The sequence below is a fragment of the Myripristis murdjan genome, chromosome 9 (genome assembly GCF_902150065.1).
Source record: "Myripristis murdjan chromosome 9, fMyrMur1.1, whole genome shotgun sequence".
In the NCBI taxonomy this organism is placed as follows: domain Eukaryota; kingdom Metazoa; phylum Chordata; class Actinopteri; order Holocentriformes; family Holocentridae; genus Myripristis; species Myripristis murdjan.
This window is the reverse complement of record NC_043988.1, coordinates 36054491-36126579: the sequence shown is the minus strand read 5'-3', so window position 1 is coordinate 36126579 and position 72089 is coordinate 36054491. Positions and strand designations below refer to the sequence as shown.

At 41.6% G+C, this 72089-nt stretch overlaps 1 protein-coding gene, 1 long non-coding RNA gene and 1 pseudogene across 3 annotated transcripts; 2 read left to right on the top strand and 1 right to left on the bottom strand.

The window, feature by feature from the left end:
• The first annotated feature begins 34802 nt into the window (after positions 1-34802).
• Positions 34803-36528, top strand: LOC115365018 (uncharacterized; annotated as a pseudogene).
• A 3286-nt stretch (positions 36529-39814) lies between these two features.
• Positions 39815-62988, top strand: LOC115364838 (GTPase IMAP family member 8-like). Its single transcript, XM_030059472.1, is given in 6 exon segments — positions 39815-39833; positions 43749-43814; positions 52990-53577; positions 53796-53852; positions 60241-62630; positions 62633-62988. Coding segments are annotated over 5 exon segments (3408 nt in total). The 5' UTR covers positions 39815-39833; positions 43749-43786; the 3' UTR covers positions 62978-62988.
• Positions 49532-50657, bottom strand: LOC115364905 (uncharacterized). Of its 2 annotated transcripts, none has more exons than XR_003928738.1 (4): positions 50594-50657; positions 50377-50464; positions 49936-50099; positions 49532-49819 (listed from the first exon to the last, which is right to left on the bottom strand). It is a non-coding gene; the product is annotated as an uncharacterized LOC115364905 (long non-coding RNA). The 2 variants fall into 2 exon arrangements; XR_003928739.1 differs by lacking the exon at positions 50594-50657 and having other exon boundaries at positions 49936-50000; positions 50090-50099; positions 50377-50480.
• Positions 62989-72089: the final 9101 nt, after the last annotated feature.

Genomic DNA, 72089 nt, shown 5'->3' with positions numbered 1-72089 from the left:
GTTAATTCCTCTGGCCACCAGCTGGACAGAGGAAATGACAGTGGAGGAAACTTCAAACAAGACTCCATCTCCTGACATCATGTTCATGTGACGATACACCTCCCCTACAAACCAGTTTTGTATTGTTACAGTGTGGCTTTCCTTATTGCTGAATACAACATCGTTTCCTGATTTAGACACAGAAATCTGACTGTATTCAACACCAAAATGAAGTGTATCCAGTAATTTGGAAGGATCATAGTTGTTGATGATGGTTTTCCCTCCATTGTCAGGAATAATGAATGTGTCTTTGCCAGCAGAGCCCTCTACATAGCTTTTTTGTGGTCCAAGAAAGAATATGTCATCGCCTGGTTCACCATAAAGCCGGTAATAGTAAGTTAACAGGATTTCAATCGTGTGATTATCTTTTGCATTCTGCACAGCGAAAAAGCGATTTGCTTCTCTGTTGCCCTTGTATGTTCCATATCTTGAATAGGACAGGGCTTTATAACCTGAAACCACTTTCACAGAGCCTGCTGGTATGAACATAAACACTTTTTTCTGAAGTTCCTTGTATTTTAATCGGTGTGACTCTGCCAGGCCAAGAATAATATCTTTACTTCCCTGTGTGTCAATATACTCACATTTAAACCCCAAACTTTCATCGTTAGATACAGAATAATTCATGCAGAATTTAGACTGACCCTGATCTGCAAGGTAAAAGCTTATGCCGCCTCCATTCCAAGAGGAGTCACCATGAGTGAAATCAATGGCTTTTGGTCCACCATGGTCTAATAATACTATGCTATAATACCTGTGGTAGTCTGATATGTTTTGAATAAGCCTGTGCCCCTCCTCTATTTCATCATAACGCCAATTGTAAAAAAAGCTTGCCAGTTCAATTCCCACGTGACGTATTCCTTTACCAAGGCCAACAAAAACAGCTGCGATTTTGTCCAAAACTCCTGCATCCTGTGGGAGGCTTGTAAGTTCATGCTGTATGCCCATATAAACATCATCAACGACCATTCGGATTAAAAGAGTAGCCACTTGTAGAGGCACAATAACTGGTGCCAGTTCAGGCTGAACAATTTCAACAGTATCCAATGCTAACAGTCCAGTATCTAAGCCTGCATCAAAATATCCCAATGCATTATCGCTTTCTAAGTCTTTTTTAATGATGTATAATCCAAATCCAATCCCCACAACTGGTATAATTTTCATTGTGGCCTTTGTTACAGGGTTTCTCATGACTGATAAAGCGGCTTTTCCGATTCTGGTTTCTGAAGACACAGCTTGTTTAGCGACAGCAGCCAAGGTCATACCTGCTACTCCATGCAGTGTCTGCAAAGATGCTGTTACACCATCCTTTATGTCTCCCTGTTCAAAAGCACGAACAGCTCCTCTCATCCCTAGCATGAGACCCAGAGCCCCAACAGCAGTCCCAGCACGTTCTGCATGCTCATTGACCTGATGGGGGGAGGGCGAACCCTGCGTCTCCAGTTTATGAGCTGCTGCTTCAATCCTCTTCAACATCTTTTCATTGTACTGTTGGCTCTCTGAAGCTAAATCAACCCTAAACTCAGTGGGATGAGCATCGTCTGATACAAACTGACATATGAATTGTCCGTTCTCGATCCTGGCACTGCCCTCCTGGACATGTAGTCCTGCTAAATTCTCACCATACGTTTCCTTAAGCTGCCTGTGGATTTGTTCAGAAATTGATTCTGATGTTCTGGAGAATAAAGATGTCAGTTTGACTGTGTTTTCCACTTCTAATGCTGACATTAAGTCTCTGGATGTTACATAGCCATCATCTGAGCCTACTAAAGTGCCAGATGTGGATGGGCTTTCATTATCTATTTGTACTTTAGATGGTTCAGTTTGTGTTTTGAATATGTTGTATTCAGTTTTGAAAGGCTCCCTTTCCAATACCCTGTTTTTCTCAGCAATCTTAAGTATGTCAGATGGTACATCCCTTTTACTCTCAGCTTGTAACCATATAGTAAAAAAATGTATTTCTCTCTCTATCACTTTTTTAAGGTCAGTCATTAATTGTTCTTTGGTTTTACGAAACTTTGGATTACGATTTTCCAATTTGCTGGAGTCCTCGGGTGTGGATGAGCCTTCAAATCCCCGTCTGCTTGGGTCAATCCATGTACCTCCTCTTGTCATTGGATGGTTTTCAAAAAAAAAATCCCATCCTTGCTGTCTGATATTGTTGTCTGGGTTCTGGATCAAATCTAGGGCCATCAGGATCAGAGGAAATGTTCGAAAATTTCTGGCAGATTCAGATATGATTGATGCTGCGATATATGTGTTAGACCAGGCCTCTATAGACAAATCTAAGTGAACTGTGTGTTCTCCTCGAAAAGTATCTTTCACATAATCAGCAAAGGTCTCTTTTGCTTGCATGTCATTATTGCTGAAAACATTTGGTTTTATATCCCCGTATTTATGTTTGCCCTTTTGGTCATCGATATATTTCCTAATATTTTGAAGATCATTCTGATTCTGATTGTTGTTAAGCTTTTTTCCAACTGGATGCACATACAAACTTTTTGGATCAACCTTAAAAATCCAGTCATTTATCATCAAGTATGTGGGTTTATTTTCTCCAGTGTTTGCATAGTGATGAATAACATTCAAAATATCCTGCCCTGATTTAATCTCAAAACAATCAGAAAGAACGTTTCTCAGTGTGTCTTCTTCCTCTATCCATTCTATCTCCACTATCTTCTTCTTTCTTTCCTTCCTCTCTTTTTTTTCTCCAATTACAAAATGCTCTTTAATTTGCTCTATGTTGTCGGTATCAACTTTCCGGGGAGATGGGCGGTCTGGTTTAAATATCGCCCAGGTCAGTGCCTCAAGTTCATTGGTTTTTTCAATATACTCCATTTGATTCGGTTCAAATTCATTAAAAACCTCAGGTGTGATAAAACTCTTGGGACCTGTTGGCCTTTTGTTTTTGATGTAATTTTGTTCTGGTGATTGGTGTGGCAATAAGTTTGTTTCATCAGGAAAAACAGCCTCTTCTTTATGAACCTTCCTATTTCTAATCACCATCTCCATATCTCCATGTCTGTCAAGGGTTGCCACTATTTCCTCACTGTTATCGTTATTTCTCCTTTCCATTCCAGTTGGGGTCATTTCTAGGATGTTTCTGTCCCCTGTGTGTGTGACCTGGATCACTGTGTTACTCAGGCGCAGCTCTGTGTTGATGCGAGTCACATCAAGTTCTTTCAGCAAGGCCTCAATGAAAGCTTTAAATGCTTTATCTGATCCCACTTTAGAGCCCACCACACTTGTTGTTTTGATTTGGTTTCCAACCCTCGAGGTTCGCCCAATTATTCTAGCCACATATTTGGCTTTGTAACCTCCCAGTCTTATTTCTCCTGTGTCATTTTCTCTCCCATGACCTACAAGTACCAGCCTGCTGTTCTCTGACAGAGGCACCGAGTTACCATGAATCAGTTTGGGATGTTGATGCTCATCAAGTACATAGACAGAACTGACAGCAGGGTGCTTCTCATAAAGATAAGCAGCAGCTTTTCTAACAACATCATCATCTTCCATTATGAGGATCTGCTGGTGGTCATACTGTGTGGTGTGATCAACCGGTGTCTTTGGACTTGTCGTTGAAACCACGTCAGTTTTACCCATAACTTGATAAATCTGTTGATACTCCTGGCTTGTTTCCAAGACCACTTTAAAGCCCCGGTGCATGAAACCCTTAAGGAAGTTAAGTTGAAAGTCTGCAGTCGTGTTGCCGTCCAGGGAGAATACCAGTGCTGCTCTCAGTGATGGCCTCAGCATGAGCTCTGCAAGCTCTGAGCCAGAGTGACCCGACACAGTTTGTCCATCTTCTGAAACACTTCCAAATACCTTCACCACTGTGTGGCTATCTGCTTCTGGCAGGCAGGAATCATTGTGTAGACAGGCTTTACTGACTTTCACTGAATAATGAGGATCTCTGATGTATTCCTGTTGGACTCTTTCTTTGGTCGACCTTTCTTCATCAGTCATGACCAGAAATTTCATGTTGTAGCTGTGTGCAATCTCTGAAGCAGTTAGCAGCCTGTCATCTATCTTCTGTTCATCAATATGTGCCAAGAAGGTCTCAAATTCCTGAAATGAACAAAAAATAAGCCAGCAAAGTGATCACAAGAGTGGAGTGTGTGTGCATAAGTGTGTGCGTGTTTGTGAGTTCTGTACAGTTTTGTTGCTGATCAATAGATTTTAGGTTCAGGCAAGTATAAAGGCTGTTGCAATAATCCAGGCATGACTAGATAAAGGCATGTAAAATGGTCTCTTTGTCTTCATGAGTGCAAACTGGATTCTCACTCTAAGAGCCCACTCACATTGGCAAGTTTGAAAAAAATCCCCCCCTCCCCAGTCCCCTGGCTGGCCTGCACTCACATTACCTAAAGCCCAAACGCGTCCAAGCACGATTGCCCCCGGTGTGCATGTCATCACATTGAAATATGACAACAGGCATGGCCCGACGTCATTATAAATCAGTGTAGTTCAAATACATTCATCATGTCTTCCTTTTAACTAAAAAACGTTTTTGGTCCTTTTAATCAGACATGGGATGTTTATTTACCTTGACAGTTTCGGAGGTAACTTCCTGCTTCTTCAGAAAGGTCCAACTGACAGCCGGAGCGGCACCTGGCAGATCCGGCAGACCGGGTGGCCGCACACCGTGCGGTGCCGCGGCCAGTGCCGGCCGGTACCGATGTGGTGCCGGCCAGCACCAGGTCTGCCGGATCTCCGCATACAGACTGCTGTACTTTCATTATAAACCCACTTTTGTTTATACGCGGTTGCAGCAGCACAACGGACAGCGACACAGACAACATGGTTGATTATTGATTGCGCAACACGGCCATTCGCCGGTAATCAAGCTGCGCACATTAAGCAATTTTGCAGAGGCAGGAGGAAAGTTGCATGATTTATGTCCGTGCACTGCGTGCGTGACCGTGCATGTGCTCGTGTATGCGCCCGTACCGCGCTGAAGCACACCCCCTCCAACCGTGCCAGAGCGGGGGAAGTGTACTGTATTCAAGCACAATACGGAGCGATCACACTGGTCAAAGAATCCGGATTTTAGGGGCAATCGTGCTTGGGCGCAGATCAAACTTGCCAGTGTGAGTGGCCTCTAAAACTTTGAGGATGGTAAAAACATGATTGTACAACCTCCGTGGTGTGCTGCTGAAAACTTAAGTTATTATTAGTGCTGAGAAATGATTAAGAATTTTTATCGTGATTAATCGCATGATCTGTCTACGATTAATCGTGATTAATCTGTTTTTTAGTCACATTTTTATATATAAAAAAACATTTTTATGCTCAAACTTTAATAATGAATTCAAAGGTATTGTGTTTAACATTTTTATTCTAAAAGAAATTAAATATCCAAAGTGCAAAAACATTTTCAACAAATAGGATGCTCTGTAGCAGCAATGAACTTCTTTTTAGAAATCTTAACTCAATATATATATATATATATATATATAGAGAGAGAGAGAGAGAGAGAGATAGAGAGCTAGATAGCTAGATATATAGATAGATAGATAGATAGATAGATAGATAGATAGATAGATAGATAGATAGATAGATAAAAAACCCGAATCCTCCTCCATTTTCTGTCCCCTCAGTTCTTTTCTTTTCTGGTTAATGTGCACCAAAACAAATGTTCTGATTGGTTGAGAACCAAACCAGACAAAAAAATGCAATAGGCTTGATATAATCTGATAGGAAACCAGTATATGACAGAATTTGTTTTACCATGTGCTGGGGCCAAATCACATGGCTCTTTGTTGTTCCTTTTTTTTTTTAAGTTCAACTGAAGATCATTTTTTAACATCCTGTTTTTGAAACATAAAGAAGGTTTGTAAATGAGCTCAGTATCCCACAATCTGTGGCTCTAACAGGCAGGCCCAGCTGTGTATCATCAGCATAACAGTAACACCATGTCTATGAATCATGTGCCCAAGGGGAAGTACGTATAAAGAAAATAAAACTGGTCCTAAAACTGGCCCGTGAGGAACACCGCACTTTCCAGAAGAGAATGAAGAGACATAGGTCTTCACCGAGACACAGAACCTCCTGTTCAACAGGCTGATGAAAACTATTCAACCATTTCATATTCAGTATAACAGCACTGTGTCTTTTTACTGTTTTGTGTCACAAAACATGTCTAAAAATAAATTGGGTTAAATTGGGAACGATGATCAGCCAATGACATGTGGGGGACAAAAGAGCCGCTTTCCTCCTTCTTGGTGTGTGATGTTGCTTAACCGCAGTATTATGAAAAGTACTCGTGTCAGTACTTAGTGTTGGTGAATACCCTAATGGTAGTACTTGGAACACATAGTCACTCTGAAAACACAGTATGTGGTGCCTCCCTACATATAAGCTAATCAGTATGTTATTTTAACCCTCGTGCTGCCTTCGTCTCCGGGTCCCACTGACCTGCTCCAGAGCGGTATCCAACACATACCAACTTAACTTAAAAATACTGATAAATGAGCAAATTAATTTGAGTGCTTTCACTTCTTCCAAAATCTTTGCTTCTGTACATTTTAGTGTAAAAATCACCTACCTGATGCTTTTTAATGACACAAGTTGTTAAATCTTCACATTCTTCCATCACGCCATCCAGCAAACTCATTATTTGTTGATCGTTGTGCACCCTAAAAGTGACAGTGGGCAACATGTTTATGTCATGGTGGGGAGCACTGCAATATGGATAAATACAATAGATTCCAAAAAAGGCAATTTCGCCACATCACAGCTGACCAAATTCAACTTTTATCAATTTAGGTTCACTCTGATGGTTGTATTTTGCTAAGTATTCCACAGCTCACATGCCTTGTGGAATCATGGGAAATGATCCGTACAAATCACAGATCATCTGTGATCAACTACCACACCACTAATTGCTCTTCATGGCAGTTTGTTTCATCTAATGTCACTGAAATTCATTTTGGGAGCTTGTATAGAAAAAAATGTTCAGAAGTATATGTCCAGGGGGAAAAAACAGTTAAATGCAGTACATAAAACGGTTTCTCTTCAGTAACTTAAAAGAGAAAGAGGCAGATGGGCCCAAAAAGCAGAATATAATACAGATAGAGAGAAGAATGAATTGATTTCTTACTTACCATATTTTCTTTATATTTAACAACTGTTACTTTATGCAAGGATATGAAATAAATGGAAGCAGATTAGGACGAGGTGAAAGGGGTGTAACATGACAAAGGTCCCAGTGATACTTTAAAACTTTCTGAATTTTCAGCCGACTTTCAAGCAGTTTTGTTTGTCATTAGTGTCAGGATAATTGTTCTGGACTTGTACACTCTGACAGCTGAATATTGTTCTGCTTCTTTGGGGAAAACTAAATGTTGGATAATTATGCATATTGGCTTTATTTTAGTTAAGTAATGGGTGTGTGTTTTCTTACTAATGACAATATCTCCTGTGTGTGTGTGTGTGTGTGTGTGTGTGTGTGTGTGTGTGTGTGTGCGTGCGTGCGTGCGTGCGTGCGTGCGTGCGTGCGTGTGTGTGTGTGTGTGTGTTTGTGTGTGTGTGTCCAATTGTCAGCCAGCCAGGTCAGACATGACATCTGACATCTGGTCATTTTTTTGTTCACCAAAACGCCAAGTAAGTAGAAAAAATCGAGTAATATCAAGGCAATTTGATAAAAAATATCCATGAGAATGAAAAGTTTATGAAAATGTGTCATAGGCAAAACCAACTCAGGAACCACAGATGGGCACAGAGAGCCAGAGCCAGTCAGACAAAGGCACAGAGTCTCAGGTCAGTTTGTTGAGCTTTTGTTTATCAGTGTTATGAAATAGGGAGACCTCTATTAATTAGATTTATAGTATTGTAAAGACAATGCTCTTGTTGTGTTTAATTGTGGTTTTTAATCTAAAAGGGACAGTGTACAGCTCAAACATATACTGTATGTCACTATTTGATGCCATGTCTTGCTTTGTTTTTTGCTGACACTACAATAAATATGTTGTTTGAAGAATAGTTTGATGTAGTTGGATTATTCAAAGCATTTCCTCCTGTTTTAGAGCTTATTTTGAGTTTCTAGTTCTTGTAAAGCTACTCTGATGGACTGTAGTGGAAATTAGAACAGTGAGCAAAGAAATTTGGTTGGAGGATTATTGTTTTTAATAGTATTATTTAAAACATATGAACATGCTGAGGACTCAACACTGTACAGCAAGTTTCAAAGGAGGGTAAGAGAGAAAGACGGAGGTACAGTCATGCCAGACAGCAATTTTTTTCAGAGCATTTTGTCAAACTGGACCATGTGCCAGGGCTTATTCCTGATTGCAGAGTCTGGGGTTTGAATCTGACCTCAGGCCATTTTGCTGCATGTCATCCCCTCTCTCTCCCCTGCCATTCCTACTTTAAAGGTATTTTAAATCTCCTCCCTGTATCCTATTGGGCAATGGTACCATCTTACATTTTATATAACATCCTGTTTTTAATGTACAGAATCTGTAACCCTGCTGAAGACTTTGTGTCACCAAAAAGCTTTGTTTTTTAGAATCATCTCCTCTATTCACCACTTTTGTTTCCCAAGTGTAGCTGGGAAACAAAAGCTACACTCGCATACAGCAGCGTAATAAATCCACCAAGTTTGGTCCATTAATTCCTTCCCTGTTGCAAGAATGGAAGCTTCACCAGTAGTGTGCTGCTAAAAAATGAATGAAGTTGAAACAGAATGGAAAACAACTCGATTTTGAGCAAACTGAAAAACTGTTTTGAGCGATGCACAACAACAGTGTTTGGTGCCCCGGTCTGTTTGTATTTCATTTATTTTGTGGCGGTGCACTCCCACTGAAACTCTCCTTCTCATGACAGGGAGGGAGTTAACAGACCAAACTCGGTGGATGTATTACACTCACATGCAGTACCAAATACCACTATATAGGTCAAAATCCAAACTATTCAATTGAATTGAATTGAAATTAAAATTGAATTGAATTGAATTGAAAAATATAGGTCAAAATCCAAACTATAACATTAAGTCTACCATCCAACAACATTTAATTATCATGTAAATCATTAAAATCTACTATCTGTAATACAATTCTGTCCTCATACATTTTTTCTTCTTTCTTTCTTCTCCCTATAAAACACATTTGGTGAAACCTGAATGTGAGTAAATATGTCCTTACCTTCTGGTGGATCTTCCAACTCTGGTCCCATGTCTGGACGTTCTCCTAGATGAAATACAGTCCTCATTAGCTTTTTGATGCACATTTCTTTTAGAAAACTCCCTAAATGGTCCTAATGTAATGATAAGGGAAGGGGCAAGGACCCCTCCTCTCTCCAGGTGGAGGGGTGGGGACCCCTCCTCTCTCCAGCACGGACTCTAAACACCTGTTCTCTTTTTCGTTTTGCACTGGCAAGGTCTTCTAACAGTGCCAAAGTCACCACAGTGCCATTACGCATGGCTCAGCCCATTGCTCTCACTCCTGATGACTATTGATCACACTGATCACACATATGCCTCTAAATCAGTCCACAATCACATCTGTACTATGCATGACACAGTGCAACACATTTCAGTCACAATATAAATAGATCAATAAGCTTGTGCAAAATCATACACGCTTAATGAAATTGGATGTTAAGGACATTTGGTATATTGTCGTGTAAATTCCCCCTTTGGATTTAATCTCTGCCACTTTTCCATCAGCCTGCAGCCAGAAATCTCTCGTGTACTCATGTTGTGACGTATGCCTGGAAGTACACACATTGTCACCACATGTTCTTTTTTTTTTTTTTTTTACAAATACCAGTTTCTTTGTAGAAAAAGATGTATGCATGTTTTCATGCATACCCATCATTTATGCATCAGACCCCAGCAGGTTGTGTGGCTACCTGCAGGGAACTGACAGTGAGCGTCACATGGTTTTATAATGTCTTTAGAACCTGTGGGTTAAACGCGCATATTTGAGGCTTTTGAGTCCATCTTGGACATAAGCAAGTTACACAGTGGCCCTGTACCTAACTACGTAACCTTAAAAGACTCAAACAAAGTCTGGGGAAGAGATTTCTGAAGGCCAGAAATCTCAGCAGCTGGTTTAATAACCGCTGAGTCATTGGTATTGGTGTTTCAAAACCAGTTATTGACCCTTTGAGAGTTGGGAAGGGGCCAGCTCCCAACATACCTGAGGTCTGGAGGATCCTGGAGGCTTTGATAAGTGATGTGTTCAGACAGTCCTTTCAGGCGGTGCAGCGCAGCAATATCAGGGCTCAGCTCCTCCCACTCGTCATCTTTCACCTCTGCAAAGTCACATTCACACATTTTACATTCACGTGCCTCTGCATTAAGACCATCTCTGGTCAAGTGTATGGTCTTTATGAGCCACAGCAGCAGAGAATTTAAGACTGGTTTATGAGGGAAGCATTTTAATGGAAAAAAAAAAAAAATAAATAAAAAGTGACATCAGAATGGTTGGTGATAATGTAAAGTGTGCCTGAGGTGTGCTAAATAGGAAGGATAATGTATACAAAAACACTGGAATTGTCCTGTGGTGTTCCACAAGGTTCGGTATTGGGACCTAATTTAACTTTATTTAAATGATATTTGTACAGTATCTAATAAGTTGAATTGTTTTATATTTGCAGACGACACTAATTTTTTTTGTCCAGGGGAGGATATGGAAGAATTATTGAAAACAGTAGAAAGGGAACTGACAATGCTAAAAAAGTGAAGCAATATCAATAAGTTATCATTAAGGGCTCTAGTTTCCTGGCGCAGCGCGGGGTGGCGCAGTGAGGTGAACCCCGCGCAGAGCTAGTTTTGACCAGCGCAACGCGAGAGGCAGACGGTTTCCAAGTTTCGCAGACCGAGGTGCGCTGAGATGGGAGTGGCGGCGCAGCAGGGGGAGGTGTCGACAGATTCAGCTTGGCGCAGTGACAGTTTCGTGCAAAAAAGCTTCGCTGAGGTGCGCCAAAAGCTCGCCATCTGAAACCAGGTCTACTTTCAGCACAAGGTGCAGCGGGGCCGGCGCAGTGGAAGTTTGGCTGGCAGGCGGGCAGTGCGCACACGTCACCACAACCTCACAGATTGTCAGACACATTAACAATGCAATAAATAACCACAAAACCACTATTCAATGCTACTATCTCAATCAGCACATAAATGTATCTCCATATCGACTGTCCCGTCACAAGTGATGTCAGATCAAAGGAGATTGGCACTGTTTGGCAGCGTCATGAAAACCCAACCTGATCACCTGTCAGTCAAACAATGTGTCCAGTACAGTGATGTCTTTTTTCCGGTCATGGTGTCTGGCGCTGCTCCTGTTAACTACACAGTTCTTCTTCCATATATATAAATATTCCACACTGGGTTTCCGTTATCCGGTAATCACCGGACTGTGACTGGTAAATCTGCCAAAGTCCGGAAATTTTTAAATGTCCGGTGAAAATATTCACAATTTGAATTTTATTATAACAGTCAATTTCCAGGTAATTTTATTTATAAATTTAAAAAAAAAAAAAAAAATTAAAGCTGCAAGCAGCGTTGGACGGGCCCTCGCACCCGTGCCCCGCGTCCCACTCGTGCCCGTCGGGAACGGTCCATTCACGGTGCCATTCACTCAATCACACACACACAGACACACACACACACACACACTCACACACACACACACACACACACTCACATACACACACACGCACACACACACACACACACACACACACACACACACACACACACACACACACGCACGTACAGGTACACACACACACACACACACACACACACACACACACACACACACACACACAAAGTTCTGGCCCTGTTGCTAGCGGTGCTCCTCCAGCAGATGGCGCCCTTAGCATGTCCTAGTGTGTGCTTGACATGACCTGTCACTCCTTTTAAGGGGCATGTGCATTGGGGGATGTGCCAGCAGCTAGTGTGTGTCAGTAGGGCAGGCAGAGTGCAGAGCAGACCAGGGTCCCAGCTGTTAAACAACTCTTCACCGCGGCCACACACTTTTTCCAATCCACACCATGTTACATAGTTTTGTAGGAATTGTGGTTCTCTTTCCATCGGCATAGGTTTGAAAGCTGTCAGACTTTTACTTTAGTCAGCAGGGGCCTAATTAGCCCCTAGCATGCTGCGTTATTCCCAACAGGGTCCATGGGAAAAAGTGGAGGCGCTGGTTGTGGACACTCTGACTTTGAGGGCCCTAAATAGACTGCGTGATCCCTGTCTCCGGTGTACCAGAGAGAGAGAGAGAGAGAGGGTTTTTTAGGGCCCGAGCACTGTCCCAGTGCGAAGCCCTATTGTATTTGCTTCGTTTTTTTTTTCGCTATTATTATTACGTCTCTTTGAGGCTTAATTTGACCCCCTAAACATGCTCAAATCTCACCAAATTCGGCACGCACATCAGGTCTGGCGAAAAATTCGATACAATCAAAAATCGGAACCCCCCCGGTGCAAAAATGGCCTCGGTAGGGACGCAAAGGCAGCCACTGCGGCCCACAGGAATGTGATAGAAAGACCAAACCAGCGCCGAAATGTAGATCTCATCAAGCCCGACATTTTTCGTGCCGTGCCCCCCACCTAAAACCAACAGGAAGTCCGCAATTTGCGTTTGAAAGTCACGTTTTCGCCCAAATTTGCACTTTGCATGAAATCTATAAACTCCCAGGGCGTTAACTTTATCTGCTTGAACAGCTAATATATGACAGAGGACACAGTGCTGAACAAAAGTTCTTCAAGGTTCATTAAAATTTCGAACGGTTTGGATTTCAGAAGCCCTCAAAGTCAGAGTGTTCACAACCAGCGCCTCCACTTTTTCCCATGGACCCTGGTGGGAATAGCGCTGAATGCTAGGGGCTAATTAGGCCCCTGCTGACTAAAGTAAAAGTCTGACAGCTTTCACACCTATGCCGATGGAAAGAGAACCACAATTCCTACAAAATTATATATCATGGTGTGGATTGGAAAAAGTGTGTGGCCACGGTGAAGAGTTGTTTAACAGCTGGGACCCTGGTCTGCTCTGCTCTGCACTCTGCCTGCCCTGCTGACACACTCTAGCTGCTGGCACATCCCCCAATGCACATCCCCCTTAAAAGGAGTGACAGGTCATGTCAAGCACACACTAGGACATGCTAAGGGCGCCATCTGCTGGAGGGGTGTTGCTAGTGGCCAGAGGGGACCAGCAGCGAATGTACTACCAGTGTGTGTGTGTGTGTGTTTGAGTGACTGAGTGAGTGAGTGATAAAAACACTGGAAAAAACGGACCGTTCCCGACGGGCATGAGGGGGACGCGGCGCACGGGTGCGAGGGCCCGTCCAACGCTGCTTGCAGCTTTAATTTTTTTTTTTTCTGCAGAACCGGATCAAAACAGCGCAGCGAAGTCGCCTGGGGGAGAACAAGGTCACAAGACTGATGCGCATTGCAAGTTGTGGAGAGACACTTGAGACTTTTGATTTTAATTCAGCTGCTGAATTAAGTTTTTATTGCATCTATTTGATTTAAAGTTGGCAACATGCCTTGTTATTAAAATGGTATGAGCCCGTTTTTTTGTTTGCAAATTGTAGTTGCAATTGTTTGCAATTTTATGCAATGTTCACGTTAAAAGAGCACAGGCTTGTGTAATATTTATTTATTTATTTTAGACGTTACGCACGTGAGTCAATTGACGGCACTCATTTAATTTGATACAGCCTGCATTTCAATAAAAAGATTATGCTATAAATTGACATGCCTTGATATCATTCTTATATAGCCTGCATATAATTTTAAGTTCAATAAATTCAGATAATATTTGACCGGAATTTCAAACATTTGTCCGGTAAATTGAAAACCTGCCGGTCACGTTGTCCGGTGCCAATTTTTTCTAACGGAAGCCCTGATTCCACACATATCGAAAATGTAAAATGCATCAGTTCCTTGCCAGACACTGGGCGTTTAGAACAGCAAATGTAAAAGCTTTCACTTTCACTGTAAAAGCTTTAAAAATCAATAACTTTAACAGACGGTGACAGAGCTGGAAAAAGAGAGATGCGAGGCAGGCAGGTAATGGAAAGACGAATTCCTTTTCCAATCTTTCATTGGATGTGTCATGAGTGTGTATGTACGTGTATGCCTCTAGCTGCCATTTGTATTTTATTTGTATTCTATGTTTATTTATTGTCTGTAAAGCAGCTACTACCATGCACTTGAGTCCATGACAAATTTCTCCCAGGGGACAATAAAGTATATTCTATTCTATTCTATTCTATTCTATTCTAATATATTCAGGCTTTCGTTCCATATATGTCAGACTTTTATTCAATATATTAAGACTTTCATTCAATATGTGTAATACTGAATGAAAGGCATGCCATAATATCTCTCTCTCTCTCTCTCTCTCTCTCTCTCTCTCTCTCTCTCTCTCTCTATATATATATATATATATATTATAGTTATTCCTTTATTTCAGACCCAGAGGATCCATATCACAATAAAAAACAGCACAGTAAAAAAATGATAAATACAAAGCTATCCACCACATTCAATGTCCAACATACAGACATGCTCGCCAGTGACTCCACAGCTTAGAGAAAAACCTGACAGAACTGCGTACAGGGTTAGCCAGGACAGCAATTAAGTCATTTTTTGGCTCAGATGCCCTACACAAAAATCTATACATCAGGTTACGTAAAACAGCAGGGCAGGTAGGTACCCTGACACTGACAAACATATGACTGGCACTGGAGCTTCTTGGAGCTCTCAGCAGCAGCCTCATGCTGTCATTATAGGCCACTGTGAGTTTTCTAATGCTGCCTTGTTTATACCAACACCAGAGCTGGGCAGCATACATGGCTGTACAATATGCTCTAAAGAGTGAGATTTTCACAGATACAAAACACATAATAAATTTCCGACACAGCATATTCGCCTGAGCATACAACTTCCGCTGCTGCCTGTAGATATCTTTGTCATCAGACAAGTCATCTGAAATAATATGGCCTAGATACGTAATCTCACTGCAGACACTGAGTGCAGTGCCACACAGGTAGAAGTCAGGGAAGGTTGCCTGTCTGTCCTCTCTGGTTCTGACCATCATGATCTTATTCTTTTTAGTGTTGTACTTTATATCAAAGTCAGCACCATACTGTGAACATACTTTCAACAGCTGCTGGAGGCCAGCACTATATGGACTAAAGATGACCAAGTCATCGGCATACATAAGGTGATTGATTAATCTGTCACCAACCCAACAGCCTGTGCCACATGCAGGGCTGCCCCTGGCCAAATTGGGGCCCTAAGAGGCATTTTATTTGGAGGCCCCCCCACCCCCCACACACACACACTCAAAAATTACCGGATACTTCAACCTGGCAAATATCTGAAAACAGGTCAGTGAACTAAACAAGCATGTGTGTTACAAAATAAATAAATTCAATTCAAATAGCCTTAACCTGATCTTCTTTATTGATGAATGATTATTGGCTATAAACTTAAGCTAATATACGACCACCAACTGGTCAATTTCCCACTCCTTTTTCACAGAGGTGAATGCATATGCAGACAAATGACAGAGACTTACAGTCGTCTCTCTTCTATCTCATTATGAGGAGCAGCTGAGGTGTTTATGTGGCGCCACAAAGTTTTACATTTATTTCACCAACATACCCACCTTCAACTGAAGCAGGAGCTTCCTCTTGTTTTGATTTTTTTTTTTTTTTTTTTTTTTCCCTTTTAGTAGCTCCAGATTCAAAATTCCTCTTAGAAGCCATCTCTCTCCTCACCTGCAGCAGTGTCAGTGCATCTGACCGCTGATTGGTCAGATGCAGTTTTCTGTCAATCATTGTAGCGATGAGTGCAATGGGGTGTCAGATTACAGGTCTCTTTTTGCTCTCCTCCTGGCTTGGGCTGACTTGGTTCTCTAGTCTCACGGGCATCGCGCGCGTGCAACGCGCATCGCCCGCATCGCGCGAGTACCGCGGGTGACGCGCGTGTACCGCAGGCGACGCGCGTGTACCGCAGGCGACGCGCGCGCCATGCCCGCGGGCAAAATGAGGCCCCTCACGGATCGTGAGGCCCTACGCAGCTGCGTGCTCTGCGTGTAGGGAGGGGCGGCCCTGGCCACATGCATTTAAGAACAGAGACAAATCATTCATATACATGTTAAAAAGAAAAGGAGACAAAATTCCACCCTTGCAGACACCATTGGACACATGAAAGGGAGCAGATGTTACATTCCCCCATCTCACTCTCATGGTCTGACGTGAGTACCAGTAAACCAAGATTCTAATTAAAAAAACAGGCACGCCACTTTTAGATAGTTTTAAAAACAATTTCTCATGGTTGACACAGTCAAACGCTTTAGAAGCATCAATGAAACACATGAACATTGTGGAATTTTGCCTGTTATATTTATCTAAAATTTCCTTTAGTACAAAAATACATAAGTCAGTGCCATGCTTTCACTTAAAGCCAAACTGGTTGTCAGCAGTCAGGACATACATCTCAAGCCTACTCAGTAGAACTGTCTCCAGCACTTTGGACATTACATGACACTGGCCAACGCTATTGGCCTATAGTTATCTGAACTATTCACCTTCCCCACTTTATCTTTTATTACTGGTACCAGCACAACAGAGAGCATAGAATCAGGCAACACTCCATGGACAAAAAAACCTGTATAACATAAAGCCACCAGTGGGCACAGTTTTTTACTGGCAAGTTTAATATGTTCAGCTGTAATATTATCCAGACCACAGGCCTTATTATCTCTCAACTTCAATATTGCTTCGTAGACTTCAGCAGAAGTAACAATACAATCATCATTATACTCAACTTTATCAACTACTACCAGATTACTTTTTACACAGTTTAACAGTTCATAATAATGTTTCCGCCATAACTGTGAAATTTCATCAGGACCACTCACACCATCTATATTAGATGGAAGAGATGTTTTGCAATTATTAATAGTTTTTATTTCTTTCCAGAAGTCATTAACATTATTATTTTGCATAATAGTCCATAGAAGAAGATAAAGATCCTGCGCACTGTAGCTCCCATTCAGAAAAATTTATTAAGACAAGTGCAAAAACGTGATGTTTCCAGCCAAAATGCTCTTCCTCAGACTCTAATGATACACAAAACCAACAGACATAAGGTGTTCCCAGTCACATGACAATTAGACACATTAAGATCAGCTGTGTTCAAGTGAACAGGGAGGTGGTCACCTGACCATCACACTACCTGTATTAAAGTGCACCATCACTATTTATACTATATTTACAGTGCAAAACCAGGAAAGATACACATAATCAGATCATATCCATATCATTATTCAATATTAAATATAACTCATTTAAGAGTGGGGCAAAAACGCCTCCAGCCATTAAGACACATTGATATGATATGAATCAAAAAAGTACCACCTTAACAGTACACAATAACAGTATGATAAAAACTGTTGAAGACTTTAGTATTAGACCGTTTTTATAGGATGTTTGAAGCATTGTTCCCCCACTACTGTGTTTTCTCATATTCTATTCTTTTTTTTTTTTTTTTTTTTTGTGTGTACATGTTGAGGCTAATTTTGCAGGGTCTATGTATTTATTTATTTATAGACATTTACATACTGTTATTGCTGCTGTTACATACTGTTATCACACCTTATATATGTCTGTTGGTTTCGTGTATCATTAGAGTCTGAGGAAGAGCATTTTGGCTCGAAACGTCACGTTTTTGCACTTTTCTTAATAAATTTTTCTGAATGGGAGCTACAGTGTGCAGGATCTTTATCTTCTTCTATGGACTATTATGTTTATTCCAGCACCTGGCCAAAGTGGTTTTTGGATGTGCGCACCTTATCTTTTTTCTGAGTTCCCATATATATATATATATAATATAAATATATTATTCTATATATTTATTCTTGTTGTCGCTGTTTTACCTACATTTATTCTCCAAACCAAATTTGCAGTCTATTGCAGTTTTTCTCAGTTGCTTTAGTGCATTTCTCAGATCAGAATTGAAATTCTCCAAACTTCTCATTCAGCCTCCACAACATGAAGTCACTTGTGCTCATCACAGTAGTGATTTCTCATCGCTTTGAACAAAGAGCAAATGCTTTTGTACATCATGCAGTTTTGTCAGTGCAACAGTCCTTATTTCATTGCTTGAGTCATTACATGCAAAATTGTTGAACTAGTTGTCAAAACCTTTCAGGCATCTATATATACATATCTTTATATACATGTCTATCATGTTTTTTTTCTGGAGATGTCTGCAGTAATTTGCTCAGGTGAATCTCAACTTTCACTAATGAGGAGGAATGGTTAAAGAATTAGTTGTAACCAAAGATGAGCCAGTTCTTCAGTCACTCACAGCTGAATGTAACAATGTCTGTAAACAAGTTGCAATTGAAAAAATCACAATAAAAGTGTGAATCATACTGTGTTCAGTGCCTTGTATACTGTAATCAGTCACTTCACAAAATACAGAAATATGTAGCTTTTAGTTAGAATGTGTAACTTTAGGCCTATAGTTTTCAAAAAGCCGGGCTACACAAATACTGCATCCTGCTGTTATGAGTTCTGTCATCTCAGGCACCAAGATCTGGTATCGGAAAACAGTTACAGAGTAATGATAACATGACAAAGGCATTTGACTATCTGGTTCATACACAGAGGTGTAAGGACTTGTCATTTTGATGACACTGACAGTTTCATTGGGATAAATACTTGCTCTTGAGACATAAACTAATCATTTTGAAGTGGCACGCTTTTGCAGGTTATCCAATGGGTTTTGCAGTTTGCACTAATTGTGTCGTGAAATGCACTAAATCTTGTGCAAATGTTAATAATGATCTGAGAAATGCACTAAAGCAACCGAGAAAAACTGTAATCAGTAATCCCATGCATCTGGATAATTATGGGTCCAATACTTGGCTGAGGTGTGTCATTTCCCTCAGTGGTTCAGTTAAAGCTGGATGAAATATCATTTCAGCTCCAAAACAATTCACACACGCCTCAGCATCATTACTGTTTCTGTCAGCCCTGTGACTGGTCACTGAGAGCTGTGTTAAAACTTTTTCATCACCATGTTCCTGATGGAGAGGAATAGGCATAATTATATAATAAATTTCAGGCCAATTGTTTATTCAGTCAGCTGACTTTTCGGGTCGTCGGCCGAGCACCGAGCCCCCACACTGGCCTCTAGGTGGCACTCTGTTCAGAAACACCAAAACAGCACAAAGAGCTGGCAGATAACTTGAATGTCACTAAATCTCACTGGCAGCCACATTTTCACTCAGAAACACAACCTCAGTTTTACAGTAGTGGCCTATTGCCATAGCAGCTGGTTGAAAAAGAGATGATAATCAGGTCACTATGAACCTACTGAGAGGATTTAACTTTGCACTGATGATGACTGTGATGTGTTTTCACTCAGATATGAATTAGAACTGACCTGCCTGTCCTGTTACACTGTCCTTACATCTGAACTCACACTGTGACAGAAATGCAGTCAAATAATCATTTTGGTTTCATATCTCTCATTTTACTCACTTCAGACCATCTTGCTTTGGCTATGTATTAATAGAAAAAATAATTAACTTGTTTCTCCAATAGTGACGAGAAGCTGTTAGGCTACTCTCCCTCAAGGACCTGCAGTCGTTTAACCAAGACAGGTCTGCTAAGAGAATTCTAGTTGTGCTATCAAAACTATAAAATAAAAGTTTAAGAATATAGTAATGACAGACCAAGAGTCCTGGGTTGGAGAGAAAGGAAAGGAAGAAGCAAGAAAGAGAGAAAGATGGAGAAATATCCTCACCTGCTCAGCCTCTGCCAGGTCACGCCGCCGCAGTGATGTTGCTGTGTGTGTGTGTGTGTGTGTGTGTGTGAAGTGTGGACGGTGTGCAGTCTCTGACAGAAGTTGTTGGACTGTCCCTCCTTTTATATACCTTCCCCGTCTCTCTGGCATAATGTCACTAGAAACATGCTGAAGAGCTTATGAGCCAATTACATGACAGCACAGCCGCCTTCACCTTGTATGACCATCAAATGTGTTCATGCTGATGTGGATGTTGATGAATGAATGAATATCGGTAATGTTTGCTGATATTTGCTGATGTCAGCTGATTTCTTGTCTGATTGTTTCATCGGTTTTAACTGTGCTGATATTGACTTCCCTGGACTTTACACACTGTAGCCAAATAGTGCCAATAACACCAATAATAACTTTATTTACATTCATCACTTCTCACAGGAGTTCTTATGAGCCTGTGATGACACGCATTCAGGATTAGTCTGGATTATTCTGGGTGTCACCTAGAACACAGATGTCAGTGTAAATATGTGAAACTACACTAGAACATTTCTTATAACTTCATGAATTAACCCTATAAAGCCTGAACTATGAAAGAATTGGCAGAAAATTCCATTTTTTTTTTTAAATTGAACCCTTTATTTAGTCCTATAACAAAATATATATAAAAAAATAAAAATATGTTATTACACGACCTTTCTGGTGTATGATATATGATATGTACTTGAAGTGCCAATGGTATGGTCCAGGGTGAACAGGGGAAGTGATAAAAGGTATACAACAGTATTTTGGTCAAGTATTGATTAAACTGAAAACGAAAAACGGAATTGAAAATGTGTATCATATATGATACGGATGGCTTTATAGGGTTAAAGTGTTAAGATATGGATTACATGAGCAGGCACAGACTAACAGTGCAAAATGAGGATATGATATCTTAAGAAGCCTGCATATATTTTCATAGCCATGTATTAAAATTACAACTGTAGCTACCGTGAGCAGAACCTGCAGACGTGGGTCTGTGCACGTGTCTGGTAAAAGCATTTACATTTTGGCTTGGTGTAAATTCAAATTGCACTGCCAGATAAAGGAGCAGAGCCTCCACACCTCAGTGAGGGCCCTGTCATCACCTGAACTATTCTCCTCTCTGTGGAGCACTATTTGAATTTCATTTTTCTTCATTTTTCATCAGCAAGCTCCTCTTGAAGACATCCCCTCTTTCAGTGTGCCACTTTTTTTTTTTTTACCACATACCTAATAATAATAATAATAATAATAATAATAGCTGAGTTTTATATAGCGCCTTTCTAAAACCCAAGGTCGCTTTCAAAGTCGGGGGCAGGGGGAGGGGAGAGAAAAGAAAAGAAATTTATAAAAAGGGGGGTGAACTGAGCTGGTTTCTGGGGGAATGCTAGGGTGAAAAGGTGTGTCTTGAGGGCTGATTTGAAGATGTCCAGTGTCGGAACGTTTCGGATCTCAAGGGGGAGAGAGTTCCAGAGGGTGGGGGCAGCCACGCTAAAGGCCCTGTCACCAAAGGTCTGTAACTTGGTACGGGGGGTGGAGAGGAGGCCTGGGTCAGACGACCGCGGGTTCCTGGACAGAGTGTGTTGGTGAAGGAGGTCAGAAAGGTATCGGGGGGCAAGGGAGTGGAGGGATTGGAGAAGTTTGTAGCAAATGCAGGACTTGACCGGGAGCCAGTGGAGACGGATGAGGGTGGGGATGATGTGCTGCCAGGGCTTGGTATGAGTCAAAACTCTGGCAGCTGAATACCTCCAAAATAAATGACTTCTCCATCTCCATTGACGATTCATCAGTCTCTCCCTCTCCCCAGGTTAAGAGCCTGGGTGTCATCCTCGACTCCACCCTGTCATTTCAGCCTCATATCAATAATGTCACGGTCAGCATACTTTCGTCTACGTAACATCTCCCGCCTTCGCCCGTCTCTCACCACTCAGAGTGCTGAGACCCTGGTTCATACCCTAGTTCTATCCCGGCTGGATTACTACAACTCTCTTCTTTACGGCCTACCCGACAAATCTATCCATAAACTGCAACTGGTTCAAAACTCTGCTGCTCGTATCATCACCAAAACCCCCTCCGCCTGTCATATTACACCGGTTCTACAGCAACTCCATTGGCTCCCCATGAAATACTGTTCCATGTACAAGATCCTCCTGCTGACGTTTAAGGCCATCAACAACCTTTCCCCACAGTACCTTACCGACCTCCTCCACATCAAGACACCCACTCGTTCTCTCAGGTCCTCCTCCTCCATCCAGCTTGTCCTCCCACCAGCTCGCCTAGCCACAGTGGGATCAAGAGCTTTCAGCCGTGCAGCCCCCCACCTCTGGAACTCTCTCCCTCAGGACATTCAGCATGCCACCTCTCTAGCCTCTTTTAAATCACTACTTAAAACCCATCTTTTCAGACAGGCCTACTCATTATAGTTGGAATGACCTCATGCTGCTCACTGTGTCTATGCTGTGTAGATGGTCTTGATGTGTTGTGAGGATTGAGTGTTTGACTGCCGCTGTTACTGTGGATTGATTGATTGATTGTTTTACTGTTGCTGTTACTGTACAGTGACCTTGAGTGTTCAGAAAGGCGCCTATAAATAAAATGTATTATTATTATTATTATACCTAACGACTCAGAGTAAATTCAAATTACAGCCCAGAGAGCAGATAACATGTGCAGAGCCTGCAGACTTGAGTGTGTTCACAACTAGCTGGTCAGCTCATCCGAAACATCCCAGTGAGTGAACCAAACGTACCAAAAATGACGTGTTTTAATATGTTCAACTTTTTGGTTACAGGATATGAATAAATCCATCGTACAATTATTAAAGACAAAGAGGCCATGACTTTTCCACATCTTTCAGCACATCTACATTTAATTTATTCACAATAATTTCAACAGCAGATTTGAATACAATATATTCACAATACATATATCAATATAATATTCATGGAGGAACTGACAGATTTTAATCCTGGTTGTAGTGGAGCAGTAACTAAGGTAGAGCAACAAATATCATTGAGAACAATTTAAAAGACTGTTTGTCCGGGACAGTTGAGCCGTGGGAGTATTGGACACTGAAAACAGAGTCTCAGGCACTTTGCCCACTGAAGATACAAGAGCAAGAGCTGCAGCTGTAATTCATCCACAATAACTTCAAAAAAGGCTAAAATCCTTTAAAACCAAAGAGCAAACATTCAGCCAGGCAGTGAAAAACTCAGCCTAAGCCATGGCCATGATCATGGGTTTGGTCAGAGACATGCACTTTCAAATTAAAAGACTTGGTAACTGGTAAATGGTGTAGAAAAGGTGTAAAATCACCAATAATCATGACCATATTTACACCAAAACATTTACATCAACAGCAGAGGCACTAGAATGTATTGAAATAATAAATATATTTACAATGTGAGCGTATCGCAGTATAGCCTGTTGTTGTAGTAGTTAAACAAACATATTCATTCATAAACATATTCATATGACAGCACAGAGCCTGCAGACGTGGGTATGTGCACAACCAGCTGGTGAAACTGGTCAGTTAGGACTTTGAGTAAATTCAAATTAGAGCGGCAGATAACACGAGCACAGCCTGCAGACTTGAGTTTGTGCATTACGAGCAGCTTGATCCATCAAAACCATCCTAAATGTACTGAAATATGACACTCTCACACATGCACTCATATGTGCTGTGATGAGCATGGATGGCCCATACATGATTTTTTATTTATTTACTGATTTTTATACATTTGGTCACAACTAAAATGAAAAGCCCAAATAGAAAATTAAAAGACAGTTGCTTTCAGTGCAATACTAGGAATAATCGTGCCGAAATAAAATGTTAAAAAGACAAACAATAAACTATGAAAGCAAGTTAATAATGTAGTGGTATAATTAATAATAAAGTATAATTTATTATAGTATATTATATTATTATTGGCACTGCAATGAAAACTGAACCATCCGTCCTCCTTGTCCAAGATATGAACGTAATGGTACGCTTTTAAAAAAATAAATAAATAAATTAAAAAAAAATGAAAAACTACGAACAAACACATGACTGAGCACAGGAGGACCAACTCCTCAGTCAGGACTCAGCAGTTCACCTGCACCTGAAAGAAAAGGGAGCCAAAGATCACATCTTGGACGGGGAGGACAGATACCTGGAAAGAGGAGTGAAGGAAGAGGTCTGTGTTAAGACGGAGAAACCATCTCTCCACAGAGGAGGAGGTCTCACACACCTTCTGCCTTCAACCTGCAACGCTGTCCTGTCAACATTGTGGTTCTACACGCAAGCACATCAGTGCAGGTGGTTTCAAAGAGTTAATTCTCTGAAACAAGAGTTACAAGGTCCTATACACTGGAAAAATTACAGTAATTCATTGATGTGAAAAATAAGAAATTTACTCTTACTTTTACTTTTACTTTAAGTAAATTTAAAAGCATGTACTCTTGGATACTTAAGAACCTTTAAAAGCAAGTACTTTTTTACTCTTAATCGAGTAACATGTCGACTGAGCTACTTTTACTTGTAACGGAGTAAATTTTGACCAGTGGTATTTTTACTCTTACTCAAGTACTGGGGTGGAGTACTCTGTCCATCTCTGAGGACCGCTGAACAAACTGGTGACCGAAAGCAAGGTGAGAAATAATTTGAGTAAAACATTTTAATAATAATTAAAATAAAATTGTGAATTAAGAAATACTAAAAATAGGCTGATGTATTTTTTTTTTTCCAAATGATTACAGTAGATCATTATAGACAGAAGAGAGAAGAGAGTCTGCTGACACACTGACCCATCTCCACACTCATGGGTAAGCACAGTATTATTTATTGATCATGTTGACTACAGAGGGAGTGATGAAGCAGAACCTGACGTCTTGCTTGTACAGATGGCTTCAAGAAAACGGATCAGGAAATACCTCGGAAACAAAGCAGAAATGGGAATTAGAAATGAATATTTGTATCACAGATAAAATGTGGGGGCAGACATGCCTTGATGGTCACAGGCTGATGAGCAGTCTGACCTGGAGGGACTGGAAAATTTGAATGAGAATATTTATTTACGTTAGTGAGATACAGAACACCTCAGAATTATTCAGGAGAGAATGTGGGAAAACTGGCTACAAAACCCATATTTTCTGGGACTGTCCTAAATTATATCAAAATTGGAGAGATATTCAGGCAGAAATCAAACAAATCATGGGGATACCCACCTCAGTAACACTTAGTAGTACACTTTTTTTTGAAGGATTATTAAAATGAGGTAAAGCCCCTCTTGCTATGAAAGAATGTTGTCTTGACTCAAACAATATCTGAAAGAATGTTTTATTTGAAAGTATAATCAAGGTATTATTAAAATGATTGTCATGATTTTTGAACCACAATATGCCAAGTTATCTATTTACATGCATGCATCCATCCATTTCTTAAGGCTTATCTGGCACCAGGTCGTAGTGGTAGCAGGCTGAGGAAGTCAGCCCCCTCCCAGGATGTCCCACCGGGTTTGGGGACAGCCCTCCTTCTTTTCCTTATGTGGACGTTTTTGGGACTGTGAACATGTCAACAGGTACTTTCCTTGCCTTCTCTTTTCTTCCCTGGAAAAGTCCAGACATACCCAGGCAAGTCGAGAAACAGTTTCTTGGTAATTTTTTAAAAAGAATATTTTACTCAAAAAAGTTACAACACAGTATCACAAACTTATTTTCTGGCTAGTTAATCTAACAATCTAGACTATTTAAATGATGCATTGTTTACTTTTGCTACCATTAATCATAAGATAGCTCCAACACCAATCCCAAGACATTCCCAGGCCAGCCAGGAATATAATCCCTACAGGGTGTCCTGGGTCCGGCCCAGGGTCTCCTCCCAGTTGGTCATGTCCAGAAACCTCCACCGGGAGGCGACCATGAGGCATCCTGACTCGAACCACCTCAACTGGCTCCTGTCAATTTAGAGCATTTATTTACTACAGAGTGGACATGTCTTTCAGCTTTTTGACGTAGTTTCCATGGGTTTTCATATTGTTAAGATACCCTGAAATACAGCGCATAATAGCAGCAGTGAGTCTGCAGTTAAAAACGATTAGGAAATGGAGATAAAAACATGGTTTTAACCCTGATACCATGCTAGAAAACAAGACCTTCAACACAAACAGTGCCATGCTTAATAGCTATGTGCTATTGAGAATGGAGTTTTAATCATTTGTCCACACAACTAAAACATAATAATACTGCATAATAATGTATCACTGATTAATGATTGATAAGCACAAATTCATTAATTAACCATTTTTTTTCTTAGGCTCCAGTCCTGAAGGTTTTATCAAATAACACACACAGAGGCTGTAGCAGGCAAAATGTTAAAGGTAGTTAATAGTATGATATGAAACTACATGACCTAAGGGAATCCATGGTAGGTTTTCAGAATGTCATGGTAGGTTTTCAGTATAAAATGACCTATAGTGACCTTGAGGAGAATCACAGTTTCATCAAACTTTGCAGCCACAAACTGGAGAGCGAGGCCGTTCAGAGGATGCCTTGCTTTCAAAGGTGTGTTGACAATAAAGGTGAGTTTCTCTAGAATGTCCAGATAGCTGATCTTTTATCTCCCCTGGACATTTTTTTTTTTTGCATGGGCCGCTATAATGTACTCTTAGAAAGTTTTAAACATTTTTGTATTTTTTCTATCTCTAAAAGAAAGTTACACTAACACAATACATCACACAATACATAATACCTGATATAATATTTTTATTTGAAAGAACAATCAGAACCAGGATTCTCAAAATGATTATCATATTAAATTAGGGTATGCAGTTCAAAACAAACTTTAAAAATTGGTGATTAAACACATGGATTCAATCCTGACAACATGATAGCAAACAAGAAAAACAAAACAAAACAAAACAAAACAAAAACACTTAAGAAATTACCGATTATTAATTGCCCCAAATAATCCGTGTATCATTCGTTCTTTCTATTTTCAATTGCCAATCAAAAATTTAAAAAATGAACAAGTGACTGGTTATTTTGTTATTTGTTTTTTAATCTAAGACCAAAATCCAAAATATGCCTGGTTTTTCATAGTTCAATTTTAGGCTCGGATCAAAAATACGAAATGGAAAAACAGGAATCAGGACTGAATATGATTTTATTATTTAATTGGTCCAGTTTACGTGACCCAGAAGTTTTGTAATGAGCGGTAGCTCACAGCAGATCACAGCAGCCAGGTGCATTCAGTCCAGCCACCCTGATCACCGCCACCATGGATAGTTATTACGTGTTGTTTCGAGGACCAAAGCCTGAAGAGGACATGACAACCGAAAAAATCAGCTGAGCTTCTTAAAGATCTTGCATTCAAACGACCTGGGTGCTGTCTCTGAAGCAGACAAGACCAAATTAATATTTTACCTAATTTGTTGATTTATTTAGGTCATTATTTATTCATTCTTTTTATTTTGTATCTGGCCTGAAATGCTGTCTCCTGATATTGCATATTAACATTTAGAGGAAAAGCTACATGTATGTGCCCTTTAGTGCATAGATGGACCTCTTTGGCTCGGAAAACGGTTCATATAATCACCTCGAGGTCCAATCATTAGCCCGAGGGGACACATTTGCGTAGATTGTACCTTTAGGGACAGAAGTGGACGCCTACTGAACCTCTGCCTCCACCCTTAGTCCTGAACAGCTACCAGTATTACAAACAATATTCCAAGTAGCTTTCTGCATCAAAGTAACACACAGATCTTCAATGTGTAAAAGAACCAGCATGGAAAGTGTCCGAGGATGCTGGGAGATACTGATACAGATTTGGTTGGCTAATCCAATCTGTTCATCATCAGTCATTGTGCATATGAAGGGAAAGGAGTGAGATGAGGCTTGGGAGATGTCTAAATAAACTCATTTGGCAATATGTTGATTGCAAAATAATGCTATGGTATTGATACATATCATGTGGCCACTAATGTTTTGTAATTTATGTTTTGTTTCCTTTGCATTTTATATCGCCTCAGCACTTGTTCCAGAGTTAATGATGTCATGTGTTTATTTTATGCTCTAACAGGCCCTCCATGCATCAGGGGTTTGTCTGTCATTCCTGTCAGTGAAACAGTCCAATGCAGTCCAGCAGTTCAGAGTCCACACCTTTATGAGTGTTTCCCACATGTTATACTTGGTTGGCCCACCCTGGTATCATAAAAGCCACCCAAATTTACTTCAACCCATTCAGGGTTTCCCCATAAATGCAGTGATGTTAAACGGTACATGTCCCACAACCTTGATGTATTAAAACCCGAAAGGATGCAGTAAACTCACTATTGCACAGGACTGGATGATTCAGAGAAGGATGATGATTGAAAACAGAGCCGAGGCGAGGCCGTGGCTGCCATTGAACTAAAGAGCTCAGTATCAGGCCTCGGGCCATTCAGAGGTCAGCAACAAGTGCACGCAAACCACCAGCTAAGTTTTGCTTTCAACCCAAAACCCAAGAAGATGTCTGTGTAGTAGAGTGTGGAAACCTGACCCAAGCCCGTCAGGACCTCTTGGGACCCGTCGGAACCAGACGGGTTGGGCTGGGTTTGGACAAAAATTTAGAAATGTTCCAGTTCAGGTTGACTTCAGTCATGCCAGTGTTATTTTAGTTAGAAGCTAGTGTAAAATAAGTAAAAATGATGGACCTACTGTCTGCACTGGGCAACTTCCTGTACAGTGCTGGAGTTTACGTAACAACGCTGAGGGCAACACGTAGCCTAGTTCAGGCAGTAAATGTAACCTAGCGATGGAGGACAAGCAGAATTTCGGGCTCCAGTTGGATTCAGACACAAAAAAAAGAGAATGCCTGTCAGGTTTAGGTCGAACTCAGTTGCGAGGCTGAGCATCCTTCACTCCTCTTTCCAACCATCTGTCTTCCCTATCCAAGACATGAACATTATGGTCTAATGAAAAGAACAAACCGTTAAACAAATGTAGCCCTGGGCTAAAAGTAGACATAGAGATATAAATAGTTTGTATATCATGTTCAAAATATATACATATGGGTAAAAGGTTTACATTAAAAAAGTTCATATGGATGGATAAAATGTGTTTAAAAAACAAAATAGCAAAAAGTTGTAACCTGTACAGTTAGAAGAGTTAAAAGGTCAAAGGTTGGAGTTCATCTAAACAAGCATAGTTTGTTCGATATGTGTATAATCAGAGAAACAAGCTAACTTGGTTAGCAGTGTAACGTGTCAGTCTTGTTTTCTTTTATTTTGATTGAATGTCATAAATCTAAGAGCCAACCCAGTTTCACTCTCAGTGGTTGATCAACAGTTACCCTCAGGTTTTGGACTATTGTGACCTGAAAAGAGGTAAATCACAGTTTGGGTGTTGTTTTGGCAAGGCAAGGCAAGGCAAGTTTATTTGTATAGCACAATTCAACACAAGGTAATTCAAAGTGCTTTACAGAGACATTAAAAGCAACGAGACACAATTTAAAACAATAAAAACAGTCAATTAACACATTAAATAAAAATAAAATATTAAAAAGAATCACAGGGTGGAATTAAAAAAGGAAAAGGCAAATGAAACAATAAAAGACATAAAGATGTATTACAGGTGTCATACAGGTGTACTTCAGGTGTCAGACAGGTGCCATACAGGTGTATTACAGGTGTGATACAGTTGTACTGTGACCAAGTGTTGTAGAGAAAAATCATACATGTTGCTAATTGAGAGTATCCATGATCATATTAACCGTTAGCTTTGCATTCGCTGTGTATATATGGCATGTTGGTTAAGACAAGCTAATGCTACATCGTCATGAAATGGTGAGAAGGCGTGTTGCTTAGCTGATTTATCTGATTCAGGAGACAGACATTTGTGACGGTAAGGAGAGAGAGGAACGGGAAAACTCCTTTAAACAACTTTGGAGAAGTTTCACTCCTGGTGTTGAGCTACCATAGACTGCCGCTGCTGTTTTCCTGCCGCTGCTGTTTTCCTGCTGCATCCGTCATTCTGCTGATCAACCATCATGAAGTTTCATCCCACCTATCCCTCTGGTTGACTGTATCCCTGCATTTGTGAGTACTGATTGAAATACACACACATGATTTTATTTCATCTGCTTGTGTTTCCAAGTGAAGCAGCCATTCCAGTTTTTAGGCCTCAACGCTTTCAAGTTTCATCTCAGGCCTGCAGCGAGTGTTTGGGTTACCTTTAGGGTTATCTGCAGACTGTGTGTGACTGTGTGAGAGAGTGTGGGCCCACAGGTATGTTGTGATTTTTTTTCTTGTTCCTTATTTATTATTAGATGATAGACCTATTTTCTTTTTGCATTAATTTATGATTGAACTGAAGCAATATTGTTTGCGTACCTGAACTAAATTTTGAATAAATTTGTTCATGTTGCATTTAAAGTATTCTTTTTGTGTTGTATTTCATTTAAGGTAATTCATGGTTTATTAAAAAACGATTTAAAGGGTATAAAAGCTAAAACAAGATATATATTAAAAACTACATTATTTCATTCTTACTCTAAATGGAGGCACCACTAGTTAATTTGTTTATCAAATAGTGGAGTACCAATAATTCATAAATTCAAATAACAGCGCCATTATATTAAAACATACCCAGGCCCCGCCCATAGTATATCTACACATAAGAGACTTACAGTATCATACCAATACATGGGATGGGTGTTACACAAACGAATGGCTCACAACAGAAGGACAAACTCCTAAGGTCAAGACTCAGGAGTTAAGCTGCACCTGAAAGAAAAGGGACATTCCTTCGAGGAGGCTGTAGCATGCTCAGTATTTAAGGTACAAGATAATTTAATATGAAACCACCAGTGACCTAAGGAATCCATTGGTGCCAAGTACGTCATTCTAGGTTGTTGGCAAGAGGGGTAAATGTTGCTCCAAAGTTAGGCAAAGTTTTGGCAAAGGAAAAACTAGCATGGTCATTTTCAAAGTCCCTTGCCCTCTGACCTCCAGCTGTGTGAATGAAAATGGGTTCTCTCCCCTTTGCAGACACGCCCACCTTCTGCTAATCCCATGCAGTTTGGGCCCCAAAGCCTGCAGTCCACATGTGTTCTTGTGGCCTGTTGTAAAATGGTGTGTGTGTGCAGACTGGGGCCTAAACAGTCTTGGAGCTGCATCAGTTGCTTTGACTGGAAAGCTGAGACTCTTGTGGATTCAATGAGCCACATTTGATTCCTGTGTGATGATGTTGGCCCCCATAGCAGCCATTTCACTGCAGGCAGAGCATTTTGTCAAACTGGACGTTGCTGTAGAAAATGATATGGTATTCAGGGGATGCATAGCTCTCGTAGGTGTATTAACAATGAAGAGGAGTTTTATGAACAATTTTCCTATAGCTGATCTTTTATCTCCCCCTGGACATTTTTTTTTTTTTGCATGGCCTTTAAAGCCCTCTATCTCTAAAAGAAAGTTGTAGTAGCACAAATAATAGGCTACTTGAAATAATGTTTTTATTTGAAAGGACATTCAAAGGATTCTCAAAATGATTATCATACTGAATCAAAAACAGCAAAACAAAACAAAACAAAACAATGTTATAATAGAATAATTGCGCCATTCTCTGGCTGTGTCCTAATTGCACTGTTTCAAATAATTTGCTTATGCAGCTAAAATGCAGTAATACAGTAACACCCCTACTAGGATAGGCAGTTTGGAAAATGAATGAATGAATGATTATTGATGATTGACATCCACAAATAATTATGATAGATTCCATTAAATTGTTATCGTATTCTTAGCTTCCTGACACTACCCCGACCCGTGTGGGCTTGTCCATCAGCTATGGAAGGTGAGGCACGCCCACTTCTGGTCAGTAGGTCAAAACAGCCCTGCGTTCCAACACTCGTACTACCACACTATTTAGTAGGGAAAAAAAGATTTAGTATGTCCCAATACATAGTATGTCAGATGCAGTATGCCAAGAGTACCAGGATGTTCTACTACATCCAGTCAGATTTTGCAGTATGCATGTCAGCATGCTCCTCTGGCCATTCTGACCCACAATCCTTTGCGCAGCGGACGTTACGTCGCACTGACTGAGTTGCGTGTACAGGCCACGCCCAGATACGGACAACAACAAAACACACATTGCGCACAAAACTCGCTCAGTGACAGCAGAAGCGACAGGAAGACAGAAGATCAGAAATATGACAGAGGACAGCGCAGTATGAAACAGCACCGCCATTTTGACAACATTCAAATTTGCCGCTATGGATGGCGGCGGAAGTGAACAAGAGGGTCGGACTGCAGGGATGATGTATGTAGTGTGTCCTAATAGTATGCATACGCATGCATATTTCATACTAAACTACATACTTTGTAAGGGCAGCTGCAGTACATACTAAAAGTAAAAAGTATAAGTATGCGATTTGGAACGCAGGGCAGGTTCATGACATCAGCGCAATAGTATACTCATTATCGCCCTCTTGTGGTTAGTAATAGAAATGAATTGTCCACAGACTGAAAGTCAATAATTAGATAGAATAATAATATTATTCTATCTAATTATTCTTTTTTGGGATCCTCCACTGTTTGAGCCCAGCGCATAATCACTTCCTCCTTCGCCCCATGGACACATGCTGGAGACAGCTCCATATATGCAACATCTATGAAAGTAAGCACCCACTGTTGCCGAGTTAGTGTATGAGGAGGTTTCCACCTGGTTGTAACCATCTTTTTAGCTGCTGTCAGGCCAGCCAAAGACATACGCTTTTGGGATTTTTATAATTTAAGCTGAGAAAGATCATCCAAAATAAAAACAGATGGAGAAAAGGGGATAAGAATGGGCATTAACAAGGACAGAACTCTCTGCACACCAGGGCATTCCCAGATCATGTGGGAAAAGGTACCTACTGTGCCTGTGAAACATAGTTTACAGTTTGGCTTAGCTTTGAGTTTCATACTGTAAAGTTTACGAGGAGTCCTATATGTTCGGTGAATGAAAATGGAAACAAAAACTTGAAGCCTTGGAGAACAAAAAAAAATCAGAATCAGAACAAAAAGAAAGTATTGATTGAAGCTATCAGAGTAGTTTCAGGAGTATTTAAGCAACGCCTCTTCCAGCATTGCTTAAATTCTCCTAACCCCTTCCTCCTCTGTCACTCTCGTACTCTGCACGAGAACAGAGACCCGGCAACTTCGCGCCCTAAAACCTGAAGTAATTTACTTATCAACAGAGCCTTATAACCTCACTCAGCAGCCACTCACCTGACGCCAGTATGGACTTCGTTTCCCTCTCCCCTTCAGATGACGACTTGTTCAACCAGCATCAGGATTATCAGGCCCAGAGTCTCAATCAGCCTTCCTCCGCGGTTCCACCAGACGAAATGCATCTCTCCGCTGCCTCGGTGCCCGAGACCCCGCTTGCTGCCACCCAAAATCCGGCCAGGAACCTAGCCAGTCCAGCCAACACAGTTTGCTCCATAGTTTGTATCCCGCCCGGCTCATCTCTCCTAAATATCCAAAATTATTCCAGTTCACCATCATCATTGGATGATTCCTCCAAATTCCCAAGCATCGGCCTCTCTTTGCTGGAGGAGGCTCCAGCAAAGAGAGGCTGATGCAAAAAAAGATCAGGCCATCATCGCCGCCGCAGCCGCCACTCTCCCACTCCATCGCCTCGAAGACATCTCAAATTCCCCGCCATCAAGACAACAACTCTGGCATCACAATACATAGCAAGTCAAATCGCTACCACATTCCAGCAAGGTCCCCCGACGGTCAGTTTCCATCAAAAATCTCCGACTGGACAGTAGCAGCTCTTCACAAAACACTTAAACATAAAGGAATAGCATTTCCGGATGACGTCACCACGCCCACGACGTCATCAAATCCTAATGTCCTAACAGCAACAGCTGCTTCCAGCATGGGCCTATGGCACCGGGATGCTAGCACTCCCTGCAGCCCTATTCCAGCAACAGCAACAGCTTCCTCAAGCACAGGCTCCTGGCACCGGGATGCCAGCGCCCCCTGCAGCCCCACTCCAGCAACAGCAACAGCTTCCTCCAGTACAGGCTTCTGGCACTGGGATGCCAGCACCCCCTGAAGCCCTATACCAGCAACAGCAGCAGTTTCCCCCATTCGGGGCTCCTGGCATCGGGATGCCAGCTCCATCTGCCACTCACATCCAGCAGTCGCAGCAGCTAGCTATAGCTGGGGGTTATGGCACCGAGATGCCAGCACCCAGTTTTCCTCTCCTTTCCTCAGGCCTTGCTCCCCAGCCTACCTCAGCTCACCAGGCTTCCAGCTTTACCTTGTCTACTGCCCGTCCTCCTATCCGTCATCTAAATTCCCTCATCTCTCGCCCCTCTCCAGTTCCCACCAATCTCCGTAAACAAATTATTGATGGTAATTACATTGATCTTGCCCTCCTTATCTTGCCTTCCCTTCATCAACCCCTAACTGACAGATTTCTCAAGGGGCCTGAAGGAAACCTTCACTTGAAAGACAGACTTCCTACCCGCTCCAGAGAATTCACCCCAAATGAGTTCGCTTACCCTTTCTCTCTCTTCCAAGATGTCATCTGCTCTCAATTCCCGACCCGTCATCAAGAAATGGATGACTACCTGGCCATCATCCTAAATTTAGCCCTTCGTTTCGGAGGCAATGGCTTTTATCAATATCACATCCATTTCGCTTCCGAAGCAGCAGCTCGACTCCATCAATTCAATGAAGACACGTATTGGGGCACACTGGATAATGAAATTTATTGCCGCATCTTTGCCGCCCGTGCAGCCCTTCCATGCTCCTTGTGCGGAGCACCTTCCCATCCAGCCTCTTCCTGCTCTATCCTTGCCCACGCCAAAACATTTCAGCCATTACAGAGCCAAAGAAGAGCCCCTGCTTTCTCTCGCTTGTCACCAACAGCCCCCCCAGCGCCTATAACTCCAAAACCAGCAGCCTCATCTGTCATCTTTCCCACAACCAGAGGCATTGATAAAAAAGGCAGGCCCATCATGCATCAAGGAGGTTGGACCATCTGCAACAACTTTAACAATGCAGGATGCAACATGTCACAGTGCCGCTTCCTCCATGTCTGCTCCTTCTGTGGTGATGGCCACCCCCGCCCAGCATGTCCTCACAACCCCACCCTACAGAAGCTAGGTAAGCACCCATCCACGCCGATTAATATCCCTGCCTTAGCTGCAGCACTTCAAAGTCACCCAGATCCAGCATTCATCCAGTTCCTCATCAAAGGCTTTCAAGAGGGCTTTCACCCTGGGATTTCAACCCAACCATCCACTTCTTATGAATGCAAAAACCTTCAGTCAGCCATTAACGACCCAGAGTGCATCGATCACCTCCTTGCTAAAGAAGTCAAAGAAGGCTTCATGATCGGTCCATTCACCCATCCCCCATTTCCGAACTTCAGAATTAGCCCCCTCAGAATTGCAACCAGGAAATATTCCGGGAAAAAACGCATCATCACAGATCTTTCCGCACCCCACAGCAGCACTATCCCCAGTATCAGCAGCCTGATCCCAAGCGAAGACTTCTCCCTTCAGTACGCTTCCATCAACCATGCCATTAATCAAACTTGCCGGGAAAAGGTCCTGACTTGCAAAAGTGGACATCACCAGCGCCTTCAAGGTTCTTCCCATCCACCCTGACTTTTGGTGATTCGTTGGCGTCCGCTGGCATGGCAAATACTATTTGCCGTCAGACTCACTTTTGGGTGCAAAAGCAGCCCCAAGCTTTTCGACACCCTCTCCAAAGCCCTCTCCTGTATTCTGTCCAACAATCACAAAGTTCCATTTCTTGTCCATCTCCTTGACGATTTTCTCACAATTACACCACCCTCGTCACCACCAGCTTTGGGTTTGGCTACACTTACTGCAGTCTTCTCCAACCTAGGAGTGCCTCTGTCTGCCGAGAAAACAGAAGGTCCCTCCACATCTCTGGAATTTCTCAGCATCACTCTGGACACAAACTTGATGCAAGCTTCTCTTCCGGTTGAGAAGCTCAATCAAATCAGCCTCCTGATTTCGAACTTCCTCCTCGCCCCTCACTGCACCAAATGTCAACTTCTCTCCCTCTTAGGCCACCTCAACTTCGCCATCCATATCATTCCACAGGGGAAAGCCTTCATCTCCCACTTGCTATCCATCGCTGCTTCTATTCCATCCCTGCCGGACTTCAGGCCGAACTCCGTCTGTGGCTCAACCTCCTCTCTAACTGGAACGGGATCACTTTCTTTTACGTTGACCATCTGACTCACCCTCACGATATCTGTATACCGATGCTGCGCCATCTGCTGGTTTTGGGGGTTTCTATGATGGAGGATGGTTTGCAGCAGAATGGCCCCCAGAGCTCATGAGTGAGTGTGAGACAGCATCCTCAGCGCTCTTTGAAATCTACCCCATTGTAGTCGCTGCCATCCTCTGGGGCCACGAATGGTCTCGCAGATCCATCCTCCTCTACTCCGATAACCTGGCAGTCGTTGACATCATCAACAAAGGTCGCTCCAACTCCTCATCCATTATGCCGTTCATGCGTCGCCTAACCTGGCACTCTGTCACACACCAGTACATCCTCCGAGCTGCTCATGTTCCCGGTCACTTCAATGCCATCGCTGACTCTCTCTCCCGTTTCTCATTCCAGAAGTTCAGAAGCTTGGCCCTTCATGCAGACAACAACCCAACACCGGTCCCTCCATATTTGGCTCTGACGTTCAACCTGTAAACCCTGCCTTAATACCACTCATCACCGAATCCAGGAATTCCATCATTAACAGTCTATCACATTCAATATTGTCATCCTATTGGACTGCTTGGAAGTGCTTCCATCGCTTCCACAATCACCTAACCTACAACTTAATCTTCCCATCATTCGACCTCATCACCTTGACCAGTTTCATCTCAGTTTCATTATGCCTATTCCTCATTGGCCATCAGAACTCTCACCATAAAATTATACCTTAGCGGTATACACTTTTTCTCCAAGCTCCTAACTGGCTCCCCAGGTCTAGCCTCCAGTTATCCTCAAGTAGCATCCCTCCTCTGAGGCCTCCAACGTCAGGAGCCAGCACAAAACCCTTGTTGTCTTCCCCTTACAGCTGACCTCTCCCAACGTGGCCCTAACTCTGGAAGCCATGTTCCTGCTTGCTTTCTTCGGGTTCCTCAGATGCTCAGAATTCACCGCCTCTACTCTACACTTCGACCCTCGCCGCCATGCTTGCATCTCCGACTTAACATACTTCTCACACGACATCATAGTGTTCTATCTTAAACTAACCAAAACCAACCAATCCGGACAACCGACACCAGTCTTTTTCTTCAAAATCCAGTCACATCTGAATCCTTTCGAGTCTATTTCAAACTACCTGGAATTACGTAAGTCCCAGAGCCTTTCATCATCAGATCCCCTGTTTGTCTCCGAATCCGGACACGTAGCCACTTGCTTCTGGTTCCACCAGCACTTTCGCAATATCCTCTCCATGTCTGGCATATCCCAGTCCACTACTCAGGACACTCTTTCCGCATTGGAGCAGCCACCTCAGCTTCCCGTAATGGCATTCCTGAACATTTAATCCAAATCATGGGCCGCTGGTCTTCTCAAGCATATCATCGCTACATTCGTTCAGATCTCAAAGATCTCAGATCTGCTCAGTCTTGTCTCAAGTAAGAAGCTTTTTGGGGATTCCCTGTGAAGTTTCCCCACACGCAGACGAACGACAAAGATCAACAATCAAGTTTACTATTCACTTTGAAATAAATTGTTCAAACGTATCTTGTTGTTGGTGTGGTCCTTGCTCGTGAACCAACAACTCGAGCAGAGTAGAGAAGAGATGAGAAAACAGCGTGAGGCTTGGGAGAAGGAAAGAAAGGAATGGTGGGAAAAAAGACATCATGAAGATGAACAGAGACGAGAGGAGGAGCGAACGAGACTTCATTTCAAGAGGAATTTGAAAAACTGAAGAAAAATCATGAAGAGGAAATCAAAGAATGGGAACAGAAATGCAAAGACAAATGTATCATCCTCTGATAGCCTAATTCTGTCCAGTTTGTTTCTTATAATGATATCACTGTCCGGTGCATGTGTGGCGGGGGCCTCCTACTCCTACTCCTACTCCTACTCCTACTCCTCCTCTTCCTCCTCCTCCCAGTGGCGGTTCTGCCTATGTTGCCGCCCTAGGTGAAATTACTGCCTTGCACCCTTCCATGTTACTACTACCGTCGGCCATGCTGTGCACGGCACCTTTTCAGCAAGCAGGGGCGCCTGCAGCTGCATAGATAATAGAAAACCGCTCTGCGGCACTGATGTTTTTTTTTTTGGGGTGCTTGTGCCGCCCCCCACGTGACATAAAAAAATGCCCATGTCAAAAACGCCCATGTCGAGCAGGTTGCTCGCCCATGTCAAAAACCACTACTGATATTAGTCTACAAAACTGGTGATTTTTTTTTTTTTTAAGGACGCTTTTTTTTTTTTTTTTGGAGGGCCTGTTTGCGCTCCTCCTCCACGGCGCTCTGCCGGAGAGGTGCAGCGCCGTGCGGCGGGACGCAGAGGGCAGAGCCTCAGGCAGCTGCAGGTTGCTGCTGTGAGTCCTCAGGCTGCCTGGGAAGCAGACTGTGTTGCAGGCCCACCGCACCGCTCCCATGCACGACTCTCAACAGCTCATTAATGTAGAAAAGAGGGGGTGGGGGTGAATGCTGCAGAGGCTCAGTCTGTGAAGTGTTAGGAACAAATAGAACTCAGGTGCTCTTGTCAATGTCAAACACGGTTAGAAGAGAACTGACTGTCATGTTAGATTGTATACTGCAGTTGTGGAGGGAGATCCCGAGGCACTCTGGAGTGTGAATATAAAATCCTTTATTCAAACGGGAGACCCAACGCATTTCGATGAGTTACATCTTCTTCAGAGGTGTGAGAGCATAAAGTGCACAGGTGTGTATTTAAAAGGTAGTCACATGGTCACATGGGTGGACATGGAGTGGTCACATGACCAGCTCATTATGTCATGCAAAGAGCCAACCTGCTCTACTCTAACTTTGCACACTTTGCCGACAGCTACACATAGCTGATCTGTTGTTGCACATATGTATATACATTTGCACATACATCTGTACATATTATTGCACATAGGCCTACATTGTACATATATTTGTACATACAATTTATCATGCTCTTCTGCATCATTTATATTTCTTGTATGTTGTATTTTCTACTATTATTGTATTGCATTTTTTTTTTTTTTTTTTTTACTATTATTATTATTGTTCAACTGGCATTCATTGTGGGCAGCAAAGTAAGAATTTCATTGGGCAGGGAACTTGTTTCTTCTGTTCCCATGACAATAAATAGGCTACTTTGACTTTTGACTTTGACTTTGAAATCTTTTAGGAAATAAACCTTTTTCCTCCCAGTCATTCTAAACATAGCAGGTGGATATTTGTTGACATGGAAATATCTTCAAGTTTCCTTTTGACAGTATTTATCTGCTTTTACAGCTAAAATATAGTCTGGTTCTCTCAATACATTTGAGTTACATTTGGATTTTGGTGAGATGAATTCTGCACATTGCAAACTTGAGAGTGATGATATGTAAAGGAGCAGATTTGTAAGCTGCTGGTAAAATTGGAAATATGGCGGCTAAACAGGCCTATGTTCAGAGATATATTAATAACAATCAACATATGAGACATTGTTTGTACTCAATAGTTTGAATTTATTCAACATAAAAATTCGTTGTTGAAATACATTTTCTTTATTTAATTCACTTTATTTCGAAGTTAAGCAGCTGATGGCACAAACTGATCTCAGGTGTCAGAGCATCTTGACATGATCAACCATCACTGAAAATATTTTGCAGATCAGAGAAAATATGATCGAACAACAACCTTCTTCCTCATGTAGAAAACACTTCCGTTCTGTTTTCTGACAGGTTGTCTGAGTAACAGCTTCCTCTTTTTTTCTCTTTGTGTGAGTTGAATCTTTTGTTCTTTCACTTTCAGCTGCTCGGACTGATGGCGCAGTAAGAATTTCATCTGGTGAGTAAAATCAGCTGAAAAGAAATACAATTAAAGAAAGAAAATTTTTTAATAAAAGTAATAGAATAACCTCAGGAGGCTGTTTCCTCAAACTAGAGACTGAAAACTGATTATTATTGATTATTATGAAGCAGCAGCTTGTGATTATCAGAACAGCCTCACAAACTAAGAAGAAACTTATTTATTAAGTGATTTATTGCAGAATCCGCCATTATGCTGCTGATAGAAATGACACAAAACAACTTCAACAACAGGCTCAGAGAGTCTCAACATCTGAAGCGGAAACAAATGACCGTCAGGCCGCCGGACAGGAGATTTATTTTTCGGCGGATTCATTTCCGAGTAAATCCCAAACATGAATTCAGTCTGCAGTTTGAGATCTTTAAGCAGAAGTCGCTTCATGAAGAGCAAATTAACCAACACAACATCATACAGAGCAGAAGATCAACTGTTCATCCGAAATTAAATTATTTAAAAAAGTTGTGTTGAATCTTTGGATCATGTTGCTCTTGAACCTGCTCACAGAGAGCAGAGCAACAATAATCTGACTCATATTCTATAATACAATGCAGTGCTACTGTGCCTTTTAAATACCATATCCTCCAGCTGCAATTAGAATCTAGATTTGACTTTATTGCTTGGACTCAGCTTGAACAGAACAAGTCCACTGTGAATTAAACTTGTTTCTCTGTCGGCATGTCGTTGTGACAGCAATGAGTTTCCTCCTCCTCTGACTAACAACTACAGGAAAAACAGTTTTTCATTCAGTTCATTTGGTGAAACGAAATTAAATTCATGAACACAAAACTATTCCCGTTCCACAGATGAAAGCTCAAGGCAACAGACAAGAATGTTGTTAAAGTTATGACTATGTAATATTACAGATATTATAAAATGTCAGTGGTCTGCAAAAAATAAACATGAACTAAACCACAATGCAGCCTCTATAGTGCAATGAGTGGCCCAATACACAAACCATGCATGAGAAATATCCATATAGAGTGACTGTATTACAAAAAGGAGAGTTACAGGATACAAACATCAGTCGTCTTTTAATATGAAGTCATTGCAGTTCCAGTTGTGTGCATGGGTTAAGTTGGAGCCTCGGTGAACAGGAAACTATTCTGACACTCTGATGAAGGTCTGCTGGGACTGAAATGAGTGAATCAGTGACTGTGTTGACTTTTGTTTTGTCTTGTGTATTTTTAGGAACCTGGCAGCCTAAGCTGCTAGGTCCCTCTTGTATTCCTGCGTGTTCTTCTTTCTTTCTTTTGAGGAAGTCATACTTCCCATGCGTGAAAACTCACCAAATTTTGCACAAAGTTCCAGTCCCATGCCAGATTACCTCAGATGCAAACACAAGCCAATAGTCCTGATGGTGGCGCTACAACAAGCTTATAAATTTCAAACCTTTGAAAATTTATAATAAATCAAGCATATGTACTACAGCTTTGCAGCTTTCATCAAAATGTAGCCCCAATACTGAAGAAACTTTTGTACACTTAAACATCAGTTTTTCACTTATGGAGCAAATCAATCACTGTTAAAAACAAATTACCAACATCTCCATGCTGTCTAGATGTAAGATGTGTATTTTCAGAATTTTGTTACGATGATTGATTTATTATTATTATTATTATTATTATTATTATTATTATTATTATGATCATTATCATTATTATTGACAGTGGTTTAAAATCTGTCTTTCCATGCATAGGCGGCTGCTGTCATATGACTGGCTTAGTCAATTTGTGAAGCCTCAGAAGCAGTGACACTTGCTAATTAGCTCAGTGAGATAGAGCATTCATGCCAGGAACTGTGAGTTCAAGCCTCAACTGATGCAAAATACACATCAGAATGCCACTTTTCTTTTCATCTTCCTATTCTCCACTTGTTGCTCAGAATTGCCTAAATTTGCGTAAAGTTGCCCGGCCCCGGCCCCCTTGTTGCCTCTTCCTCCATAATGAAATATTTTGAATGATGAGTTCAGACCGACATTAAATCCTGTGTCCTCGCTGCACTCAAACAAACAGCAGCTGTGCTCATTTACAGCTACACAGACATTCAGAGAGGCGCAGCGCCGTGCAGCGGGACGCAGAGGGCAGAGCCTCAGGCAGCTGCAGATTGCTGCTGTGAGTCCTCAGGCTGCCTGGGAAGCTGTTGCAGGCCCACCGAGCCGCTCCCATGCACGACTGTCAACCTGCTCTGTTAACTTTCACTGAATAAATCTTTTAGGAAATAAACCTTTTTCCCCAAGTCATTCTAAATATAGCAGGTGGATATTTGTTGACACGGAAATATCTTTAAGTTTCCTTCTGACAGCATTTATCTGCTTTTACAGCTAAAATATAGTTTGATTCTCTCAATACATTTGAGTTACATTTACATTTACATTACATGATATGTACAGGAGCAGGTTTGTAAACTGTTGGTAAAATTGGAAATGCAGCTAAACAGGCCTATGTTCTGAGATATATTAATTACATTCAACATAGGATCGAAAACATCGTTTGTATTCAATAGTTTGAATTTATTCAACATAAAAATTCATTGTTGAAATACATTTTCTTTATTTAATTCACTTTATTTCGAAGTTAAGCAGCTGATGGCACAAACTGATCTCAGGTGTCAGAGCATCTTGACATGATCAGCCATCACTGAAAATACTTTGCAGATCAGAGAAAATATAATCAAATAACAATCTTCTTCCTCATGTAGAAAACACTTCCGTTCTGTTTTCTGACAGGTTGTCTGAGAAACAGCTTCCTGTTTTTCTCTCTTTGTGTGAGTTGAATCTTTTGTTCTTTCACTTTCAGCTGCTCGGACTGATGGCGCAGTAAGAAATTCATCTGGTGAGTAAAATCAGCTGAAAAGAAATACAATTAAAGAAAGAAAATTTTAATAAAAGTAATAGAATAACCTCAGGAGGCTGTTTCCTCAAACTAGAGACTGAAAACTGATTATTATTGATTATTATGAAGCAGCCGCATGTGGTTATCAGAATAACTTCACAAACCAAGAAGAAACTGATTTATTAAGTGATTTATTGCAGAATCCGCCATTATGCTGCTGATAGAAATGACACAAAACAACTTCAACAACAGGTTCAGAGAGTCTCAACCTCTGAACAGGAAACAAATGACCGTCAGGCCGCCGGACAGGAGATTTATTTTTCGTCAGATTCATTTCCAAGTAGCCTAAATCCCAAACATGAGTTCAGTCTGCAGTTTGAGATCTTTAAGCAGAAGTCGCTTCATGAGGAGCAAATTAATCAACACAACATCATCCAGAGCAGAAGCTCAACTGTTTAATTTCTCACATCCGTGGTGACTTTAGTCCCGTTGTTCTGTCAGGATTTCTGCTTTGTTTGGCATCTATTGTTCATAAGAATCTCAACTGCTCTCAGGTCAGAGAAATTAAATTATTTTAGCTTTTCATTCAGCTCATTTGGTGAAACGAAATTAAATTTATGAATCCAAAATTATTCCCGTTCCACTGATGAAAACTCAAGGCAACAGGCAAGAATGTTGTTAAAGTTATGACTATGTAATATTACAGATATTATTAAATGTCAGTGGTCTGCAAAAAATAAACATTATAAACTAAACCACAATGCAGCCTCTATAGTGCAATGAGTGGCCCAATACACAAACCATGCATGAGAAATATCCATATAGAGTGACTGTATTACAGAAAGGAGAGTTACAGGATACAAACATCAGTCATTTTTTAATATGAAGTCATTGCAGTTCCAGTTGTGTGCATGGGTTAAGTTGGAGCCTCAGTGCACAGGAAACTATTCTGACACTCTGATGAAGGTCTGCTGGGACTGAAATGAGTGAATCACATTTGTAAAATGTGCAGTTTCTACATGGAACGCCTCCCTTCATGAAGCTTCTTCATGTTCTCCTCCAGGTGAGTTTCTCTCTGCTGGGTTCCAGTTCAGTGACACGATGGCAGAGGCAGCGACTGCAGCATCTGGTGAGTCCAGACACTCCTTTTCTAAAGCTGAACTAACTGTGAATGTTACTCCTGTTCACTGACTTATCTCTCTGTGTGCTGCTGCACTGACCCACTTTGTCCTCAGGGGTCCAGGAGGTTCATCTTATTCTCTTAGTTTTTGCTTCATTCTAGCTGCTCTTGTCATTCCAGTGGTGTAATGACATTAAAAGTCCACTTGGTGGCGACAGATCATTACATTTCACTGGTTGCACAGCCCAAGCTGTGCTGCTGAGGATTTGCTGCAGTGAAACTTTCCCCTCCATCTCACTGACTGTGTTGACTTTTGTCTTGTCTTGTATTTTATTCCTTTTTGTCTTTTCCTCCATGATGAAATATTTTGAAAGTTGAGTTCAGACCCACATTAAATCCTGTGTCCTCGCTGCACTCAAACAGCAGTTTTGTTCACCTACAGTTACCAAGACCTTGATCGGGTTATTTAACCTATTTAGTGTGAATCTGTTTTCTGTCTGCAAGTGATGTGGACAGTGTGTGGGAGTCTTTTCTTCTGTCTTTGTCTCTGGTCTCCTGCACACCTGTTGATCCACAGGTGCACAAAATTCCTGCTCTTTTATAGTTTATAAAAGTAAAACAGAGACTGGGGATGAAGCTTTTGCAACACATGGCTTCAGACTTTGGTACCGTCTTCCTGAACAACTTGGAGCTGATGAATCACTCAGCAGCTCACAGAAAAGCTTGAAATTTGAAAAAAAAAAAAAAAAAAAAAAAAAATGAAAACCTTAAAACTGTATTTACCAAGTGGGTCACACAACTGCAAACACTGGTCTCTACATTGCTGCATTATTTTCCAACTGGCTTTCCATATTTAGACATGAGAAAACACTTTTAGATAAATAATGAGCTCACTTACAAACAGAGTTAATGAAGGAAGTGTATATAGCTGAGCTGTGGGTGAAGACAGTCAGGTGTGTGAGACGGGAGGCAAACAGTTTGTTGACCGTCTCCAGTGCCGGCCCTGCCTATGTTGGTGCCCTCGGCGAAATTACTCCCTTGCGCCCTTCCATTGCTACTACATGGGCAGCCAACAAGTTTTTACTCTCGTGTTTGAGTTGATGAATGGGAACATTATTGTTTGCACTGGATATGAACATTGATGTTGTACCTGTGCTGAGGTGAGCATGTTCATTCGCCACTGTGAATAAATGGAACATGAATCCAAAGATAGACCCTGGACATTTATGTTTATGTTTAGCCTCAGAAGACGAGTCAGAACAAGTTCAGCCGTGCGCCCCTCAGTGGCTCATTCAAGTAGATTGTTGGTTTGATTGACAGTCACCTCCCCAACCCCGCACCCGCCCTCCTCCTTCCCCTTTTGTGTTGTTATGTGTGATCACATCTGTGAATCTGGATGAGGAAAAGACGAGGCATAAACTTGACATCACATCACAGAGTGAAAATATAGTGCTAGTTGAGTGACTTTTTAATGGACTAAAACAGAGACTAGTCTACATTTATTTTGAAAAATAAAAACATTAAAAACTTTTTTTTTTTGTTGTTTTTCATAAATCGCATCCTGGTTTAAGTGTGTGTTTTACCATAACGCCACATTTCTGTCATGTAAATATAATTTTCACATTTGGATATGTGTATGCGTGTGTGTGTGTGTGTGTGTGTGTGTGTGTGTGTGTGTGTGTGTGTGTGTGTGTGTCCTGCAGATAGAAAAAGCAAAAGCCACATCAGAGTGTAGTTGCTGCTTCATGTTGCTTATTCAAATGATGGTGTGTGTGTGTGTGTGTGTTTAGAGTTGGGAGAGTTTTGGTGTGTTTACTGTTATATTGACTGTATTGCCTTATAACTGAATAATTTTATTGTTTAAGATTTGAATTGAATTGCATTCAGCTGTTTTTTGGGCCATGTTGCAGTGTTTTAGTGAAGCACAACCCACTTTCCCTGGTATATCAGCCTCAGCATTATATAATGACAGTAAATTAAAGTTGAACTGAACTGAAAACCAAATGAAAACTTGACAGATAATAGTTGTTTGTGCAGCAAAAGGGGAACATCATTAAACCTATACATTTAACTGAAGTCTACAGATTTGAAACACGTCAGTCCAAATGAACTTTAAGTTGACCCTGGTTTGAAATAACTTTGTTTATTTTTCTGTATCTTACAGAGACAGAAGATGTGAGACCCAGGAAGCGCAGGGGCAGCTATGACTTCCTGCCGCCTAAAAGTGAGTAAAACTGAGCTGAACCAGAACTGTTTTGGTGATTCATAAGATTTAAGTTTCCAGTGTCTCATAACAGGTACACTCTTAGAAATAAAAGTGCTAACTAGAACCATATAAGGTTCTTTGGCTTGTCCCCATAGGAGAACCCTTTATGGTGCCTGGTAGAACCTTTTATAAAGGTTCCACCCAGAACCCCCCATGAGAGGTTCTACAGAGAACCCTTACTGGAGGTTCCATCCAGAACCTATCCACCTTCTAAGGGTTTAATCTAGAACCCATCCAGGAAGTTCCACTGAGAACCCTTTCATATTTCAAGGGTTTCCCCAATAACCCTCTTCTGAGGGTTCTATGAAGAACCATATTGTATTCTACAGGTCAGGCAAAACAATTATTTCATTACTTATACTATATTGTGGTTGTTTATAATGTTGAGATTGAGGACACATTCAAACAATTTTAATGAGAATTTTTCTTTTATTTAAAAAACTTGGAACAATGTTGGATAAGGAGGGGAGACTCTCTGAGGACAGTCCAACAGAAGAGGAGAGGCTTTGTAGGTCCGAGGGGAAAACAAGTCAGAAGTGAGCATAGGTCCTGTGGAATCAGCAACATGATGATAGGACTCAGGCCAGACGCATCATACTGTAATTATGCATCATAATCACATCATGTAATCTCCAGCAATGGTGACATGGCAGAGAGAGAAGATAAAAGCATCAATCCAAGGTAGACTTACACTGCACCAGATGAAGCAGTTAACTATTTTTTGAATCTTTATTCAGACACAAGGTCCACACAAGAAATGAAATTGAAAACAAAATGATAAAACAAAGATAAAACAGACGCAAAAGTGAAGAAATACATTATACAATGCTATACCATTAAGTTACCAAAAATATATATATATATATATGTCACATATACACATACGTACATGTATACATACATACACACACACACACACATACATATATACATATATATATACATACATATACACACACATATACATACACGTACACACATATACACATATACAGGTTACCTATAGATAAGAGATAAAAAAAGCATTTACTTAAGGAAGGCTCAAGCTGACATGCCAGTGCTTACGAAGTCTGGATGTGAACCGATAGCCCATTATGGGGCTGATTAGGGCCAAAATAATGATGTTTTCAGACACATCCAGTCGACACATAAAATTAAACATTAGTTTTCTTAACAGTGCCTGACATGTTGGTACATTGCAGGACACAAACAGCTGGCTGGCACTGTGCCACCTAGGAATGCCAAGCAGCAGCCTCATGGCATCATTATATGCCACTCGGAGCCTCTGCATACTTTTCACTCTGTAGGAGGACCAGAGGTGAGCTGTATACAAAGGGGTAACATAAGCTTTGAACAGGGCACATTTAACATCTGCAGAGCACATGGAAAATTTTCTCAGCAACATGTTGGCCTGAGCATATATTTTACAGCACTGTCGACGGATGTCACTGTCGTCCATAAGATCATCTGAAAAAATGTGTCCAAGATATTTTAATTCCCTCGTCGTGTCTACAGAGCCCTCTGAAAGGTAAAAGACAGGAAAAATTGTTTTCCTATCCTCCCTAGATCTAACAACCATGATCTTGCTTTTTTTGGTGTTATAATTAATGTCATATTCCTTGCCATATTGTGTGCATATCCTTAACAGTTGTTGTAACCCAGCAGTATACGGAGAGAGTATAACCAGGTCGTCTGCATACATAAGATGGTTGACAACATAGTCTCCCACAATACATCCTGTTTTACATTCATTTAGTTGCTTTGAAAGGTCGTCCATATATACATTGAAAAGAAAGGGAGATAAAATCCCTCCTTGTCGGACCCCATTGCCCACATGAAAAGGAGCAGAGATGGTATCATTCCATTTGACCTGGAATGTTTGCTGAGCATACCAATAGATAAGAATTCTAACAACATATTTAGGAACACCCCTCGCAAGCAATTTAACAAATAGTTTTTCATGGCTTATTCTATCAAAAGCCTTAGAGGCATCAATAAAACAAAGAAAAACCGAGGAGTTTTGACTCTGATATTTAGCAACTATCTCCTTTAAGGCATAAATGCATAAATCAGTACTATGCTTTCTTTTAAACCCAAACTGATTATCAGTCGTTAAGATGTACATTTCCATCCTGGCTAGGAGGATTCTTTCCAACACCTTTGACAGGGTACTGGCCAAGGCAATAGGTCTATAATTGTCCATGCTGTTTAGTTTGCCAGCCTTCTCTTTAAGGACAGGAACAAGCAAAACAGCCAGGATGGAATCAGGGAGCACACCATGCACCATAAGACCAGTAAAGCACATAGCCATCAGTGGAGAAAGCCTATAGCTGGCATACTTAAGATGCTCAGCAGTGATACCATCTGTACCGCATGTTTTACTGTTGTCAAGCTTGTCAATAGCATCTGACACCTCACCTGGCCTTACAACCAAATCTGCAGCTAAATCAACATTATCAACAGTTAAATCATTACTCTTGACACAGTTGAAGAGCTTAATATAGTGTTCACGCCATAGTTGTGTGATGTTATTTGAGCCACAAACACCCTCAATATCATATGGTAGAGCAGTTTTATGATTATTTTGCACTTTAATTGCTTTCCAGAAGTCAACATAGCTGTTATTTTGTAGCTTCCTGGCAAGCAAATCTGCTTTAATAGCGTTCTCATTTTTCTTAATATGACGAAGAGCATACTTATATCTAGCATTAGTTTGTTTCTTATGTTCATACACTTCCCCCTGTCTAGGTCTACCTGCATCACACCAAAGTTTAAAGGCTTCCCTAGCAGCAGCATGATGCTCAGCCACATACTCGTTCCACCCAGGCTTAATTTGCAGCACCTTCTTAGGCCGGCAAAAAGGCCCAGTTGAGGCATGCAGGGCTGTTGTAATGTTATCATACATGTTGCACAGGTCATCAGCATGTTGTGTATCAGTACAATTCATATTTAAACAGATTAAAGCATCCTTTGGCAGTTCCAAGCTATTCAGCATGCTATCAGTTAGCGCAGTATATCCATCAATGTCCTCCTCAGATAGATGGGACCAAATTAATTTCCCTAACTATCTACAAACAATAAAATAATGCATGGTCCAATGAGAGAAATCAGCATATGGGCACATACAGCACTAATGGTGACAGTGGAATAGAATCAGATGAAAGTGAGGGAACGCCACAAAGTTTCCACATTAACCCTCCTGTTATGTTCAAATTTACTAACATCTTTTAGGGGTCAGTTTGACCCCAAACATAAACTAAAATTGTTACCAAAGTTTACATGTCAAGTACTTTATGTTTCTTTGTTGACTACCTAAATAAGCCCTTTAAATAAAACATAACACATGAATTTCATGTTTACCCAATAGTTCCCATTACATTTGATCCAGCTGTGTGACCATTTTGTGGTCAGCCTCAACATGGAATTGTGCCTTCATCTCCCACAGACGCTGAAAGGAGGGACAAAAATATATTAGCTCTAAATACTTGATTATCATAAATGCAGTAATAGACATGAAATTAAATATGATCAATTCAACTATTTTAGGAAGCCCCAGTGCTGGAAACTTTTCAATGATTTCCTCAGCCTTGGCATTTGCCATGAAGGTTTTTCGGGTAGCACATGTTCGTCTCATTCCCTCCTTTAATGATTTCTCATCTGGGTGTACTTTAAGCATCTCTGTAGACATATTTTGGATATGAGCTTGAATGGTCCTTTCATCCTCTCCAAAGTCTCCATCTTCCTGAGCCTATGATGCATGAAAAATGACACAACAATATGGTAAGAGGTAACCACTAAGATGAGGTGTACATGATAATTTTTTAAAAAGTATGCTTAAGTTATATGTTGTTTCCAAAGACTTACAGCAGGCCTGTTTATGTAGAAAAGCTGGCTTGGTTGACCCGGAGTATGGTGCTTCTTTCCAGATCCTGCCACAGAAAAGTTTGGACACATTTGTTGCACCATTGAGTCACCAATAAGGGGTCGCCTTTCCTTTTTGAACTTGTTAGAGACTCACGTAAATCATCCTACAACCAAGAGAGGAATTGTTTACTTAAGGGGATAGTGCAGTCGAAAATGAGATGATTGTTGACCTCAGTATTGTCCAGATTTGTCAACATCAAGCCATTTTGTAAAATACACCTATACAGTAAAAGATAGACACACTCATTTTTGGCAAATGTGAACATTAGGTGAATGCATTTTCTGTTTATTATATATTGAGATACAGTATGTACAGTAGCTATATCTATACAATTAAGATATGCAAACATACATTAACAGACTCATGTTGTGCTTACTCACATGTCCTGAACCAATTTTCTCCTGCATGAAGGGACATCTGCGTATGAACAGGCTTAAAATCTCTGTATATTGTTTGGCTGAGGGATACCTTGGTTGGGGAGAGAAATAATAGAATAAGTTGAACATGTTGTCTTAAAGTGCCATTATATGGAGTATAATCTCAATTTAAAGCTACAATGTGCAGTAGTTTTCCATAATAATGATAAAAGTAACCTACATTGTTTGGCTGCTGAGGATGTCATACAGTGACAGATCATTTCTCCGAGGGGACAAAAGTTCTGGGTCCTTTGCCTCAAGTGTATCTTTTAATGCTTTGAGGAAAGCAAACTGACCCAGTGAAGCAGGTCCAGCTGTTTGCTCATCATGAGGTCTTTGTAATATGGAAAAATGCAAGAATATGTTATGACCAGAATTACAGTATCTTGACAGCATTTTACCTGTTCCAATTTCTTGTTGTTGTTGACAATGATGATGATAGCGATGATGATGATGACTTCGACTGCTCGAGATACTTGAGGAATTGTGCTTGTTTTTTTATTGATGGGATTAATCTCTCTGACATCCTCTCAGAGAGAATTTTGAGGGTTGCTCCATCAGTATCATTCTCTTCAAAACAAAAAGGAAGACAAGTTATTAAGTTATAACCCTCTTGCTCAAGCCAGTGGCACACTTCAGTTGTGGTGAGCAGGGTTCAAGACTCAGTGCTGGTTCCCTGTTTAAGTGTCTTTTCAACAGCAAAATTCTCCCTGGGATGATTATATTTGTTTATTTGCCTCTTTATTGAGCAAGTTTAATTACATTCATGTAGGATGTAGGGTGAGGATCTTATACCCATGCTTTCAACAATACTTGAAGAACTCTTTCCTCCAAAAAGGGTTCTCTGGATCAAAATGGTTCTTACCAGAACCTTTAGTGTTACAAAGAACCCTTGAAAAACCCTTTCTTCAAAAAAGGGTTCTTAGCAAATGGTTCTGGGTAGAACCTGAGCCCCTCATGAAGAACCCTTTTGGAACCCTTATTTCTAAGAGTGTAATAATCCGGGATTGCTGTGTCCAGTCTAGTCCACTACTAATAAAACAAACCTTGACTCAGTCATCGAGCTCCAGCGCTTATGAGAGAAGTCCTGAATCACCCAACTTATTAGCTAGCTTAGCTCGAACTACCGGTAGCAGTACAGCTGAGGCCTGTATCACGAAGCAAGCTCAGTTTCCCTGGATCTCTCAGACCTAACCGGCTACACTAATGGAGATCATGGTGATCGGGGATAACCGGTATCACGACGCTGGTTATCAACTCGCTCAGTCGATCAAGTGAGTTCTGAGGCAGCAGACCAATCACAAACATGAGCCACAAGGAAAAGCACAGCGTGTTTCACGACAGAGGGGCAGTGTATTATACTGGAAAAGTATGAGGAGGGAAAACAAAATTGACATAGTAAATTTATATAGTAGCCTAGCGTTACAGACTCAGAACACAACTGCTGACTTGACAGTGGATTATAAAGCTTTTGGATGGCATTACCACCTACTGGCCAAACAGAACAGTCAGGTAAGTTTCAATTGTCTAACATTAGATGTTCAAGTTATTGAAAAGAATAACGTCCACTCTTGCTCTGTTGTGGATCAATATCTATAGATGGTGTGGTGGCTGGTAGCCTACTACATTAGGCTTTCTTCTTGACAGATAGCAGAGAAACACTAGGCCTAGCGTTCAGGATTAGGCAGCTAAGTTTATAGATTTCTAGCAACTTGGCAGTTTGAAGTGGATGATAAAAAGCGCTTACAAAACTTGGAAGAAAAAAAAAATATATATGTGTATATATATATATATATATATATATATATATATATAGGCTGGGAGCGGGGGTAATTCACCACTAAAGCAATAAAGAAACCCACACCACCGCATGTCGTTATTTAACGCACCGCGTTAAATAACGACACACTGCTCCTCGCTCGCTCCAGCTCCGAACTGCTCATGTACTCTGGCGGGTACCCAATTTTCCAATACCATACAATATTGCCCAAAACACACACACACACACACACACACAAAAAAAATTAAATTAACTCCGGACTTAACTCCTGCACCATTACAGATAAATGGCTGCCCTGTAACTCACACCGGGGACGGCAGGCAGCGTCGGCTCCTTGGGGAAATCAGATCTATCACTTCTAATATGAGTAAGAAAAAAAAACTTAGTGGCTGCGGCCTACCTTTTCAGCATAGGCCTACCTGCCACACCTCAACTGGATCTCCGCAAATTCAGCTCCACCAAATTCTACATACACACAAAAAAAGTTTTAACACTATAGCTCCAAATGCCTGCCAAACATACAACCACCCACAAAATTTACCTGCACAAACAGTCCTCCCTGCAGCTACCAGGCCTCAAACAAAGAGAGGCCCTGATTGTCCACACTTGGGCTTATGAGGGCACTGTCTAACCCTGCCTACTCGGGGCGGTGCTCCCTGCTCAGAGGCCAGCCCTCACACATGGGCCCTCCATGGTGCAGGTTCGACACCCCTGAGTTAGAGTTAAATTAAATTACATTTTTTTATCTTTATGTTTATTGTACACTTGGTTTTGTTAACTTTGTATTTTCATTTCAGTGTCTGAGCTGAGGGTTGTGCTGCTGGGGAACAGCTGGACTCTCAGGAGTGAAGTGGGGAACTTCATACTGGGAAAGACTGTGTTTAATCCTCAGAGAGCAGCTAAACGGTGTCTGATAGTGAGTCGACGGCTGAAGGAGAAGAAAATAACGCTCATCAACACTCCAGATTTGCTGCTTCCCAACATCTCTCAAGACAAACTGACCCAGGATGTAGAAAGCTGTGTGAGGCTCTCTGCCCCTGGACCTCATGTGTTCCTGCTGGTACTACAGCCTGAAGACTTCACTGAGGATCAGAAACAGAGGTTACACAGAGTCCTCAAAACCTTCAGTGAGCGCTCTTTTGATCATTCACTGGTACTGACATCAACACCCAGAGAGGAGACATCAGCTGGAGACTACATGCAACATCCAGCCTTAAAGGACATGATCAGACAATGTAGAAACAGACACTTGAACCAAATGAACCTTGAACGTGCAGAGCTGTTAACTTGCCTGGGTCAAGTAGTGAAGGAGAACAATGGAGAGCCTGTGAGCTGTGATGTGTTTGAGGATGCAGCTGCTGATCAACAAACACCAACACCTGCTGGTAAGTGCAGGAGAACATTATGAACCATATACTAATAATGATTTATAACACAGTTAAAGCATTATGTAAAAAGTTAAATTCATTGATGATGTCATCTCTTTACAACAAGCAGCAACAAGCTCCGTCTTGAACTGTATGTAAATTCATCACAAATGTAGTTTTGTTTTTCTCTTGTGTAGGATGGTGATGTACTGACTGATGGTATCATCTTTTTACAGGGATGAAACCCACCACAACACACAGTCTGTCATCAGAGGGAAGCTCTGTCGACCAGCGTGAGTAAATTCACTTCAGGGTTTTAACATCCAGCCTGAAATCTGTGACGTGATCTTAAAAATTATGTTACAATATTAATTATACATCACTCCCACAGAGCACATGTGGCTTATGCTGGTCCAACACAGGCTGTTGATCAAAGATTACAGTTAATTTGAGGTGATACGTTCATTTTTTAATAAAAGCATGACCCTTGTTACACTTGTACAGTTTGGGGCCCTGAACATTTTCATAAATAGAGTCATCACAAAAATGGTGGCCATTTCACTTTCCACTACACTCCTAGAAATGAAAGTGCTAACTAGAACCATATAAGGTTCTTCGGCTTGTCCTCATAGGAGAACCCTTTTTGGTGCCTGGTAGAACCTTTTATAAAGGTTATGTCTGGAACCCTTTTGGAGGGTTATACCTAGAACCGTCTGTGAAAGGTTCCACCCAGAACCCCCCATGAGAGGTTCTACAGAGAACCCTTACTGGAGGTTCCATCCAGAACCTATCCACCTTCTAAGGGTTTAATCTAGAACCCATCCAGGAAGTTCCACTGAGAACCCTTTCATATTTCAAGGGTTTCCCCAATAACCCTCTTCTGAGGGTTCTATGAAGAACCATATTGTATTCTACAGATCAGGCAAAACAATTATTTCATTACTTATACTATATTGTGGTTGTTTATAATGTTGAGATTGAGGACACATTCAAACAATTTTAATGAGAATTTTTCTTTTATTTAAAAAACTTGGAACAATGTTGGATAAGGAGGGGAGACTCTCTGAGGACAGTCCAACAGAAGAGGAAAGGCTTTGTAGGTCCGAGGGGAAAACAAGTCAAAAGTGAGCATAGGTCCTGTGGAATCAGCAACATGATGATAGGACTCAGGCCAGACGCATCATACAGTAATTATGCATCATAATCACATCATGTAATCTCCAGCAATGGTGACATGGCAGAGAGAGAAGATAAAAGCATCAATCCAAGGTAGACTTACACTGCACCAGATGAAGCAGTTAACTATCTACAAACAATAAAATAATGCATGGTCCAATGAGAGCAATCAGCATATGGGCACATACAGCACTAATGGTGAGAGTGGAATAGAATCAGATGAAAGTGAGGGAACTCCACAAAGTTTCCACATTAACCCTCCTGTTATGTTCAAATTTACTAACATCTTTTAGGGGTCAGTTTGACCCCAAACATAAACTAAAATTGTTCCCAAAGTTTACATGTCAAGTACTTTATGTTTCTTTGTCAACTACCTAAATAGCCCTTTAAATAAAACATAACACCCCCACCCCCACTTATACATCCAGTATTCCTATTACGCCACTATTACGCCAAAATATGCAAATCACCATAAAATCTCACTGATTTACCTAAAATTGGAAAGAAATATTAATTTTTACCGATGCGTACAAAGTGTGTACAGGACATTGAAAATATATCATCATGTGAATTTCATGTTTACCCAATAGTACCCGTTACATTAGGAAAACTCATTAAATATGAAGCAAAAAAAAAAAAAAAAAAAAAGATGTCACACAGTGATGCTCTTTGAACAATCTTTGCTGCCATTTGATCCAGCTGTGTGACCATTTTGTGCCTTCATCTCCCACAGAAGCTGAAAGGAGGGACAAAAATATATTAGCTCTAAATACTTGATTATCATAAATGCAGTAATAGACATGAAATTAAATATGATCAATTCAATGCTTGAAGATACCAACTATTTTAGGAAGCCTCAGTGCTGGAAACTTTTCAATGATTTCCTCAGCCTTGGCATTTGCCATGAAGGTTTTTCGGTTAGCACGTGTTCGTCTCATTCCCTCCTTTAATGATTTCTCATCTGGGTGTACTTTAAGCATCTCTGTAGACATATTTTGGATATGAGCTTGAATGGTCCTTTCATCCTCTCACTGAGTCTTGGGAATTTGGATAAAACAGGTTTTAATTTTGAAAAAAAAAAAATTGAGTTAAATTACAAAATCTGAAGGTATATCATTGTAGGCCAAGTTCTTGGCTGTTCAGCAATGTACCGGTGCAACCTCCTCATTTTGCATTTTTTTCATAAAATAGGTTTTTCCAGTTATTAGGCTACTTTGTTTTTGTCAACACCGTCACTGTAATGTTTTTTTTTTTTAATTTTAAAAACATATTTTTGTATTAAACAGACTATTACTTTAATAACTCAACATCACCAAAGAAACATATTGTAAACATCTTCATTTAAAACCAATATAACTGCCTCTGACGGTGGTGACACTAATCTGACGGTGGTGACAGTCGCCTCATTAAAACATACATTTCCAAAATTCATACCACTCAAGTCAATGGCTTCTTGCTTAACAACTTTATTTAACTATTTGGTACAAAAAATAACAATCCTGAGCACTGTTATAAGCATTTTTCAGACTTCAGTCATCACCGTCACACAGAAAACCTGACGGTGGTGACGTCTGACGGTGGAGACAAAAACCTGCTCTTTCACATGATCAGCATGAGTTGTTCACATTAGCCAGCTTGTTTTCGCCCTGTTGCTACCTACATCAGACCTCTTCTTAAAAAGTATACATTTATTCCATAATCTAATCTAATATTTTTTATACAGAAGTGACAGTGTTGACAATTTATGGCTGTGACAGTAGCAGTGTCCAAAAATATGAAGAGATTTAAGAGAAAATAGCAAGCTTCCAGGAGCCTGAGTGGTCTTGAAGCATGCAGTAGAGCTGAAGGTTTGAAAAGGGCTCCTCAGGAATGTAATTGACCTTGTATTTGTAGAGTTTTTTGTTTTTTAAATAAATATCTGACGGTGGTGACGAATATGTGGGACACATTTTGAGCAACCACAAAATAATAGTAAATATTGTTCAAAACTCATCGTTTGTAGTTTTTAATACATATTATGATGTACTCTTTCATGTGGTAAAGATATTATTCAGTGAAATTATTACTTTTTGTTGTTTTAATCAAGTTGAAATGATTATCTCCTATCCGAGGAAAACTGGTTTTGTAGGCCATGGGCCAACATATAATCATTAAATTAATAAAAATTAAAAATAAACCTATCAAAGAACCTTACAAATGTGCAAAGGACCCCCTGATTATGCCCTTGATTCTTTTTATTCATTAAAATGTTGTAAATTTCCAACAGAAATAGCATTTTTCTTAGTGGGACATGATTTATCCAAATTCCCAAGAATCAGTGCTCTCCAAAGTCTCCATCTTCCTGAGCCTATGATGCATGAAAAATGACACAACAATATGGTAAGAGGTAACCACTAAGATGAGGTGTACATGATAATTTTTTTTTTTTTTTTTAAAAAGTATGCTTAAGTTATGTGTTGTTTCCAATGACTTACAGCGGGCCTGTTTATGTAGAAAAGCTGGCTTGGTTGACCCGGAGTATGGTGCTTCTTTCCAGATCCTGCCACAGAAAAGTTTGGACACATTTGTTGCACCATTGAGTCACCAATAAGGGGTCGCCTTTCCTTTTTGAACTTGTTAGAGACTCACGTAAATCATCCTACAACCAAGAGAGGAATTGTTTACTTAAGGGGATAGTGCAGTCAAAAATGAGATGATTGTTGACCTCAGTATTGTCCAGATTTGTCAACATCAAGCCATTTTGTAAAATACACCTATACAGTAAAAGATAGACACACTCATTTTTGGCAAATGTGAACATTAGGTGAATGCATTTTCTGTTTATTATATATTGAGATACAGTATTATTATTATTTATTTATTTATATAGCACCTTTCCAAACCCAGGTTACAAGGTGCTTTCCAATAAAAACAAATCACAAATAAACACACATAAAACAACGATAGAGTAAATTACTAAAAGATCCCATACAACAATAAAACATAATACAAATACATAAAACAAGATAAAACAAGGTATTAAAAGATCTCACAGACAATAAAAACATACAAGTTACATTAAAACCACTGCTTAGTAAAAGGCCATGCGATAAAAGTGAGTCTTAAGAAGAGATTTAAAAGAAGAAACTGAGTTAGCCTGCCTGAGATCTCCTGGCAGGGAGTTCCACAGCTTGGGGGCCCGGACGGAAAAGGCTCGGTCCCCTTTGGTGATGAGCTGGGCCCTTGGAACGGCAAGTAGGGCCTTGCTGGAAGATCTCAGGCAGCGATCAGGCTCATATGGAATGAGCAGTTCCCTAATATAAGCAGGAGCCTGACCGTTCAAGGCTTTAAAAACAAGCAGTAAAATCTTAAAATCAATTCTAAAACTCACAGGCAACCAGTGGAGGGCAGCTAGGACTGGTGTAATGTGGTCTGTTTTCCTGGTACGAGTTAAAAGCCTGGCGGCAGCATTCTGAATCAGTTGCAGTCTCTGGATGTTTCGCTTACTTATACCAGAATAAAGTGCATTGCAGTAGTCAAGCCTGGAGGTGATGAATGCGTGGATGACCTTTTCTAGGTCTGCTGGAGAGAGGAATGACTTGATTTTGGAGAGTAGTCGGAGGTGTGCAAAGCAGGATTGCATTACTTTAGTTACCTGCGCATCAAAAGTCAATCCACAGTCAAAGATGACTCCTAAGTTACGGGCCTCTGTACAGACAGACAGTATGTACAGTAGCTATATCTATACAATTAAGATATGCAAACATACATTAACAGACTCATGTTGTGCTTACTCACATGTCCTGAACCAATTTTCTCCCACATGAAGGGACATCTGCGTATGAACAGGCTTAAAATCTCTGTATATTGTTTGGCTGAGGGATACCCTGGTTGGGGAGAGAAATAATAGAATAAGTTGAACATGTTGTCTTAAAGAGTATAATCTCAATTTAAAGCTACAGTGTGCAGTAGTTTTGCGAGAATTGTGCTTGTTTTTTTATTGATGGAATTAATTTCTCTGACATCCTCTCAGAGAGAATTTCGAGGGTTGCTCCATCAATATCATTCTCTTCAAAACAAAAAAGGAATACATGAATATTAAGTTATAACCCTCTTGCTCACACCAGTGGCACACCTCAAGCTGTGTAACTCATTCTACAAAAAAAAAAAAAAAAAAATCAAAAAAGAAACAAATGCATGCATTAAAATAGTCCACCTTTCACCATAAAAAGTCCTTAGCTAGAGTCAAGCTTGCTGAAATAAGAAATCAGATTTAGCTTACCTTAATTCTCTGAAGTTTTTGATCTTCTGTCACTTCAGTCTGGCCTCTAACCACAGTAATCACTATTGATGTGTCACACCTGTTTTGCTGAGAAGGGCAGACCATGTGACGCAATCCACATTGAAACCTGCCCTGCGTTCCAATACCCATACTACCATACTATTTAGTAGGGGAAAAAAAGATTTAGTATGTCCCAACACATACTATGTCAGATGCAGTATGCCAAGAGTACCAGGATGTTCTACTACATCCGGTCAGATTTCGCAGTATGCATGTCAGCATGCTGCTCGGGCCATTCTGACCTACAGTCCTTTGTGCAGCGGACGTTACGTCGCACTGACTGAGTTGCATGTACAAGCCACGCCCACATACGGACGACAACAAAACACACATAGCGCACAAAACTCGTTCAGTGACAGCAGAAGCAACAGGAAGACAGAAGATCAGAAATATGACAGAGGACAGTGCAGTATGAAACAGCACCGCCATTTTGACAACAACATTCAAATTTGCCGCTACAGACGGCGGCGGAAGCGAGCGAGAGGGTCTGACTTAAGGGACGATGTATGTAGTGTGTCCCAATAGTATGCATACGCATGCATATTTCATACTAAACTACATACTTTATAAGGGCAGCTGCAGTACATACTAAAAGTAAAAAGTATAAGTATGCGATTTGGAATGCAGGGCAGCTCTTAGCTCCCACATGGTCATGGACAGGGTGGCCAGCTCCCTGGCCTGACACACCAACTCAGTTTTTAAAGCTCCATATTTTTGTTCATTAACCCTGACAATACAGTGACTGTAAAGAGGAGAACAATATTCAATATTACCTTAACAATTTAGCCAAAAAAGAATGTGTCAAACTCAAAGATTTACTTCACAAATTAATAGCAGTTTGATTGTTGTGTTGGTGTTGAACCCATTCTTCACTGTCTCCTCCACACTGACACAGATCTGGGCAATGTAAGGAGGCCTTTTAGCTGGTCTAATGTTGGGTAATCTGGGTTTTAATTTATTCATGTCAAAATGAAACTGAGTACACCTTGTCCAATACCACAAGTCACAACTCATTGTTCAATTTGTTATCTTATAAAGATTATCAAAAAGTTTACCAAGTATTGTTACATTAACTTGGGATTGTTTTTCATTCCTGTGGTTTGTAAAACACTTGTATCAACACCTACACTCACTGGGATGTTGTGATGATGGATGTTTTTATTTCTCTTGTGGTTTTTTTGCAGCCTCTGGACTCAGGATTGTGCTGTTGGGGAAAAGTGAGGACAAAAAGACAACACTTTGCAACTTTATAATAGGAAACAAAGCTTTACATTTACCAAAACCTTCCCCAACAAAGCACTGTGTGGATGCCTGTGGAGAGTGGAAAGGAAAACCTGTAACAGTGGTCAAAACTCCAGACATCTTCAGTCTGCCTGTGGAAACAGTGAGAAAAGAGATGAAGAACTGCATGGCTCTTTGCTCTCCTGGACCAAATGTTCTGTTGCTGATAGTGAAGCCTTCTGACTTCACAGAGGAGAACAGACTCACTCTAATGAACGTCCTGAGTTTGTTTGGTCAAGAGGCCTTTAAACTCTCCATGGTCATCACCACACATGAGGGAGGTGGAACAAGTTCAACTGTAAAACTGCTCCTTGAAGAATGTGGAGGAAAGCACTACAGCATGTCATCAGATGACCGTCCACTGTTAATGGAGATGATGGAGAACATTGTGAGAGAAAACAATGAGAGCTGCCTCACCTACACTGAAGAGACAGCTACTGTGAGACCAGAGTGTGTGAACCTGGTGCTCTGTGGGAGGAGAGGAGCAGGGAAGACTTCAGCAGCCGAGGCCATTTTGGGCCAGAAGATGTTTGATCCAGGCTCTGAGTCTGCAGTGTGTGTGAAGAATCAGGGAGAGGTGTGTGGACGTCGGCTTTCCCTGGTGGAGCTTCCTGCCTTGTCTGGAAAACCTCAGGAGGCAGTGATGAAGGAATCATTCAGGTGTGTCTCCCTCTGTGATCCTGAGGGCGTCCACGCCTTTGTCCTGGTCATACCTGTGGGTCCCCTCACTGATGAAGACACAGGAGAGTTAGAGACCATCCAGAGCACATTCACATCTCAGGTCAATGACTTTACCATGATTCTGTTCACTGTGGAGTCAGATCCTAACCATCCAGCTGTTGTTAACTTTCTAAGTAAGGACCAGGACATCCAGCAGCTCTGTCAGCGTTATGGAGGACGATACGTTGTCCTCAGCATCAAGGACAGAAAGCAAGTACCTGAGGTGTTGGATACTGTGGAAAAGATGAGACCTGCAGGATCCAGATGTTTCACAATGGAAATTTTTATCAAGGCACAGATGGAGAAGGTTTTAGAGCAGGAGAAAACTATTACAAGACTTACAGCTGAACTGCAGGAGAAGGAAAGAGAGGCAAAAGGTTTTGAAAGTCTGAGCACAGAGGGCCTCAGGATGGTTCTGATAGGGAAGACTGGCAGTGGGAAGAGTGCAAGTGGAAACACCATCTTGGGCAAAAAGTATTTCATATCTGAAGTCAGTCAGAAATCTGTGACCAAATTTTGTGAGAAAGCAGCTGGAGAGATTGATGGCAGGCCTGTTGTTGTGGTCGACACGCCTGGCTTTTTTAACAAAACTTTGTGTAATGATGAAGTTGCAAAGGAGCTTGTGAAGTGCATCAGCATGTTGGCTCCTGGGCCACACGTGTTCTTACTGGTGCTGCAGATTGGTCGCATTAGACAGGAAGAAGAAGACACAGTGAACCTGATCAAGAAAGTTTTTGGTGAGAAGTCAGGAGATTTCATCATTGTTGTTTTCACTAGAGGAGATGATCTGGGAAATAAATCTTTTGAGAGTTACATAAAGACGGGAAATGACTTTGTCAAAAAGCTGATAGCTGACTGTGGAGGGAGATACCACATCTTCAACAACAAGGATCAGACAAACCACATACAAGTCAGAGAGCTGTTGACAAAGATCGACAACATGGTGAAGACAAATGGAGGAGGCTGCTACACCACTGAGATGTTCCAAGAGGCAGAGGCAGCCATACAGAAGAAAGTGGAGGGGATTTTGAAGGAGAATGAAGAAGAGATGAAGAGAGAGAAGGAGGAGCTGGAAAGAAAACATGACGAAGAAATGGAAGTGATGAGAAGAAGAATGGAAGAACAAAGATCTGAAATTGAACAGGAGAGAAAACAGAAAGCTAAATTTCTTAAAGAAAAGGAGGAAGACATTAACAAAGAGCGTGAAGAGAGAAAGAGAGAAAATGAAAAGAGAGAAGAAGAAGACAGGAAAAAGAAAGAACAGGACGAAGTTCAACGACAGGAATGGAAACAAGAACTTGAAGCCTTAGAGAAAAAAATAAAATCAGAATCAGAACAAAAAGAAAATGTTGACCAGCAGCTGGAGCAGAGCAGAGAAGAGCTGAGAAAACAGCGAGAGGCTTGGGAGAAGGAAAGAAAAGAATGGTGGGAAAAAAGACATCATGAAGATGAACAGAGACGAGAGGAGGAGCGAACGAGACTTCAGAAGCTCCAGGAAGAGTACGAGCAGGAAAGGAAGAAAGATGAAAACAAAAGAAAAGAAGAAGATCGACTCAGAAGAGAACAGGAGGAAAAGAGCGAAAAGAATTAGAGGAAGAGTTTAAGAAAAAACTGGAGAAGATGAAGAAGAAACATGAAGAGGAGGCCAGAAAACAAGCAGAAGAATTCAATGACTTCAGAGAGAAATACACCAAGGAGTTTGCAGCTCTGATGGAAAAACATAAGGAGGAGATAAAGGCTCTGAAGCAAGAGCACGAGAAACAACTTCAAGAGAAAAAGGAAGGATACGACCGCTTAAAGGAGCAGTTAGACAACAAAGAAAAAAATCTCAAGGAGGAATTAGAAAAACTGAAGAAAGAACATGAAGAGGAAATCAAAGAATGGGAACAGAAAGCCAAAAAAAAATGTATTATCCAATGATAATTCTGTCCAGTTTGTTCCTTGTAATGATATCGCTGTGACCCCACCTTCACCACACACACACACACACACATGCACGCACACACGCATGCACGCACGCACGCACGCACGCACGCATGCATGCACACACACACACACACACACACACACTTTATTTTATAATATTGATTTATGATATGTTGTTTGCTTCATTTGTTGTGGACCTGATGTCTGCTGGTACTGTATTTGCTTGTTTACATTTGTTGATTATTTGATGTTTGTGCTTCTTATGTTTTATTAAGGTGAGATCCATTCTAGAAACCCTTTGGAGTTTTTAAATCTCACCTAAAAAACTTTTTTTCATTTTTTGTTATGCTCTTTTATTGTGTTGAGCACATAAATCAAATCTAAAATCTGTTCACCACCAGCATTTCATGACCATTTCACCATTTCTTGTAAGTAAAACCACCTGTTTTTCCTCAAACAACAAAGCAAAATCCCAAATATTATAGCAGGCAAGAATTTATATGAATTCAACCTTTCACATCAGAGAAATGTGAAATGCTGAAGAATGATTAAACATACATTGATTCTACTTTGTGTAGTTCAGCAATGAATTTTACAAATTAATTCTTGTATTTATTCAATTGTATTCATTATTTTAGAAGATAAATGTGTTTAATCTTGTTTTTGATTGTATTTTGAGTCTCTCCTGCACATCCTTAAAGTATATTTTCTTATGTGAACGAAATTATGTTGCTTGACAATCATATATCTGCTGATGTTTATCATTAAAATATGTAACCACTTCTATTCTATATCCATATGTTCTTATAGAGTTCCTGCATCTGTTAAACCAGTAGTGATTGTTGTAGAGAGAACAGAAAAACAATCCCACACACTGTCCTCGATAAATCCTGACACATCACTCGCTGTGGCTAAAATGCTGAGTCATGTTGAAGAAACCACTGAGGTTAACATTTGCTGTTTGTTTTCTGTTGTATTTGGAGGTGAGATGCCCTTAAGATGCTTTGGTTTTTCTCTCGCCAACTTGGACATTTATTCTCTTGTTTGTCCTGTACCTGTTTCTCTGTTGGTGTAAATAAAGTTCAGTAAACTGAAGCTAAAATAAACAGAGTCAGTATTTCTGTTTCGATTCAGAGCAGAAACCCAAGAGCAGGACACAGAGACGCAGAGGCAGGAATGAGGTAGAGAGGTCATTTATTGTGGAGCTGCTTGTAGACGGAGTGGCTGGGGGCTGGGCGATGGCAGAGCGGGACGATGGCCAGGCTGGGAGTCCGAGGGCCGAGGGAAGCCAGCGCCTGAGGACTCAGGTGTCAATTAGGTACAACAGCTACCTGGAGATCAGCATAGCCTTCTATAATCCCTCATAGCAAGCATTTTACATGCACTCATTCAGCCTCATTTGTCTGCAGGAAAAGACTTTACCTCTGATAGGTCCATAATCTGCCTGTCAGTGAACAGCCTGTGAGTGTCAGTGAGTGAACTTGTTTGTTCCTCCATGATCTTCAACAGTGAGTTCTGGAAGCATCTTATCCAGCTGCTTTACGTCAGAGCCCAGCAGCCTGAACAAATGACGTCTGCGACTGTGGCCTCAGTGTTGTTTCTGCTGGTCTAACAAATGGATTCATACATGTTTTTGAGGACTGCAATCATCCTGCGTAGTCTGGCCTTAGTACAGTGAAACTATAATAAATTTGCTTATTTTGTGCCAAGGCTGATGTTTGTTTTGCTTTAAACTGCCCTTGGTTACTGCTAGAAATTAGCATGTAATTCCTTGCATTTATTCATTTTAGGTGAAGTTTTAACAAATGACTAATGATAATTAGACTGCCGCTCTCTGTCCATGCTGCTCAAATATGAGCCAAAACAGATCTGATGAAAACCTTTTTTCTCTGCTCTCTCTTAGTCATGCATTAAATGCAAACATTATACATTGTGAATGTGACAGAGAGTTATGTGTCTTTTAAAATAGTTTTCTGTAGAATTGTAGCTCCTTCTGTTCTGGCTAGTCAAACACTGAGTCATGCTGTCAATACCATAAAACTTCCATTAATATACCGGGCTTTTATTTACTTCTCTCACTGAATCCCACTGGCCCCAGATGTCTGCAAGAGACCAGCCTTTAATTCCTTTTGTGTCTAGTTTTCCTGTTTCTCTGTGTTTCCCTGTCCCTCTTGTGTTTTCCTCCCCTGTTTGTCAATGTGTGTGTGTGTGTGTGTGTGTGTGTGTGTGTGTGTGTGTGTGTGTGTGTGGTCTAGGTATTGCTAATGTTGTGGGGACATAAATCTGTTTACAGTCATGTTGTGGGGACTCACCTCCCTTATGGGGACAAAAAGCAAGTCCCCTTAGTGAAAATCATTAATGTTAGGGTGAAGACCTGATTTGATTGAAACCTTTATTTATTCTCGGGAGACAGTTGAGGTTTCCCTCTTTTACAATGCTGCTGAGATTACACTTTAAAATACATCAACACAAATAAGATATACCTCACACATTATAATGACAGGAAATACACTTAATAAATCGTTAATAAAAGTTATAAAACTGGCATATGCAGAATATGGATGTGCCTGGACTTCAATTAAAACAGTTACAATTAGAAACACAGTGGTTAGTGATAATAGAGTTAAATTCAGCATAAGAGGGTAGACTTTCCAGTTTTAAGGTGCTTTGGAGAGCATTGCAGAATTTTGGGCCATCATGAGAAAAGGCAGTCTTCCCCAGTTCTGAGCTAGCCCGGGGGACTCTAAGGAACATTAAGTCATTGGAAAGGGTCAGGTGAGGCCCTGTTTTCCATTCCAGTAAGGATGTGATGTACGGAGGTTGCTTACCAATTAAGGCTTTAAAAATAAACTGAAACCAATGTTTTTTGTGCCAACCGACTGTATCATAAAGAATGCAGTGGTGAGTATCATATTTTGCACCAGTGATAAATCTAAGAGCAGAGTTATCGACTGCATTTAAAGGCTTAAGGGTGGAAGGAGAAGCACCTCTGCAGATCACATCTCCATAATCTAAAATGGACAGAAAGACTGCCTCCACCACCCTCTTTCTGCTAATAAGATAAGAGATAAGATATTCCTTTATTAGTCCCACGGTGGGGAAATTTCACGCATCACAGCAGCAAAGTGGATAGCAAGATACGAAGCACAATTTACACAATAAACAGTATATACAGATATCAGTACCAAGAGCAATATAAACACTGTGAACAAGGAATGTAGAAAAATACTATGTGAACAATTTAAACAACAGAAGTGCGTAGTAGGGGCGCGTAGTTAAGGTGCTGAGAATGTGCATTCTAGTGCAGTCAGTGCAGTCCTGGAGAGTGTGTGGTCTACTGGGAGCACTGCTTGTTGTAGAGTCTGACGGCTGCAGGAAGGAAGGACCTGCGATAGCGTTCCTTCACACACTTTGGGTGAAGCAGTCTGTCGCTGAAGGAGCTCTCCAGTGTAGTTAAAGTGTCCTGCAGGGGATGGGAGTCGTTCTCAATCATGGATGACAGCTTAGCCATCATCCTCCTCTCACCTACCACCTCCACTGAGTCGAGGGGGCATCCCAGGACAGAGCTGGCCTTCCTGATCAGTTTATCAAGTCTCTTTCTGTCAGCCGTTGAGATGCTGCTCCCCCAGCAGACCACTCCATAAAAGATGGCTGATGCCACCACGGTGTCATAAAAGGTCTTCAGGAGTGCCCCCTGCACTCCAAAAGACCTCAGTCTCCTGAGCAGATAGAGTCTGCTCTGGCCTTTCTTATAAAGTGCAGTTGTGTTGTGGCTCCAGTCCAGTTTATTGTTCAGGTGAACACCCAGGTATTTATAAGATGTCACCATCTCAATATCCGTTCCCTTGATGTTCACCGGAGTCGGGGGGCAGAGTGCTCGTCTGCGGAAATCCACCACCAGTTCTTTGGTTTTCCCCGCGTTGATCTGGAGGCAGTTCCGCTGGCACCAGTCCACAAAGTCCTGCGTCAGTTCTCTGTACTCTCCGTCGTCCCCATCTGTGATGAGGCCGACGATTGCAGAGTCATCAGAGAACTTCTGCAGGTGACAGGTGGGTGTGTTGTATGAGAAGTCTGCAGTATAGAGGGTGAAGAGGAACGGAGCCAGGACCGTTCCCTGCGGGGCCCCCGTGCTGCAGACAACCGTGTCGGACACACAGTCCCGGGTCCTCACATACTGTGGACGGTTGGTGAGATAGTCCAGAATCCAGTGTGTGAGGTGATGGTCCACCCCGGTGTGCTCCAGCTTGTCTTTCAGAAGTACAGGCTGTATGGTATTAAAAGCACTGGAGAAGTCAAAAAACATGATTCTCACAGTGCTCCCAGGTTTCTCCAGGTGAGAGAGAGCTCGGTGTTGGAGGAAGATCACAGCGTCATCCACCCCAATGCCAGGCTGGTAGGCAAACTGAAGTGGATCCAGTGATGGTCCCACCAGGGGGCGGAGATGAACAAGGACCAGCCACTCCAGGGTCTTCATCAGGTGGGATGTTAGTGCCACCGGCCTGTAGCTGTTGAGATCCTTGGGGGAGTCTTGGGCACAGGTACCACGCAGGATGTTTTCCACAGCTGTGGCATCAGGCTCAGGTTGAACATGTGCTCAACAATCCCGCACAGCTGATCTGCGCAGGACTTGAGGAGTCTGGAGCTGATGCCGTCTGGACCTGCAGCCTTTCTTGCCTTGATCCTCCGGAGCTGGTTTCTCACCTGGGTCGTTGTGAGAGACAGGTTGGAGCAGGGGGGCTGTGTGCTGGAGGGTGTGAGTGGGGGGGTTGGGTTGATGAAGTGAGAAGTGGGGGGTGGCTGTGAGCTGAGTGTTGTAGAGGGGGAGGGGGAGGAATTTGGGCAGTTAACACTGGGTGCAGAGAGGGGGGGCTGCAGCATGGAGGACTGGGCTGGGGGAATGAGGTGTATGCCTCCTTGGTGTTGGCATAACACAAACCAGTATCTTACTGTCCTTAGTGCAACATGTAACATACTGGGTGAAAGTGGGCAGAGTGGAGGATGGAGAGGCATGATTAAAGTCCCCAGAGATAAGAAGGAGGGCCTGTGGGTGCTCTGTCTGCAGCCTGCTTGTGACAGAGTGGAGAACATCACAGGCTGCATCAGCGTTAGCGGAGGGGGGGATATACGCAGCTATCGCGATAACATGTGAGAATTCCCGCGGCAGGTAATATGGCCTCATACCAACAGCTAACAGTTCAATGTCCCTGCAGCAGAGCTGTTCTTTAATAGTGATGAGTTACACCATCTATCGTTCACAAACACTGCCAGCCCTCCTCCTTTCCTCTTACCGCTCTCCCTCGTCCTGTCCGCCCGCACCAGCTTGAAGCCGTCCAGGTCCGCGGCCGTGTCTGGGGTCAGCTCAGTCAGCCATGTTTCCGTAAACATCATGATGCTGCACTCCCGGTAGTCCCTCTGGTGCCGAGTCAGCGCCGCTAGCTCGTCCATCTTATTGGGAAGAGATCTTACATTCCCCATGATGATGGACGGGAGGATGGGTCTGTATCTCCTCCTTCTAGCACGGCGAGCAGCTCCGGCACGGCTCCCCCGTCTCCTCCTCTTCAACTCCCGGGGAACGTCGGGCCTCTCGTGGGGCAGCACCGCGGTGCCACAGAGGGCCAACAGCTGATCCCTACTGTAAACAATGGGGTCCCGTACGCGGTCCCCAGACACGGACGAAACAAGTGAAAAAAACAAAAGAAAGACAAGAACAAACACGGCGACTTTGGTCTCCATAGTGCACTGCTCAGTTAAATAAACCAATAAATAATTAAATAGAAATAAAAGTTGAGATTAACTAGAAAAAAATGGAAAAAAACTTTCAAGTGAACGGGAGCTGCTGCAACATGCTGCCACTAGAGCGGCGCCATCTTGAATCTTTAGGAAGCTGGTTTTGTTCCTATATAAGAACCCAAGTTTTTGCCTCAGTTTACTCACTAGATTTTCTATATGAAATTTAAAAGTAAATTTATCATCAAGCCAGATTCCAAGATATTTGTATTCTGTAACTCTTTCAATGCTAAATCCATTTTTAGTTGATAAACAAAGGTTGTCGTGAGCTATACCTCTGGCCCGAGAGAACAACATGAATTTTGTTTTGTTAGCATTTAGTGCCAATTTGAGATCAATAAGTGCATTCTGTAGGGCGTTAAATGAGAGATGTAGGTCCTCAACAGCTAGCTGTGCGGAATGTCATGCCCCCCCCCCCCCCGGAATAGAAGAGAGATATTAGTTTCCCAGATACTATGGACTATGCCTGTTGACCTGGAGAGATTAAATACATAAGTTAACGGTTCTGCTATTAGTGGTGCCGGCTTGAGGTCCAGATGGAGTATCCCCACGACTGCTGAAGGCCTGCGCGTCAGAGCTGGGAGACCCTCTGCAGCACATCTTCAATCTGAGCCTGGAGCAGGGGAGGGTCCCACTGCGGTGGAAAACATCATGCATCGTCCCAGTCCCAAAGAAGCCACGTCCTGCAGAGCTGAACGACTTCAGGCCGGTCGCCCTGACGTCACATGCGATGAAGACCATGGAGCGGCTGCTGCTACACCATCTGAGACCACAGGTGAGCCATGCCCTCGACCCTCTGCAGTTTGCGTACCAGGAGAAGGTGGGAGTGGAGGACGCCATCGTCTACATGCTGCACCGATCCCTCTCTCACCTGGACAGGGGCAGTGGTGCTGTGAGAATCACATTTCTGGATTTCTCCAGCGCCTTCAATACCATCCAACCTCAGCTGCTTGGTCACAAACTGACTGATATGGGAGTGGGCTCACACCTGGTGGCATGGATCATGGACTATCTGACAGGCAGACCTCAGTATGTGCGACTGGGGGACTGCAGGTCAGACACTGTGATCAGCAGCACAGGAGCGCCGCAGGGGACTGTGCTCTCTCCAGTCCTGTTCACCCTGTACACGTCGGACTTCCAGTACAACTCGGAGTCCTGCCACGTGCAGAAGTTCGCGGACGACACGGCCATCGTGGGATGTATCAGCGGTGGACAGGAGGAGGAGTACAGGAAACTCATCCAGGACTTCGTAGCATGGTGTGGTTCCAACCACCTCCACCTGAACACCTCCAAGACAAAAGAAATGGTGGTGGACTTCAGGAGGACCAGGCCTCACCCGGAGCCCGTAAGCATCAACGGTGCCTGTGTGGAAATGGTGCAGACCTACAAATACCTGGGAGTGCAGCAGGATGATAGACTGGACTGGACAGCCAACACTGAGGCTCTGTGCAGGAAAGGACAGAGCCGACTGTACTTCCTCAGGAGGCTGGCGTCCTTCAACATCTGCAAAAAACTGCTGCTGATGTTGTACCAGACTGTTGTGGCGAGCGCCCTCTTCTATGCGGTGGTGTGCTGGGGAGGCAGCATCAAGAAGAGGGACGCCTCACGACTGGACAAACTGGTGAGGAAAGCCGGCTCTGTTGTGGGCACACAACTGGAGAGCCTGACATCTGTGGCAGAGCAACGGGCGCTGAGCAGGCTCCTGTCAATCATGGACAATCCACTGCATCCACTGCACAGCACCATCACCAGGCAGAGGAGCAGCTTCAGTGACAGGCTGCTGTCACTGTCCTGCTCCACCGACAGACTGAGGAAATCATTCCTCCCCCACACCATGCAGCTTTTTAACTCCACCCGGAGGAAATAACTCATTATACACATACTGTAATACTGGTAGATAACACGTAAAGACTGGAGGGGAAGGGGTGATTCCATGAGGCTGGATCAAGTCTGACAGTTCCTGAATTCCCAGTACCGGGCGTCAGGTTCTGTCGACGGTCTTGGTCTCATGGTTTCACACTAACTCTGAACCTCGGTCGGAGCGTGTGTTCTTCAGGTTAGGTTATTTTCCACTGCTGTTTAAACTGTTAATACTTCTGTTTAAATTGTTCATATTTCTATTTTTTTTTTTATAATCCTTGTTTATAGTGTTTATATTGCTTACTGCTATTTATCATGTGTATACTGTATATTTCTTCTAAATTTGCACATTGACCTACCTCTATGCACATTTTATACACCCATGCACACGTTTTTTTCTGTTTGTTTTTTTTTTTTTTGTTGCACATTGCTTTTTGCACACTGGCTTGTACTATAGATCTTATTCTGTTGTACTTAGATCTTATTCTTTATTTTTTTTTTATCTTTTTTTATTTTATTTAATCTGTAATCTGTGGATACTGCTGAAAAACTGTGAATTTCCTGCGGGATGAATAAAGTATCTATCTATCTATCTATCTATCTATCTCCTACAGTCAGCTGACTCCACCGACACTGATGACGCTCGTCACTACAGGGAGGAGCAACAGCGATCCAGCGGTTTCAGCGACCTGGAGAACGTCCCCACAGGTGAAACAGCTGGGACTCCCCTGCAGTCTGTTGGAGCTGAAGGAGTGAAACGTCTTCAGGAACCTACACACAGTCCAGCTGACCTCGACTTGACTCAACTATGTTGATAACACCCAGTGAGTAAAGTCTTCACTGAATCAGACGATCGAGAGAACCAAGGCTTATTGAGCCTCAGGTTCCAGTTCAGTTCAGTTACTTGCTCGCTGAGTGACTCGGTGTTCAGGAGCCACACGACCACCAGTGGTGGACAGTAACGGAGTAAATTTACTTGAGTACTGTACTTACGTACAGACTCTGAGGATTTGTACTTTACTTGAGTATTAGATTTCTTTGATACTTATTACTCTTACTTGAGTAAATTTCTAGGAAGGCTGAAAAGTACTCGTTACTTTAAGGTCAGCTGTGTTTTTTTTTTTTTTTTTCTAAAATACTATTGGACACAAGCTGTGTTTGTCAAAGAAGGAAACCTATCACAGTACACGTTCTCCGCTGGGATCTACGTAAAAGTGGAAATATGTCACCCCCTGCCCATATAAGGAGAACGCCAAAGTAACCACGCCCCTTTTGACTCCCAACAACTCAAAACAAGAGCGTCACGATGGAAGCAGCAGGAGAAGAAAGAGATGAACCCGCTGACTACTGGATACTTAAGTACCTTTAAAAGCAAGTACTCTTTTACTCTTAATCGAGTAACATGTCGACTGAACTACTTTTACTTGTAACAGACTAAATTTTGACCAGTAGTATTTTT